Source organism: Apium graveolens, chromosome 10, assembly GCF_009905375.1.
Source record: "Apium graveolens cultivar Ventura chromosome 10, ASM990537v1, whole genome shotgun sequence".
Taxonomy (NCBI): Eukaryota; Viridiplantae; Streptophyta; class Magnoliopsida; order Apiales; family Apiaceae; genus Apium; species Apium graveolens.
In genome coordinates this window covers 174,754,659-174,826,747 of record NC_133656.1, presented here as the reverse complement: position 1 = coordinate 174,826,747, position 72,089 = coordinate 174,754,659, and the positions used below count along the sequence as shown (strand labels likewise).

At 34.1% G+C, this 72,089-nt stretch overlaps 1 pseudogene; it reads right to left on the bottom strand.

Moving 5' to 3' along the window:
- Nucleotides 1–32,490: 32,490 nt before the first annotated feature.
- LOC141691332 (uncharacterized) lies at nt 32,491–67,350 on the bottom strand (annotated as a pseudogene).
- Nucleotides 67,351–72,089: the final 4,739 nt, after the last annotated feature.

The window sequence follows — 72,089 nt, the reverse complement described above, 5'->3', positions numbered from 1 at the left end:
ATGAGGCAGTCTCTTTTGAATGAGACAACTCATATTCATTTCCAGGCAGATAATTCTAATGAGGAAGAGATGAGTAATATTCAACTTCCTAAGTCTTCTAGGATTGTGAAGAATCATCCACCAGATAATCTTCTCACTGATTTAGATCAAGGGATTTCTACTCGAAGCAGACTTCATAATCTATGTGCATTCTGTGCTTTTGTTGCTGAGTTCGAACCAAAGAACGCTCAAGAAGCAGTTGCAGACGAACACTGGTCTGTTGCAATGCAGGAGGAATTGAACCAGTTTGAGCGTTGTGATGTTTGGGAACTCGTCTCACCTCCTCAGGATGCCAAGATCATTGGTACTCGTTAGGTTTTCAAGAATAAGAAAGATGAAGATGGAAATATCATTCGAAATAAAGCTCGGTTGGTTGCTCAGGGATACAATCAGCAGGAAGGAATCGATTACGATGAGACATATGCTCCAGTAGCTCGTTTAGAAGCTATTCGAATCTTAATGGCTTTTGCAGCTCACAAGAAGTTCAAGCTCTATCAGATGGACGTCAAAAGCGCATTTCTAAATGGCTATCTCAAGGAAGAAGTCTACGTGAAGCAGCCTCCGGGTTTCATTCACGAGAAGTACCTTAACTATGTTTACAAGCTCAAGAAATCTGTCTATGGATTGAGACAGTCCCCTCGATGCTGGTACGAGCGTCTCAGTCAATTTCTTGTGAACAATGGTTTCATTCGTGGTACACTCGATCCAACTCTCTTTATTTTTCATAAACGTGATAACTTTCTTTTAGTTCAAGTTTATGTTGATGATATAGTATTTGGATCTTCTAACGAATCTCTGTTTAAGTGGTTTTCTGATTGTATGCATAAGGAATTTGATATGAGTTTGATGGGTGAATTGCAGTACTTTCTAGGTTTGCAAATTAATCAGTCTAATGCAGGAATATTTATTCACCAAGGCAAGTACATAAAGGATCTACTCAAAAGATTTGCACTTGATCATGTCACACCTAAATCAACTCCGATGAGTACTTCAGTTAAGCTTACTAAGGATGAACAAGGTACACCTGTAGATGTCACTAAATTTTGAGGTATGATTGGTTCATTGTTATATTTAACTGCCTCACGACCTGACATTATGTATAGTGTATGTTTGTATGCTCGTTTTCAATCTCAACCTAAAGAATCTCATTTGAATGCCGTTAAACGTATTTTTAAATATTTGAAAGATACGAGTGACTTGGGATTATTTTATCCAAGCTCCTCTTCCTTTGACTTAATCGGTTTTTCAGATGCTGACTATGCAGGGTCACAGTTTGATAGAAAAAGCACAAGTGGTGCTTGTGAATTTTTAGGAGATTGTTTAGTTGCATGGCATAGTAAAAAGCAAACTTCAGTAGCTCTTTCTACCGCTGAAGGAGAGTACATTGCAACTGAAAGTTGCTGTGCTCAAATTTTGTGGATGCAACAAACATTGCAGGATTTTGGTATTTCTTACTCAAATATTCCTATATATTGTGATAATACCTCTGCAATTAATATCTCTAAAAATCCTGTTATGCATTCTCGTACTAAGCATATTGATGTTCGTCACCATTTTTTACGAGATAATGTTTCTAAAGGTAATATTGAGCTTATTTATATTTCTACTGAGAAACAGCGTGCAGATATCTTCACTAAGCCTTTAGCTGAAGATAGATTTTGTAAAATGCGTCGTGAATTAGGTATGTGTTCTCTGTAATTATTAAGTGATTTTATATAATTTATGTGTTTAAATATGAATTATGTCATAATACTTAAATATATGTTGGGTATTTATTATTTGAGTAATTAGGTCTGTTTATGAGTTTGTGTTTAATTTGTTTTTATTTGTCCGTGTGTTTTTGCGTGTAAATAGTATTAGATTTTGTAGATCTCTTGATTAGACTTTTCATATCCTTGAAACTCGTGCATGCATTACTCTTTCAGTACATAACTTCTGTCTTGCATCTCTTCAACTTCTTTTCAATCTCTATCTCTTCAATTCTCACTTTTTCTTTAAACTCATCTTCTTAACCCTTTCAGTTTCCTATTCACCTTCTCTCTCTTAAACACAATCAAAAACCTTTCTCCATTTCTTTTCTACTTTCTCGCCTCTATCCATGACACGCAAATCTACCCCTTTCACCCGTTCTCGATCTACCGCTCATCGTACCCCAACTGATGCGACTTCAGGTTCCAAGCGTCAACGGGTCGGTAATTTTGAACCGGAAGTATCAAGCGGAACGTCTGATAGTTCTTTTGAGCGACATGCAAAGGAGACTACTTCGACGAAAGTGATGTCAAAGTTAATTCTGAAGGAACGCCTGTGTGATCTGGATATTCTGAAGAAAATCGGTATTGTGGGCTTATTTGATTCAGTTGGTTGTTCGTCATTGTTGTCGCCCCCGGAGATTATTTATCCCGAGTTAGTGAAAGAATTCTACGCCAAGCTACGAATTTTGGATGGAAATATTGTGTTCTCAGAAGTCCAAGGGAATCCTGTTTGTTTTAAGGCCGATCTTCTGGCACGGCTTACTGGTGTTTCTGACAAGGGAGTTTGTCCGTCGACAACTCATCAAGCGTTTCAAGACATTCCTGGTCTCCAGTACGAGGAACAGCTCAAGGTCATTCTTGGTGACAATTTTGTTTCGGTGTCAGTCAAACCTTCGATAAATGATTTAACCCCAGTTTCTCTTATTTTGTTTCGCTTATTTCATATGAATGTTATGCCTTGTAAATCCGGTCGTGATAGAGTCACTTTCCAAGATTGTATTCTTATGTCTGCTTTTGTTAAAAAGATTCAGTGCGATGTTGCTTCCTTGATTATATCCAATATGGGTCACTGTGCCAAGCATGGTTCTATGCACTTACCATACCCTGGCCTTTTGTCTCGAGTATTTGAATATTTTTGTGCCTTGACCCCTGCTTCTGTGTCTGATAAGATTTCCGTAGTTTTTGACTTGTCAGTATTAACCTTAAATGGTTTAGTTGTTGCTGAGTCCAATGAGTTAGTTTTTGATGATGCTTCTAGGAATGTTGGTGGTATTCCTAAGTCTCCTAATTATGCCTCAGACCCCTTTGATCAGCCTACCAATACTCTTCTTAATTCTCTGTTGATCAAATTAAATGAAAATTCTGTTGCTTTGGCTAATCTTAATCAGCATTTTGCTTCTGTCAAAACCCTTGGATCACTAACGTCTGAAGTTAGTATTCTAAATGCTTCTTTTTAGTTGTTTAGAAAGTATGTTTGTTCGTCTTTGGATGATATCAATGCCAAACTCTCTGTATTGCATACTTCTGATGTCAAGTTGTCTAAGACCATAGACTTTGAGTTTGGGACTCTACAGGAAGGGATGGTTTCCTCTGCTAAGGCATGGGAAAAGGAGTTTGTTAAGTTGTTTTTTAAGCTTGGGTCAGAAACTAAATTTCTATCTCAGCAGTTGTCAGCCATGCAAGATAAGAGCAAGATGTATTGGCACAAGAAATGAGACTGGATTGGAGATTGTACCTTAGAAGAAATCACCGCTCCTCTGCCACTCCCTGCCATTCCTCCACCTTCAGTTTTTGGTATGACCAGAGAAGAATACAAGGCAAAGATTTTTGACTGGCTTCGTGAAAGGGATGGAAAGGCACCAGCTCAGGAAGCTTTTGACAAGTTATTTTCAGAGTATGGCTCGGCTCCAGTGTTTCCTTCATCCCAGAACAAGGCTTCTGGTTCAGGCAAGGGCAAAGCTCCAGTTCATGTTGATGACGATTCTGATTAGAGACCCCTTTTATGATGAAGGGGGAGAAATTGTTATGATGTTATGTGTGATGTTATGTGTTTTAAGACGTTTGTTTCATTTTGGTTTTTCAGACTATGTTTTTGCTGGGTGTGTTGGTGTTTGAACTTTGTTTTTGATGGGGATGTTTTGGATGATTTTGTGTGTTTCTGTTGGATTGATTTCGTGATGTGTTTAGATAACAACTGGACATCCTGGTTTATGGATGGGTTGTTATGTTTTAAGTGTTTAATGTTTGAGACTGTCTCTTTTATGCATATTGATCTAGTGTCTCATTCATTCTTTAGTTGTCTCATTCTCATATTGATTGCATGTATCATAAACTGCAATATATTCTGTTGGTTCTAACTTTGTTTTAGAGGCCTTTAGTGTTTTTGATAGGGGGAGCATTTATGTTCTCTTTGTCATCATCATAAAAGGGGGAGAATGTTGGAATACAAAGATTTATGATGATTTTCAGAATTCAACGCAACAGAATAATAGAGTTCAGATATTGCAGAATGCAGCTGATTCAGATTTTCCAGGAGACTATTTCTCAGGATTAGGTTTGTTAGGGTTTTGTGTAAATCTTGTTTATCTGGATAAATCTTATCTCAAACAAACCCACCGCCTTATCTTATAAATCAAGTTTAAATCTCTCAAGCCTTATCTTTACTTGATTTATCTCTTTTAAACGTACTAACAGATTAGTTTCAAAGATTCATTCAAAATATTTTCAAACAAACTTATCTTCCAACCTTATCTTGTGTTTAAAAATAAATCTGTTAGAACTTTGCTTATAAATATAACTCTTCATTTCAGATTTGTAGCTAACACTTTCACGAGAATCTTTCATCATCTGAAATCATTTTCTTGTTTCATACCCGAGATATTCATATCCAGAAAAACAAGAAACCTAGTTTGAGTTGTAATCAATTTGTTTATTCTTGTACTTGTGTATTCATATCAACTTTGTGCCGGGTTGTGGCAAGCTTGATTTCAAAGTATAGCAAGGTAGCTAGAAGGCTAAGGAATAACAGTGGGCTAGGTAGCAAGGTAGCTTGGGAAAAGGTTTCTTTCGGGTGCTATATTTGTAATCAAGGAAAAGACTGTAAGTTCTTTTATTAAAGTTGATATAATACATTCTCTATGCTAGTTGGCATGGGGACTTGGATGTAGGCCATAGACTAGGTGTGGGGGCCGAACCAAGTGAAAACTTCTGGTGTTTTTACTTTTCAGTTTTCAGCATTCTGCATTTTATTTCTGTTATTTATTTTCTGCAGTGTAATTGAGACTGTCCCATACCCTGTCTCATTTGTAAAGGGACTGTCCCATTTGCATAAGAGACTGTCCCATTTGCCTTGACAGTTAGAATATTATTTTATCTATCGAGCCATCGAATTTCAAAGGAAACAAGGAATCTAAAACTTGGAAAATTCTAGTTTATTGCATATTGATACGATTATAAGGTTTTAAAAAAAAAACCAGTCTGTCACCCGATTATGCCATAATTTCCGAGGAACACTCGGTTGATTTGTATGATTAACGAAAACTCAATTTTGTTATTCAGTGTCATGATTTGGTGACATAAAATATAAATACAACTTAAAGGTAAGGAATTAGTTGTTACAATTTATTTTTTTCTGAAGTTTACCCCGTAATATTTAACGTTAAGTCTCTTAATGACAACTAACATAATGCAATTGAGTGACAAAAAATTTATATGTGACTCATGCAAGTGCATGTTATTATATTTTAGTTATTTTGTGCAAAAAATATTATAACTGAGCTCATTTTACTGCGATTAAGTCATTTTTAACTACTGATCGAGATCTTGAAATATTAATTCAAATTTAAAATCCATCAAAAACCTTCAATATCTTTATATATTGGAGAAGACAGAGGCATTTAGTTGACACCTCTCATATCATCTCAATCTATTTTTTTTAATTTTCCCAATTTTTTGAATTATTAAATAGAAAAAATATTAGTTGCCTAATTTCATCTTAAACTTTCCTCTTAACTTAAATTACCATATTATAATTTTCCTAAAGATTCTCTACCATTTCTTGACCAAAAAAAAGATTATCTACCATTTAATATTTTAATAAACTTTTCACTAAACTCAGTATATCATCTTATTATTCTATTAAATTTTGTCTGCCATATTAAACTTTGTTTTCAAATAAAGAGTTATATATCTCATTTTCTACAAAAATTTACTAAATTAACATCTTATAATTCTCCTAAAATTTCTTTATCATTTGGATATCCACTTAAACATTTAAGTCATATTTACTATCTTATTATTTTTCTAAAAAATCTTAATTGCCTTTTAAAATATTCTAATGAAGAAAATTTAACAAACCATATCTTACGAAATGGGGTTAAATATCAAAGTATCCACTTAACTAAAAGGCATACATAGAAAAACTTACTTTAGATATCGGGAAATCATTAACACCACTATAATTGTAAGTACTGACATCGCCATTAAATATGTTTTTGACCTAATGAAAATATGTTGACCTTATGGAAAAAAGATAGTAGGGTTATATGGCACTTAACAAAGCCTATTAATACCGAATTCAAATATATGTATTATATTATGACAAAAAATAAACAAAAATACACGTATTATGTATATATTATCATCTTCTAATGTCCCACAAACCTAAACCTCAAAATATATAAATACATTATCTCTCAGACTCCCGCTCTCACTAAAAATTGTTTAACAATCAAAGACCCACAACAAATCAATAAAAAAACCAATGGCAAGGATTAAATTTCAACACCTATTGAATGATTATAAAGTTTCTTGTACAATTATCTGCTTGTGATTGCAAATCAGTGGAACATGGTGTTCTTGTCATAAAAGTTTGTGAGTTTCTTTGCATCAGTTGATTTACACGATCTTTGTACTTATACAAATGTGTAGATATACTGCATATGTATATGTGTTATACGTTCTTATAAAAGATCACAAAAGTTTGTATTTTTAATTACTAATTTTTTTATTAACATAAAAGAAAATACTAAGATTTAGATAATTTCTTTTTTAAAAATTGGTTTAGAAATAAAATTTTATTATTATGATTTTTAAAGAAAAAAAAAGAAGGATTCATATTTTAGATCATAGACTTAAAATTTTGATTTTTAAAAGGGAAAGTAAATTTTTTTGTCACCCAACTTATTGTGTGTTTAGAAACTTACAACTCAACTATAATTTTTTTTGTTTTAATCACTAATGTTAGGTTCGGAATTTTTTTAATCACTAAAATTAGGTTCGGATTTGATTATTGATATTTTGTCAATTTTCTATAACATTATTAAAATATAGTGATAACTAGTACAAAAAGTGTTATATGTGTCTTATAAGAAAACTTATATGTGTTTGTTAGATGCATATGGAGGAGTCGTATAATGTTTGAATTATATACGTATATTATAGGAATAACGCATATTGTTTTAAACATCTGATCATAACAGATGTATATACATGGTAAACAGGCACATAAAATCAGTTCATATACGTCTGTTATTTTTTAGGTGGGGTACTAAACTCAAAACCAAAATTATTAAGATGAGACATCGCAATCCGTACTAAAATTATTGAGAAATAAAAAAAAAAATTCAATATAATTAAATTAGCAAACTCATCATAAAGTACTTATAAAAAAATTAAAAAATTACATATCAATATTTTACCAAACGACACTTTCAAAAACCCAATGAAATCACCAATCACAACTGTTCATACAACTCTTACTCACCCAAAATCAAAACTATAAACCCATCCATTTAATAGAATTGTGAAACACGTATATATATAAACACAAAAATATAATAATGTTGTAATAATGCGAATTTGGTATTAAATCAAACAACTCTCACAAGATATTTATATTACAAACATAGTTTTATAACTTATTTTTAAGATTTTTTTTGTATATAAAAATTTAAACGTTAAATTATTATTTATAAGAAAAAAATTAAAAATAATTCATGAAACTACATCTTTAGGAGCCTTAAAATGCTTGTCAAACTCTTATCATCAAGGTAGACGTCTTGGGGACATATGGAGTACTATATACAAAGATATAGACATATATCAAATCATTAAAAAATTATAGACTACCACTATATTTTAATAATGCTACCAAAAATTGACATAATGCTAATAATCAAATCCGAACCTAACGTTTAATAATTAAAAACAAATACGAACCTAACATTAGTGAGTAAAAGAAAAATAATAATAGTTGAACTAAAAACACGTTAAGTTGGGTGACAAAAAAATCCATTTTTCCATTTTTAAAATTTTGAATTTTTAATAAATTTGAAAGGAAAGAATAAGATATCAAATTAGAATCCATTTGTTCCTTTCCAAATAAAAAATAATAATTTTAAAAAAATAATTAAAGACGAGTATTTATTATTTATTAAATTTTATATACAAATCAAAAAATCTTATACGATCATATATTTATCCAGATACATAATATCATTATACGTTTATTCCATGTAGTACTTCTAGTCAGCTGCAACAATAGCCATGTCAGCATATTAACACTTTCCGTTAGGTCAATAAATGAAATTAATAGTGTTGTCATTTTTTATGAAATTATTAGTGTTGTCATTTTTTACAACTAAAGTGATACAAATGAGTCCCCGATATCCGTAATAAACTTTTTGATATATGTCTTTCAGTTAAGTGACCATTATAATATTTAACCCATTAGGAAAATGTTGACTAACATGTAGGGTAAATGTAAGAAACGTAAAAAGAAAGTATATAATCTTATTTGTCGCATCTGAAATCGTCTCAATTTATTTTTTTTCAAACTTTTGAATTATTAAATAGAAAAAATCTTAAAAGTCTTGATTGACAAGTGAGGTAAATGTAAAAAGGAATGTAAATTATCAATTACATTATACTATGAAATAATAATAATAATAATAATAATAATAATAATAATAATATGAAAAAAGAAAGAAGTTGAAAGGACATCTTCGATTAATTATTTGTTTTGGTATTTGCATAATTTAACATAAAATTTAAAATACGTATATCCTCTCCAAATAGGCATGAATTTAATTGACATAATCACACGTGAAAAGACATATCTAGCAAAATAATTTCAAAAATATATTTCAAAATGTATTTATATTTTAAATATAAATAAAAGAGATATTCCAATTTACTGAAAATCAAAATATATATTTCTAAAGGAATATACTCCAAAGCAATGAGATCGTAAAAGAACTATCGGAAATATGATCTTTCTTAGGCTCTCTTGCAATATTAATAAGACAACAAGTTTGAAAAAGAAATATAAGAACTTGGATATTCTTTAGAAGGCTTGTGCTAAATTTATTTCAAAAATAGATGTTTTTAAAAAGGATAAAATATATATCTTTCACTCCATAAACATTTATAAATCCAAAGATATATTTTTATACTCTTAGAAATTAATATTTGTTAAAGGAATATTAATATCTCATTTTATCCCCCTCCTCATATTTTTCCAAGTCATTTTCTCCGTATCTCAAATATATTATTTATCGGAGAAAATACTTTTACATACTTAAAAATATTTCCCACACTCTCAAGATATTTTATATTTAATAAAATATATTCTAAGTATTTATTCTAGCCCAAACTGATCCAACAAAGTCTATCTACTTTCATAAAAGACCGTTCATATTTTATTTGGAACCGAACCCTAATTTAATCATTTTAAATTCAAATAAAATACTTCCACTTGCTAAAAAATCTTGAAACTTAAGATTTATCACTTAAATGGTATTTTCTATGCATGGTTAAAGTTTCGTAATTTTTGAGAAATTTTGTCCGGGTGTGACTTTTCTGGGTGTTGACCAAGACTTTGACTGAGCGTTTGAACAAGCTATCTTTGACTAAAATTGACCAAAACTTGCATATCATCATTTTATGATATTTAGGTAATTATCATATTTTTGGTTATATTTATTAAAGGGTTTTCAAAGTCGTTATATTTAATGGTGCTAATTACTTAATTAATTAAGTAATTAATGATTAATTGAAAAAGCTAAAAACCATTATTATATAATTAATAGTTTCTGGGATTTTTCTTATTTTTCATATATGCAAGTTGCAAACAAACACACCTTATCCTCCATGTCATCAATCCACACCACTCTTTTCATCCACCATTCATTTTAACTCAATCTCAACCACTCCCTTCACCTAACTCCTTCTATAAATAAACACTCACCCCCACCATTTTTTACACAAGCTAAGAGCTAATTAATTGCTGGGCATTTTCAAGAAGTATTCTCTCTAAACACTCTATAATATCCAAACCCAAATACTTCATCTCAAAAACCTTCTCTTTTACAAATACATATCATATATTCAAGGTTTTTGATCTTCAAGCTTAGTTCCACCAACCAAGCTCCATCGTCCCAAGCAAAGCTCATCTATACCACTTGCTTGCCTCCCGAAGGGCTGCCCAAGTTCGACCAACAAGCCAAAATTCGGCCGAACCTCCGACGAATTTTTCAGGTGAACTTTTCCGATGAACTTTTCCGTTCATCTCTCAAAAGTGGTAAATCTCTTAGCTTTCATCCGAGTCTTAACCGACCACTCTTAAAATTCATATAAGAAGCTTAGTACCACATTATCTTCATCTCTAAAAGCTCTTATATAGAATAACTTGAAGAAAAACAAATCCGTACAAGGATTGTTTTCAACAAATTATACACTTCTAGCACGAAGTTATAATTTCATACAACGCTTGGTTTATATTCCATACTAGCACATTTCGTGTTTTGTGGGAATTAAATTACAAAGCTAGAATTTTATTCTTTAAATTTAAACACACTTTCACAAGACTTAAGCGACTTCCCTTACTAGCACCTTTAGTGTTTCGTGGGAGAAACTTAAGGCTTATATTATATATATCTATATATACATATTTATTATATTTAGTTAAAAGATTTGAGTGAATTCCCTTACCAGCACCTCTAGTGTTTCATGGGAAGATCTTAAAGTTTTTAAGTAAATATAAGTATATATATAATCGTATAAGAATTAAACGACTTCCCTTACTAGCATCATCAGTGTTTCGTGGGAAAAACTTAAAGCTTATATTGTATTATATATATACACATATAAACTCTGCTCTTATACTTTGTGATATATTGTATTTAAATTACGCACCTTTTATTCTCTCGTCCAAATATTTTATAAGTGCAAACAGTTAAAGAATAAGTGTAACGTTCTCGATTTATAAAAGTCTACAAACGACTATATTAAACGAGAAATTATTTTATCAAAGATCCGAAAGCTATAACGCTTCACCAGGGACTTGATATATTTATTACTTCGGAAATAAGAAATATTATTTAAAACGAAGTAAAACCAAGTATACTTTAACATTCACTTAATCTAAAGAAAAGTATACATTAATATTCTTTTAAGAATATTTGTTCATCATCCGGTCTAGTTAAGTGTATTACTAGTCCAAACTATTTTTATCTATAACGGGTATTGTTTCGTAGATATTGCCTTCTTCGTTTTGCAGTGAGGGGAAGTATAGTGAGATGATTCTTGTTCTAAGACCCAAGTCCTAGACGTACTAACGGGGAGTTAGTATTCTTCGCACCGTGAGGAAGTGGAAAGACCCAAGACCAACTACTGAGATCCAAGACCGGTAAAAGCTAAGAAGGACAAAGACTACACCAAGGGTTCTACATCAACTTTGAAGAAATAACATGGTGTTATTGTTTAAGATAGGTTGTGTAGGTTGAACATTTATTTTGAGGTGGTAACCCGGAGTTACGCACCAAGACAAATATTTGTGGGGTTGTAAAGGCTTCTCCGCTAACGTAAGGAGTAAGATTATTTAAGGGAAAAACTCGGGTTCTGGAGAGGAGCTCGGTGATTAGACGTAGGGATGAGCGAATCTATTAGAGTTTGCATCATCGCGAACCAGGATAAATCTCTCGTGTGGTATTCTCTTCCTTGTCTTTTATTTTCGCATATATAATCTACATCAGTAAAATATTTAAAATGGGATAAATATTTTTAAAATATCATAATAATTTTTAAATTGGTAATTAAGCTATTCAACCCCCTTTCTAGCTTAAAATAGCACTTTTACGGGACCTAACAATTGGTATCAGAGCAATGCTTTTTAACGTGTTTGTTAAGTGATTTGCAGATTTATAGGCACAACAAAAAGTGATCCGAAATGGCATATCTAAATACCATTGACTGTGGTGAAGGTCTATCTAGCTCTCGCCCTCCTCTATTTGACGGCACCAACTTTACAACATGGAAAACGAGGTTTCACATCTATGCTAGATCTCAAGGAATCAAAGTTTAAATGGCCATAGAAGATGGAGTCGTTATTCCTACCAAAACGGTTGATGGCATCATCATCGAAAAGAAGGTTAGTGAATATAACGCAATAGAGGAAGAAAGAATGAATATAGCTGCTAAGGCAGAAATGGTACTCACAAGTGCACTTGCTGAAAAAGAATACAAAAGAGTAAATAATTGCAAGTCAGCACAAGAAATGTGGGATAAAGTAGTGGTTACCTACGAAGGAACCGCTGATATAAAAAATTCTCGAATGGACACTTTGATCCAAGAATACGAGAACTTTAAACTCCAAGAAGGTGAAAATATCATCAACATGGATGTTAGATATATTTGTGATGTCATGGCTAATATGATTTGTGTTTAAGTTTTCAGATCTTAATTAACAGGACAAATCAGTACTTAACTGAAAATCAGTACTTATACTGAAGTCAGGACTTAAGATATCAGAACTTAAGTAATCAGGAGATATTTATCAGGAGATAATATCAGGACTTAAGGTGACTTTCAGATAAGGCAGGCGGCTGATTGAAAGGAAAGAAGATCAAGACAAACACAAGAAGAAATATGCATGGAAAAGAATTCTATGAAGAATAGAATATTTGGAAGAGAAGATATCTGATTGATATATTTTAGGAAGCAGAAATATATTCAATATCAATTAGAACTTATCTTGTAAATGTGTAGTATTTAAACACAGACATAGGGTTTACACTACATGTGTTATCATAATCGAAGTTATTATTCATTGTAACCCAAGCAGCTCTCGTGATAATTTGTTCATCACTGAGAGAGAAAAGTTCTTTGTAACATAGTTTATTGTGTTGAATAAAATCCGTGTTCTGTTACTTGAGTTCTTATATTCGATTTGATTGTAGTAAACACTGTATTCAACCCCCTTCTACAGTGTGTGTGCCCTAACAAGTGGTATCAGAATTGATCTGTTAACACACATACAGTTTAAGATCCAAAAATAATCATGTCTGATCAATCAAAAACACAAGACTCTGAGAAGAAGCTTTCCAGGAAAAGTGGAAGTCCTAAAAAGAAAGGGCTCAGAAAGACTGAAGTCAAAAGAGGAAAGTCTGACAAAGGCCATATCTCTCCTGATTGCAAGAAAAACCATTTAGACACTTCAGATTCTGAAAAAGAGGTAAACTATGCCTTAATGGCAAATTCTGATAGTAGTCCTGAAACTGCTGAATTGAAGGTACCTCTATCAACTCTTGCTTTTGATACTGATTATATTACTGAGTTGAGATCTTATCTTAAACCCATATTCATTAGTTATAGAGATCAAACTTTAACATGTGAAAGGTTAACTTCTGAAAATTTGGTTTTTAGGAAAAGGAATGACTATTTAGAAAATGAGTTCGTTATATTCCATCAAACTCAGAAAGATAGAGATGATGCTTTCTATTTTAGAGATGAAGTGTTAAAATTAAATAAATCTCTAAAAACTGAGTTAGAAAAGGAAAGAGAGATTATCAGGACTTGGACTAACTCTGGTAGAGCAACTCAGGATATTCTTAGTAGTGGAAACTGGAAAGAGGGCTTAGGTTATGGAGATGAAAAGAACAGTAAGGGAACTGTAGAAACTGAGCCTATAGTTGTTAAACAAAAACCAAAGGTAAATCCTGTTAAGTTTGTAACTGCAAAGACTGATATTGAGAAATCAGAATTTAAGGAGAAATTAACTTTTGACAAACCTAAACAGGATAAGCCAACTGAAGTTAACATAGGCTTAATGACTAAGAAGCAGCTTAAGCATAAGCTGAAAGAGGTTAAAAATGTAAACATGGTAAAGCCACCTAGGAAAAATAGGAATGGAAAGGAAGGTGTGAACAAAAGTAACATTTATAAGCCTGTACCTAATGCTCCTAGAAAAATATGTCATATGTAACACCCCCAGATCCGGGGTCAGGGATCCGGGTCGTCACGGTCTTTCTTTCCACAATATCACTTCACTTAATTAATAATAAATAACCCTATGCTGTGACCCCACACTAACACACACCACAACCCGTTATAGTCTCAGAGATGAAATTGAAATAAGTACAAGTCCTTGAATCCACAATTAAAAGTTATTACAACCCAAAATGATTACTTGATAAATTTACAGTTAATTGCCATTATCTGCCACAAGTTATAATTATACATAATTTGATTCTCAAAAGTAGAATGCCTGATCTACCAATAGATCTACCTCTGCAGCTATAGCAGCTACAACATCAACGGGAAGACGCGGGACGCTTCCCACGCGCTTGCGCTGGGTCTGCTGGAGTCTGGCCATCTTTCCTAACTGTTGTTGTGTGATGAAGAAATAAAGCAAGAGTGAGCCTTACAGCTCGCAAGATAATATATATAGTGATAACAATAATACAAGTATCTAAATGGATACTTACTAGAATTCTTTATCATGAGTAAGGTAATTACTTACTGGATATAAGTTTTAAAAGAAGATGAAGTTACCAATTACTTCACTATACTTATACCATTTTTAGAAATCTACTTGAACTACTACTGTTCAAAGTATAATAAGATTCACGAGGTCATCCCATAGATGAGACCACAAATAAAACTTGAAAATATTTGATCTTTGAAATATTTTGAAAAGAAATGAAGTTATGAGATACTTCATTCAATGGATACACCAATAAAACTGTTTGACCCTGTCAATGCTTCGGCAACCACCCATTAGTAGCCTTTCGATTGAAATGCTACGGGTAGTGTTGCAGAATTATCCAAATGGATGATGAACTCATTACGGGAGTTTGCCGCGCCAGGAAGACCACTTACGATGATCAGTCGTAGTAGTACAACCCCACCATTTTCTACATGTAGAGGAGAACCTGTCGGATTTACTTGTCAACCGAACACTGAACTCCTAAGGAATGGACCGCCTTAGCGGAACTTCCAGGCTATTTGGGCCAATATAATAATACGGCTGGGCCGGCGCTACTCGGCCACTTACGCCACTCCTAGTTCAGATGAAATCCATGACTCTGAAATGTAAAGCTCGTCCCCACTTTCCCCAAGTAGAAACTTGTTGATACCGCTCCACCAAGAAGTCGTATCTAGTTGGAAAGGAAAACTCACCGATATTTCCCAGGCGATGCCTGTTAATGGATTAACTTGTTCCAAGAATTTTACTTCCCGAGTATTGGGTAAGTAATCAAAAACTCTTTTATCAAGACAGCAATCTTGTTGCGAATATAAAACACACCACAGAGCCGGATCCCTCAGGTTTTGAGCGAGTATTTAAATCCCCTTCGAAAGGAGGATCTTAAATATAAAAATGAGTTTTGGGATCCGCTCTAACTTTTAAAAATCATTTTAAAGACTCGAAAACACTTTAAAGAGTGTTTGGAATAATGCTGATTTAATAAAGTAAATCAGTCTCAATAAAAAGAAATATCTGGATATTATTATTTAAATAATATTTCCATAAAGAATAATCTTTATAAAAATAATTGAAGTAGAAGTTTTAAAACTCTTACTTGAATGAAAATTAAATAATCAAGGATATACTTATACAAAAGTACTATCTTTATTTGAATAATAGAAAATAAGTTTGATTATCGAAACATTATTCTTTAATAAATTAAAGAATATTATTAAATAATAAGCGGAGTCATAATACCTCGAATGAATATTATAATTAATATTCATTAAATAAAATAACGGAGTCATACATCCTCAAATGAATATTCAAGTAATATTCAATAAATAATGTAAAGGAGTCATAAGTCCTCGAATGAATATTCAAGATAATATTCATTAATAAAATAAAGTTATCGAATAAACCTTATTCGATTAATAGTTTTGAAAACTATAACCATATATATATATATATATAAATATATATATATATATATATATATATATCAAATCTACTCGGGGTCCACAACTCCCGGTTTTTAGAAAATGTTTTCACCTTTGGGTCCCTATACTAAGGGTATATGCAAATTACCGCTATTCTCTAGCATAGGTATTATCAACTGAATCAACAGATATATATAGCAAGAATACGAAACATGCATGCATATGTACCATATCACATGCTACAATATATCGCAAGAATTTGCTAATATAACCATCATGCATCTACTACAAGATAATGCATATACAAGCGTATACATCACAACAACAGTATAACGGATAGAAAACTTGCCTGAGCGACTGGGGGTAGAAAAAGGCTCGGGATGAGTCTGGTAACCTATAAACAACAAGTAAGTTGGAATTAAACCAAAGTCACTTGTAAATCTATACTTTAACTAACTTAGACTCTAACGCTTGTTTTGCGCTTACTGATTCTCTTAAGTCACTCGAGTACCCTCGGCTCCACCATTTTTAATAATTTAACCATTACGAGTTTTAAGGTGATTCCTTCGCGAGTGTCTTACCAACTGCCTAACACTCTTACCATAATTGTTTCATACACTAATTAACCCTTTTTGGTCTTTAACCTATGTTTCAAAGTAAAGCGAGGGGAAATGTTTCATTCGCGAAACGCCGTTACTTAAAACGGTCGTTTCTCCTAAACCGTATATCGGAATCAAACGAACTACATATCAAAACGAAGCTTGTAACATGAACTATCTAAAAATGGCAATGGTCAACATCTATCAGGGGGTTCTCAGGTCCTAATGTTATGAACAAAAGCAGTCTAAAGTAAATCGGACATTACGACAGCTATGTTTACGCGATTTTCCAAATTTAAACCAACTCAAAACAACCACAATTCAACCCCAATTCACAACCCAATCAAAACTCCATCCAAAATACATTACAACAGCCCCAAACCAACTCATTATAATCCATTTACTTACTCCTAAAACTTGAATTTAAACTATACTACATTCTTTAACCAAATCATAAGATTTCAACAAATCAATCACCACCATTCCAACCCAAACTCTTAAACAAACAAGTTTCAAGCTACTCTTTACCCTCACAACCATAATCAACCTAATATACAAATTAAAGCTAGGGTTTGGAGATGATATACCTTCCTTGAAGTGCTGTGAGTAGCTAGGAAGCCTTAGGAAGTCTTGAGGAGTCTTAGGAAAGCTTGGATCTTAAAGGAAAATCAAGAAAAAAAATAAAGTTAAAACCTTGAAATCACTATTCATTGTCTTCTTCATTGATTTATTGGGAAAGATAGAGAATTAATGGGATGCTTAAACTCATAATATAGCCATAACTATGCATAAAGATGACTAGGGAATTATCTTACCAATTTAGGAAGCCTTGATCTTGAGTTTTGAATTTTGTCTTCTTTGAAATAGTAAAAAGCCGAGAGCATGAAGAAAATAAAATGCCTTGTGTTCTTGTTTTGATGAAAAATGAATTATTTGGCTTGGTTGGTTGAATGTTTGATTTGTTTTTGGTTAATTACCAATTTAACCTTGATTTTGTGTGGTTAATATTCCACCACATTTCCTTCCTTCCCATGTCATGCTTATGTCATGCTATGATGTCATCTTTCCCTCCTTTTCCTCTTCTTATTGGTTGGGTGACATCATCCTCTCTAATTCCTTTGATTAACTTCCTAATTGTTTGCCTAATGACCGCTGATCTGTTATACGGTTCGCTTAACTTTCGTTTTCGTTTATCGTTTGAGGGATCATACGCGGGATCTTATTACTTAGGTTCCCTTAACCTTTCTCAATATATTATATTCCTTTTATGATCCTCTCTTATAATCCTTTAATTTAAATCCTTTTTATCCTGTTACCTTATACTCAATTCTTTCCGTATCTAGTGGATTTCCGGGAAAAATCAAAGTGTTCGGTATTGGATTCTGACGATCTTTACATACACTTATATACCATGTAGAGTACTAATAAAATCTCAAAATATCCATAACAGAACCCCTACATAGTGTGGCATGAAAAGTTTTCTCATTCAGATAAAACACTATTCATAAGGGTTACAAAAAGTTCAAAATTTTGGGGGTTATTACAGTCTCCGCTCCTTAAAAGGATTCCGTCCCGGAATCAAATAGAAAACAAATGGGGGTACTTTTCTAGCATTGCGCTCTCTAGTTCCCAAGTTGATTCTTCCACATTATGATTCTGCCATAGTACTCTGACTAGCTTGATCACTTTGTTCCGAAGCACCTGCTCCTTCTTATCTATAATCCTTACTGGCTTCACCACGTAAGTCAGATCTGGTTGCATATCCACCTGCTTGTACTCCACTATGTGTCTGGCATCCCGATGATACTTCCTTAGCATTGACACATGGAACACATTATGAACTAGTTGCAAGTTAGGGGGTAAGGCTAGCTCGTAAGCTAACTTTCCAATCCGTCTTAATATCTCAAAAGGTCCAATGTATCTTGGGCTTAGTTTTCCTTTCTTTCCAAATCTCATTAATCCATTCCAAGGGGATACTTTCAGCAGTACTAAGTCCCCTACTTCATATTCCTTGTCCTTTCGAGCTAGGTCTGCATATTTCTTCTGTCTGTCTTGGGCTGCTACAAGTCGCCCTCTGATAAGATCCACTATATCTTTGGTCCTTTGGACCACTTCGGGTCCGAGCATCTTCCGCTCCCCCACTTCATCCCAGTATAAGGGAGATCGACACCTTCTTCCGTACAGGGCCTCATAAGGCGGCATTCCGATGCTAGCATGAAAGCTATTGTTATAAGAAAACTCGATCAACGGCAAGTGATCATCCCAACTTCCTTTAAGGTCTATTGCACAGACTCTCAACATATCCTCTAGTGTCTGGATGGTCCTTTCACTCCGCCCATCCATCTGGGGATGGTACGCGGTACTCATATTTAACTTGGTCCCCGCACATTCTTGAAAGCTCCTCCAAAATCTGGAGTTGAATCTGGGGTCTCGGTCTGAGACAATGGACACTGGGACTCCATGTCGCGTCACTATTTCCTTAAGGTAAATGTCCACCAGTCTATCGACTGTGTATCTCTCATTGATAGGAATGAAATGGGCTGACTTTGTCAGTCGGTCGATAATTACCCATATGGCGTCATGATTGGCTTTCGTCCTTGGCAAGCCTACAACAAAATCCATCGCTAGCTGTTCCCATTTCCACTCGGGAATCTCCAGGGGTCGTAAAAGTCCACTGGGTCTCTGGTGCTCTGCCTTTACCCTTTGGAAAGTGAAACATTTGTTTACCCATTCTGCTACGTCCCTCTTCATGTTGGGCCACCAGTAATATTCCTTCAAATCCCTATACATCTTGGTACTTCCCGGGTGAATGGAATACCTTGAACTATGGCTTTCATCCAAAATCTCATCTTTAAGCTCTTGAACGTTCGGAACCCAAATCCGGTAGGAGTACCTCATTATCCCTTTATCATCTTTCTCAGTATGGATCTCCTCTCCAGTCATTGACTTTCTGCCTTCATTCATTATTTTCTCTTGGCACAATCGGATCTTTTCCAATAACTCTGGCTGTATTGAGATCTCAAAAAGCTTTTCAGTTCCGGTTCCGGTTACCTTTACTTCTATTTCCATTCTCTCAAAATCCCTTATCAATTCTTCCGAAGTCGTTATCATTCCGAGTCTTTCCTTTCTACTAAGGGCGTCAGCCACCACATTGGCTTTCCCCGGATGATAGAGAATCTCACAATCATAGTTCTAACCATCTCCTCTGGCACATGTTGAGCTCTTTTTGCGTAAATATGTACTTGAGGCTCTTATGGTCTGTGAAAATCTCGCACTTCTCTCCATACAAGTAGTGCCTTCAAATTTTTAAGGCAAATACTATTGCCGCGAGCTCAAGGTCATGAGTAGGATATCTAATCTCGTATTCCTTCAGTTGTCTCGACGCATACGCAATCACCTTACCGTGCTGCATAAGCACACACCCTAATCTTTTGTGCGACGCGTCACTATATATCACAAAATCTCCTTTTCTGTCCGGCAATGCCAATACCGGGGCCGTTACCAACCTTTTCTTTAATTCCTGAAAACTGTTCTCGCATTTCTCCGTCCATTCAAACTTCTCTGTCTTACGAGTAAGTCGTGTCAAAGGGGCTGCGATCTTCGCAAAGTCCTGTACAAATCTACGATAGTAGCCGGCCAATCCTATGAAACTCCTTACCTCTGTGGGTGTGGTTGGCCTTTCCCAATTTGAGACCGCCTCTATCTTGGAGGGGTCGACCAATACTCCTTCTTTATTGATCACATGTCCTAAAAACTATACTTCATTCCGCCAGAATTCACACTTCGAGAATTTGGCATACAACTGCTCCTCTCTGAGTATTCCTAGAGCTATCCTCAAATGCTCTGCATGTTCTGCCTCAGTCCTGGAGTAGATCAAAATATCATCGATAAAAACTATCACACACTTGTCCAAGTACTTCTTAAATACTCTATTCATTAAATCCATGAAAGCCGTTGGGGCGTTGGTTAATCCAAAGGACATTACCAAGAACTCATAATGCCCATACCTGGTACGGAACGCTGTCTTGGAAATATCTTCGGGTTTAATCTTTAGTTGGTGATATCCAGTTCTCAGGTCGATCTTAGAAAAATAAACAGCATCCTTTAGCTGGTCGAACAGATCGTCTATTCTGAATCACACACCGGAGCGGGTCAGCTCCCATACCCTTTCCATCGCACGACGGAAGATATAGTCGGCCTGCCGCCTGGAGATCCTACCATGCCTGTCCCCCTGGAGAGATCTGAGTCTCGCTCGGGACGTGAGCTCTATCCCCGTAAGCTCCCTCCTCAAGGATCGGGGTATAGAAGCCCTAGTCTCATAAGCTCGGGTATGCCTACCCGCCCTCTCCGCATCCAACTCTCTCCTGGCCATATCCAGTCGGGCCTCAGCAACAGCCACTCGGGTCCTCAATACATCCTGAACATAGCCATGGGCTAACAAAAACTGCCTGTGGGCAGGGTCGAGAGGTGGTGAATCCGGAGCCGCTGGGGGCGCCTCCTCAGTCTGCCTAGGCTTGGAAGTATGGGTCTCTGAGCTGTCATCATAGGTGCTCCAGGATGGTAGTGGCGGGGTAGGGGCTCTGACCACAGGGAGTGTGGGTAAAAGGGTACCAGTGTACACTACCATAGCTCCGACACGCTCCTCAGCCACTGGGACCTCATCCGGGTCCTCCTCGTCTGAAATAGTAATAACCTCCGTCTCTGACTCCTCTGAGGGATCCTCCTCATCCTCCTCCATCTCAGGTTCCTCCTGATCCTCGACATCTAGCAGTGCCTCATCATGCTCACGCTCGAACATCTCAGGGTCCTCCATCTCAGGCGCCTACACATTAAACGAGCTAAGTTACTATCATGATACTTATAAGGGTTCCCGTAAGGATTTTAACTGTCAGCACTACTTTAAGTAGTCCGACCATGAACTTGGCAAGAGTTCTTATTATCTTTGTGAGTTTATTATTATATCATCGCATCATCTCTGAGGTTTATAACGCTTAGCTCTGATACCATTTCTGTAACACCCCGAGATCCGGGGTCAGGGATCCGGGTCGTCACGATCTTTCTTTCCACAATATCACTTCACTTAATTAATAATAAATAACCCTATGCTGTGACCCCACACTAACACACACCACAACCCGTTATAGTCTCAGAGATGAAATTGAAATAAGTACAAGTCCTTGAATCCACAATTAAAAGTTATTACAACCCAAAATGATTACTTGATAAATTTATAGTTAATTGCCATTATCTTCCACAAGTTATAATTATACATAATTTGATTCTCAAAAGTAGAATGCCTGATCTACCAATAGATCTACCTCTGCAGCTATAGCAGCTACAACATCAACGGGAAGACGTGAGATGCTTCCCACGCGCTTGCGCTGGGTCTGCTGGAGTCTGGCCATCTTTCCTAACTGTTGTTGTGTGATGAAGAAATAAAGCAAGAGTGAGCCTTACAGCTCGCAAGATAATATATAGTGATAACAATAATACAAGTATCTAACTGGATACTTACTAGAATTCTTTATCATGAGTAAGGTAATTACTTACTGGATATAAGTTTTAAAAGAAGATGAAGTTACCAATTACTTCACTATACTTATACCATTTTTAGAAATCTACTTGAACTACTACTGTTTAAAGTATAATAAGATTCACGAGGTCATCCCATAGATGAGACCACAAATAAAACTTGAAAATATTTGATCTTTGAAATATTTTGAAAAGAAATGAAGTTACGAGATACTTCATTCAATGGATACACCAATAAAACTGTTTGACCCTGTCAATGCTTCGGCAACCACCCATTAGTAGCCTTTCGATTGAAATGCTACGGGTAGTGTTGCAGAATTATCCAAATGGATGATGAACTCATTACGGGAGTTTGCCGCGCCAGGAAGACCACTTACGATGATCAGTCGTAGTAGTACAACCCCACCATTTTCTACATGTAGAGGAGAACCTGTCGGATTTACTTGTCAACCGAACACTGAACTCCTAAGGAATGGACCGCCTTAGCGGAACTTCCAGGCCATTTGGGCCAATATAATAATACGGCTGGGCCGGCGCTACTCGGCCACTTACGCCACTCCTAGTTCAGATGAAATCCATGACTCTGAAACGTAAAGCTCGTCCCCACTTTCCCCAAGTAGAAACTTGTTGATACGGCTCCACCAAGAAGTCGTATCTAGTTGGAAAGGAAAACTCACCGATATTTCCCAAGCGATGCCTGTTAATGGATTAACTTGTTCCAAGAATTTTACTTCCCGAGTATTGGGTAAGTAATCAAAAACTCTTTTATCAAGACAGCAACCTTGTTGCGAATATAAAACACACCACAGAGCCGGATCCCTTAGGTTTTGAGCGAGTATTTAAATCCCCTTCGAAAGGAGGATCTTAAATATAAAAATGAGTTTTGGGATACGCTCTAACTTTTAAAAATCATTTTAAAGACTCGAAAATACTTTAAAGAGTGTTTGGAATAATGCTGATTTAATAAAGTAAATCAGTCTCAATAAAAAGAAATATCTGGATATTATTATTTAAATAATATTTCCATAAAGAATAATCTTTATAAAAATAATTGAAGTAGAAGTTTTAAAACTCTTACTTGAATGAAAATTAAATAATCAAGGATATACTTATACAAAAGTACTATCTTTATTTGAATAATCGAAAATAAGTTTGATTATCGAAATATTATTCTTTAATAAATTAAAGAATATTATTAAATAATAAGCAGAGTCATAATACCTCGAATGAATATTATAATTAATATTCATTAAATAAAATAACGGAGTCATACATCCTCAAATGAATATTCAAGTAATATTCAATAAATAATATAAAGGAGTCATAAGTCCTCGAATGAATATTCAAGATAATATTCATTAATAAAATAAAGTTATCGAATAAACCTTATTCGATTAATAGTTTTGAAAACTATAACCATATATATATATAAATATATATATATATATATATCAAATCTACTCGGGGTCCTCAACTCCCGGTTTTTAGAAAATGTTTTCACCTTTGGGTCCCTATACTAAGGGTATATGCAAATTACCGCTATTCTCTAGCATAGGTATTATCAACTGAATCAACAGATATATATAGCAAGAATACGAAACAGGCATGCATATGTACCATATCACATGCTACAATATATCGCAAGAATTTGCTAATATAACCATCATGCATCTACTACAAGATAATACATATACAAGCGTATACATCAGAACAACAGTATAACGGATAGAAAACTTGCCTGAGCGACTGGGGGTGGAAAAAGGCTCGGGACGAGTCTGGTAACCTATAAACAACAAGTAAGTTGGAATTAAACCAAAGTCACTTGTAAATCTATACTTTAACTAACTTAGACTCTAACGCTTGTCTTGCGCTTACTGATTCTCTTAAGTCACTCGAGTACCCTCGGCTCCACCATTTTTAATAATTTAACCATTACGAGTTTTAAGGCGATTCCTTCGCGAGTGTCTTACCAACTTCCTAACACTCTTACCATAATTGTTTTATACACTAATTAACCCTTTTTGGTCTTTAACCTATGTTTCAAAGTAAAGCGAGGGGAAATGTTTCGTTCGCAAAACGCCGTTACTTAAAACGGTCGTTTCTCCTAAACCGTATATCGGAATCAAACGAACTACATATCAAAACGAAGCTCGTAACATGAACTATCTAAAAATGGCAATGGTCAACATCTAGCAGGGGGTTCTCGGGTCCTAATGTTATGAACAAAAGCAGTCTAAAGTAAATCGGATATTACGACGGCTATGTTTACGCGATTTCCCAAATTTAAACCAACTCAAAACAACCACAATTCAACCCCAATTCACAACCCAATCAAAACTCCATCCAAAATACATTACAACAGCCCCAAACCAACTCATTATAATCCATTTACTTACTCCTAAAACTTGAATTTAAACTATACTACATTCTTTAACCAAATCATAAGATTTCAACAAATCAATCACCACCATTCCAACCCAAACTCTTAAACAAACAAGTTTCAAGCTACTCTTTACCCTCACAACCATAATCAACCTAATATACAAATTAAAGCTAGGGTTTGGAGATGATATACCTTCCTTGAAGTGGTGTGAGTAGCTAGGAAGCCTTGAGGAGTCTTAGGAAAGCTTGGATCTTAAAGGAAAATCAAGAAAAAAAATAAAGTTAAAACCTTGAAATCACTATTCATTGTCTTCTTCATTGATTTATTGGAGAAGATATGGAATGAATTGGATGCTTAAACTCATAATATAGCCATAACTATGCATAAGGATGACTAGGGAATTATCTTACCAATTTAGGAAGCCTTGATCTTGAGTTTTGAATTTTGTCTTCTTTGAAATAGTAAAAAGCCGAGAGCATGAAGAAAATAAAATGCCTTGTGTTCTTGTTTTGATGAAAAATGAATTATTTGGCTTGGTTGGTTGAATGTTTGATTTGTTTTTGGTTAATTACCAATTTAACCTTGATTTTGTGTGGTTAATATTCCACCACATTTCCTTCCTTCCCATGTCATGCTTATGTCATGCTATGATGTCATCTTTCCCTCCTTGTCCTCTTCTCATTGGTTGGGTGACATCATCCTCTCTAATCCCTTTGATTAACTTCCTAATTGTTTGCCTAATGACCGCTGATCTGTTATACGGTTCGCTTAACTTTCATTTTCGTTTATCGTTTGAGGGATCATACCCGGGATCTTATTACTTAGGTTCCCTTAACCTTTCTCAATATATTATATTCCTTTTATGATCCTCTCTTATAATCCTTTAATTTAAATCCTTTTTATCCTGTGACCTTATACTCAATTCTTTCCGTATCTAGTGGATTTCCGGGAAAAATCAAAGTGTTCGGTATTGGATTCTGACGATCTTTACATACACTTATATACCATGTAGAGTACTAATAAAATCTCAGAATATCCATAACAGAACCCCTACATAGTGTGGCATGAAAAGTTTTCTCATTCAGCTAAAACACTATTCATAAGGGTTACAAAAAGTTCAAAATTTTGGGGGTTATTACATCATAACTGTGGAAATTCTAACCATCTGGCTTCTTTTTGCAGGAAGAATAAGAACATAAACTCCTTACTTTCAAAATCAGGAGTTAAGAGTCAGTCTGTTAGATATAAGCCACAAAATCCTTGTTTTCATTGTGGTAGTTTATGACATTCCATTTATACTTGTAAGGAATATCATAGTTTGTACTATGATTAGTATCAAATAAAACCTTCTATAAAGAAAGTTAGCATTATTCCTTCTAGTGTAAGTTCTGATGCAAAGTCTGATATTGCAAATTCTGATAAGAAAACTGTTAACATAAACTCTGATGCTAAATCCGCTGCAAATGTTAACAAACTTAATAAGGCCAAAGGATCCAAGCAAGTCTGGGTCCTTAAAACTAATCATTAGTGGTCTTTGTGATTGCAGGGCAACAGGAAGAACATCCTAGTTCTGAACAGTGGATGTTCAGGACATATGACTGGAAATAAAGCCCTGCTATCAGACTTTATGGAGAAAGCTGGACCAGGTGTTTCTTATGGAGATGGAAACATGGGAAAAACTCTGGGATATGGCAATATTAATCTTGTGAATGTCATCATTGAAAAAGTAGCTTTGGTCTCAGGACTTAAACACAATCTGCTGAGTGTGAGTCAAATCTGTGACAGAGGTTATCATGTGGATTTCTTTGAAGAACACTGTGAAGTTATAAGCAAATCTACAGGCAAAGTTGTTCTAAAGGATACAGGCATGGTAACATTTATGAAGCCAAGCTTTTAACAAGTACTGATAGTTCTGCAATTTATCTGTTAAGTAGAGCATCAATTGAAGAAAGCTGGAATTGGCACAAGAAACTCTCTTATTTAAATTTCAACAATATAAATGAACTAGTCAAGAAAGATCTTGTGAGAGGACTGCCAAAATTAGTATTTGCTCCTGATGGCCTTTGTGATTCTTGTCTGAAGGCAAAACAAAGAAAATCTTCATTCAAGAGCAAGACTGAATCATCAATTCTTGAGCCGTATCACCTACTACATGTTGATCTATTTGGTCCAGTGAATGTCATGTCTATTACAAAGAAGAAATATGATATGGTAATAGTGCATGAGTTCACCAGATACATATGGGTGTATTTCTTGTACACAAAAAGTGAAACTGCATCTATCTTGATTGATCATGTCAAACAATTGGATAAATTGGTCAAAGACTCTGTGAAAATCATAAGGAGTGATAATGGCACTGAGTTCAAGAATTTTATGGAAGAGTTCTGCAAAAACCATGGACTAAAGCAGGAATTCTCTGCTCCTGGAACTCCACAACAAAATGGAGTTGTTGAAAGAAAGAATAGAACTCTTATTGAAGCTGCACGAACTATGCTTGATGAAGCAAAGTTACCAACCTACTTTTGGGCTGAAGCTGTGCAGACCGCTTGTTTTACTCAGAATGCTACACTCATTAACAAGCATGGAAAAACACCATATGAGATGGTGAAGAAAAAGAAGCCAAATATGAAGTATTTTCATATATTTGGATGCAAGTGTTTTGTTCTTAAGACTCATCCTGAACAGCTATCCAAATTTGATCTAAAAACTGATGAAGGTATTTTTGCTGGATATCCACTTTCCACAAAAGCCTTTAGAGTCTACAATTTAAGAACAATGGTTGTCATGGAATCTATCAATGTCTCCTTTGATGATAAGAAAATTACTAAACTTGAAGATTTCAATGATCATGATCAGCTGAGATTCGAAAATGAAGTTTTAAATTCTGATTCTATAAATTCTGACAGTCTAAATCCTGATACTGCAAAATCTGATGGATTAAACTCTGATGTTATTGAAACTGTGGTGACTACACCTAAGGAAAATGTACCTGTACAGGGGGAGCATATTGAAGATCCAACCACATCTCAAGAAGCATCAGAACCTACAGCAGGCTCTTCAAGTTCTGATGGACCAAGTTCTGATAATTCTGGGAACTCAAGTTCTGATATTTCTGGAAACTCAAATTCTGAAGGATCCAACTCAGAGAGCATAATTTCAGGGGGAGCATCAGAAAATGTTGATGGAGACAGCATGGATCATGGGGGAGCATCCAGTTCTAGAGATAACCTTTCACATGCAAGGAAGTGGACTAAAGCACGTACACCTGACTTAATTATTGGAAATCCTGATGCAGGTGTCAGAACTAGAACATCTACATCAAATGAATGTCTATATCATTCTTTTCTTTCTCAGACTGAACCAAAAAAAGTGGAAGAAGCTCTTCAAGATGCTGATTGGGTGCAAGTAATGCGGGAAGAGTTAAATGAATTTGAAAGAAATAAAGTCTGGACCCTAGTGCCAAGACCAAAGAACATGTCTGTTGTTGGTACAAAGTGGGTGTTCAGAAACAAAACTGACAGTGATGGCATAATTACAAGGAATAAAGCAAGGCTGGTTGCAAAAGGATACACTCAATAGGAGGGAATTGATTATGATGAAACGTTTGCACCAGTTGCTAGATTGGAAGCCATAAGGATATTTTTGGCTTATGCTGCTCACAAGAAGTTTAAAGTCTTTCAAATGGATGTGAAAAGTGCTTTTCTTAATGGAGAATTGGAAGAGGAAGTATATGTTGAACAATCTCCAGGCTTTGTAGATCCCAAATTTTCGAATCATGTCTACAGGCTTGATAAAGCACTTTATGGCCTTAAGCAAGCTCCAAGAGCATGGTATGAGACATTAGCTCAGTTTCTTCTGGAAAGTGGATTTAACAGAGGGACTATTACCAAAACACTGTTCTACCTCAACCATGGAAATGACTTACTTTTGGTGTAAATATATGTTGATGATATCATTTTTGGTTCTACAAATGACAGACTTTGTAAGAAGTTTGCCAAGTTGATGCAGTCAAGATATAAAATGAGTATGATGGGAGAACTTAACTATTTTCTGGGCCTTCAAGTCAAGCAGAATGAAGAAGGAACTTTTATTTGTCAATCTAAGTACACCAGAAATTTGTTGAAAAAGTTTGGAATGCAAGATTGTTCAAGTGCATACACTCCTATGGCCACTACAACAAAGTTGGATAAGGATACTGGTAAATCAGTAGATATTACTGATTACAGAGGTATGATTGGCTCTCTACTCTATCTAACTACAAGTAGACCTGATATCATGTATGCTACCTGTCTCTGTGCAAGATTTCAAGTAGATCCAAGAGAACCTCACTTGACAACTATGAAAAGAATTTTCAAGTACCTTAAGGGTACAACTGATCTGGGATTGTGGTATCCTAGAGAATCAGACTTTAAGCTAATAGGTTACTCAGATGCAGATTTTGCAGGATGCAAAATTGATAGGAAAAGCACAAGTGGAAGCTGCCAATTTCTTGGAGGCAGATTGGTTTATTGGTTTAGCAAGAAACAGAAGTCAATTTCCACATCAACTGCAGAAGCAGAATACATTATTGCAGGAAGCTATTGTGCACGGATTCTTTGGATGAAGAATCAGTTACTAGATTATGGGTTAGAATTTTCTAAAATCCCTATTTACTGTGATAATCAAAGTGTTATTGCTATGATAGGTAATCCAGTTCAACACTCAATGACAAAGCACATCAGGATTAGGTACCACTTCATAAGGGAACATGTGGATGAAGGTACAGTGGAATTGCATTTTGTTCCAACAGATCAATAACTAGCAGATATCTTAACAAAACCACTATGTGAACTTACTTTTACAAGACTGGTAAATGAACTAGGAATGGTTTCAGGTTCTTTCTCTAAATCTGCTTAGTTTATGTTCGGATACATCAGACTTTATGATCAGTATTTATAGATATTACTATCTTTGTGTATTCTGTGCTTAAATTGAAATTTGCTTAAGTGCTGATTATTGTCTGATGTGAATTTCTAAACTCTTATAGTGATATGAATGTTTCTGTGACTATTCAGTCCAATGAGGATAACTGTGCTAGATGCTGACATAGTAGTCTTTAACATACTAAAGATCCCATGTATGAAGTAATTGTTTATGTGGAAATCTTTTAACACAAGCAAATTCTGATATTGAGCTTAGTTAAGTTTACTTTGTGTATCTTATTACTAAGTCAAAAACTAGAATAGTGCTTCTTATCTGTTAAGTTCTGATGTTAGTAAATCTGATGGATGTACTAAGTGCTGATAAGCCTCACTTATCAAAAGAAAAAGAAAAAGAAAAGAAGTAAATATCAGGTACTCCTTTGAGATATAGAGTAAAAATATGGAAGGGAAGACCCAAGTGCAGTGCTGGTATTAAGTAATATACATTAGAAAAGCAAAATAAAATTTTCTTGGTGACTTTTCACACTCTATAATTACTGGAGAAATACTCTGATAGCAACATAAATTCTAATAAGCAGTCGTGACTCACTTACACTGAGAAGCCACTGTAAAAAGGAATTTCAAAAGATGCATAAAATGAGCACAAAATAGTTGAGGAAGACTCATGCATGAACTCATTCTATAGTAGACTTCAGATTAATGACAGATTTTGAGCAAAGTTCTTAGTTATGCCTCATTTCTAAGATGTACCGAAGTGAATCAGACTTTACTCTTTGTCTGACATTTAGCTTAATGCACACACTTACTCTCCATATGAATGATAAAAATTACTGTGGTGATAGATGTTATTTTAGATAAACAGTTTATATGTCAGATTGCATAAATTTTGAGGACAAGTTCTGATGGAAGTTCTGATGATTAAGTTCTGATGTAACCATATCAGTATTTGTGTGAAGAATTACAGGAATAAACATTCACTTTTTGAGTTAAGAAGCCATATTTTGATGACTTTTAAATCCTGATAATAATCAAGTTCTATTGCTGACGTGGCAGTATTTATTTACTTGGTTTATTTTTGGTCATTACTTGAACGATAATATTTTTACAGAATATTGGTTAATGTGAGATAAAACAGTCATAATCATTACAGGTTAGTGGTTAACGTGTATGTCCTGAAAAACTGCATGTGCACGGTAATTATTGCTTATTTTATGTGCCCATTAACTCCTGTTCTAACCGTTTATTGACTGTTCAATGAGAAAACTACTGGTGAAGCTGCTACCAATCTAAATGCTGCTGCAGCTGCTCTATCAGGACATGCACCTCGACAAACAGTTAATAAAACTGATATAATCAAGAAGTTTGTTAAGGAAGCACCAGTACCTTGGAGTGAAACTCCTAGAGGAAAGGAGTGGACTAAGGAATGGAACACAGTTAACAGTTAGTTTTGTGTCTTCTGAAAAGATTCTTGCTGAGCATCTGGCAAAAGCTGATGAAATGCTGTTAAATGATGATTTTAAGGCACAGCTGAGAGTTACTGCATTGAGTACAAGGCACCTTCAAGGTCAACACTCAACAACTCATGCCAAGGTGAATAAAATTTAAGAAACCTTGATCCAGCAAGATATGAATATGAAACTTAAAAAGAACAGATTTTTCAAGCCAGCCTTTGACAAAATTGCCTACATTGAGAAAACTCAGGAGAAACAACAAACTCAAATTGATGAAATTGTAAAGAATCAAGCTTCTCAGCAAACTCAACTCAATGAGATCCAATCCTCAGTAAAATTGCTTGTCTCTCTTCTTTTACCTGCTGATGCCAAAAAGGGGGAGAAAGTGATTAAGTCCAAATGCAAATCTATTCAGACACTGAAGGGAAAGGATGATGGAAATGATGACAGGGAAACTCTGATAAGGGTAGAGGTCAAGGTCAAGGCAAATGATTTTCATCAAGTAAAGCTAGAATTACAAGTCAAGGAACAAGTTCTGATACTGGGAGAAGAATAAGTTCTGATACTGGTAAAAGGATAAGTTTTGGTGAATATCTGGAACTTGATGAAGAAATTTCAAAGCAATTATTTCTTAAAGAAAATCCAGGAATGGACTTTGAGAGTCTAAAGGAAGAAGAAGATAGACTCAAAGCAGAAGGTGTCAAGATAAAATCTAAAGCTTCTGTTGTTAAAAAGAAATTTCCAAAGCCTAAGGGTATTGTGATAAAGGAAAGAACAAATTCTGAGGCAACCAAAGCCAAATCACAAGTTGAAATTGATCCAAGGTCCAAGGGCAAAGAAAAAGTTGATGAACCTGTAAAGGTTTATATGCCAGTCATGGATGAGAAATAACTGATGATGAAGAAGATGCTAGTCTTACTCTGATTTTAAAGAAGATTTTTCAAACAACCTCTGACATGACTCATGTTGTTCAGAGTCAAGATGTAGTAAGTTCTGATATGACAGAGAAGCAAGCAACCTCTGACATAGCTCAAGTTGACTTGATATCAGAAGATAAGGAAAAGGAAACCTCTGACATTGCTCATGTTAAACCTTCAAAGATACTCCTACCAGGATTCACCAAAGCTAAATAGACTCGACCTTTGAAGACTGCAACAAGTGGTTTTGAAGCAAGAGTTGTTACAGGAAAGGAAGCAAGAGATAAATCTGGATTGGGTAGTTCTGATGAAAGAAGAGTACACAACACTACCAACGATCCAACTTCCTTAAGTGAACCAGGTGTTGGAGCAACTCCTGAAAGATTGAGTCGACTTAAATCTGTACAAATGGTTTACCATACCTTTTTGAAAGAACATGTCTTGTTATATTTTATGACAGATGGAAGTATATACCATATCAGGCAGAATGCTATTCCACTTAAGTATTTTGAAGAACTGGAACATGTTATATTCCTACTTCAAGTGAGTAACAAATTAACAGATAGTGCTGCAGGTTATTTAAAGTCACAAAAATAAAGATAAAAGAAGCTTTATTCTGTAAAGTCTGACAGCACATATTGTCCCAAGCAGGGGCGGAACCAGGAATCTAACATGGGGGACCAAAATAAATAAAAGTAGAAAACATACCGATTTATTTGAGATGTGCACACCTTTCTTTGATCAAATAAAAAGAATCAATGATCTCCTCGGCGGAAATGGTCTCCGCAATCTCCTTTTCAATATACACTATCAAATAATCCCTAAGAAATTCATCTTCCATTCGATTGCGAAGACTTGTTTTCATAATTTTCATAGCAGAAAAAGCTCGTTCAGATGTTGCACTAGATGCTGGAAGAGTCAAGACAAGCCTTAATAGTCTATCAACTAATGGATACATGTCAGCTTTCCCTGTGGTTACCAATCCATGACATAAATCACCAAGAGTAGACAGATTCTTCAAATCTGGATGAACCGGAACATCTAACCCATAATGTTGTAGTTCACACTGTAGATGGATTTTTTCATCTCCCAAAAAATCTTCTGGATAAAACTTTTCAGCTAACTTGTAAATGTTCTCTATGCTGAAAGACATGTAACCATCCCTAGGATTTAGTGATGCACTTAAAATGAGAAGCTCCGTCATTTGTTCACTAAATCTAATGTTTAGCTCCTATAATTGTTGATCTATGGTAGCTGTAAAGATTTCTACTCGGTAATGATGTTCCATTGTCACCATTTGCTTTTGTTTTCCTTGTCGATGAAGAGATTTAAGCACATCAAAGTAGGGAACATTCATATCTGGAATCAAGATAGTATGTCGTTCACAAAATGATCTCACATTTTCTAAGAGACTCTCCCAACCATCACTTCTCAATTTTTGAATCAACATCTTTGTAGTAGAAACCAGATGCATGGCATTTAAAATATCTTAAGACTTTTGTTGTAATGCTCGACAAAGTAGATCAGTAATAGCCATTATCTCCTTAACCACATGTAAAATAAACACGAATTCATAAGACATTAAAATTTTAATAGCACTTAAAGCATCACCTCGTTGAGAAAAAGTTGTCCCTTGAGCAGCAACGTCAATTAAAACTGAGCGAGTATCACCATACATTCTTATCAAACTACATATAGCAGTGAAATATGAACTCCATCTAGTATCTCCGGGATGTTGTAATGTTCCAATTTGATTGAGACCTTTACCTGTTTGAATCTTTTCTATTTCCTTTAAATGTTCAATTTCAGCAATTTGATTAGCTTGCAACTCATCATGCCGCTTAAAAGAACTAGTAACCGCATTGATAATAAAGACCATATTTTGAAAGAAAGTGTGAATCTGAGGTACTTCTCTTGTTGCAGCCACAAGTGCTAATTGTAATTGATGTACTAGACAATGAATGTAATATGCATAAGGACAATCTTTAAGAAACAAGGCTTGCAGCCCATTCCACTCACCATGCATATTACTGGCACCATCATATCCTTGACCTCTTATATTCTGGACATTAAGATTATGATGAGACAAAATAGCACATATTTCAGTCTTTAAAGTTAAAGAAGTTGTATCTTTAACATGGACTAAATCCAAGAAACGCTCCCTCACAAAGCCGCTTTTATCAACGAACCTAACCACAATAGCCATTTGCTCCCTTTTAGAAATATCTCTAGATTCATCCACAATCAAACAATATTTTGCATCATCAATCTCATCACAAATTAAATCTTACACTTTCCTAGCAAAAACATGTAAAAGTTCTTTTTGAATTTTTGGTGAAGTGTATTTGGCATTTTTGGGGGCTTTATCTAAAATTATTTCTTCTACTTGAGGATTGTAAGAAACCAAAAGTTTTAACATCTCAAGAAAATTACCCTGATTCTTTGAGTTGCAGCTTTCATCATGTCCTCTGAATGCACAAGCTTGGAATGTCAACCATTTGATTGCATCTATCGATGTTTTAAGATGCATTCGATTTCGTTTGATCTCTTCTGCACTTTGTTTCTCCACTATCTTCTCCAAGTGACAAGGCTAATTTTTAAGATTATAATAACATTTAGCCGCAAAATTATGAGCTGAATTAGAACCATCTCTTTTCCCAACATGACATCTAAAAACAAAAAAAATTCCATTGTTTACTTTCCTCCAACTGTTAAACCCCTTGACAGTAAAAGTATTTGAGCCACACCTTCCTAATGGATTTTTAGCAAAAAGAAAACAATAAAAACAGTATGTTGCATCTTTTCCAGGGGAGTACTCTAACCAAGGAAATTTATCAAACCAACTCTTTTGAAATCTACGGGGATGATTTTCTGGACCAGAGAAGGGATACACTTGCACAGGTTGATATGGGCCAAGATCAATGTATGCTCTCCTAATTAAATCATTTTTATTTGGATGATAAGTCTCAATTTGTTTCCGCAAACCAGGATCACGTATTAACGAATTGAAATCAATAATTTCATCAGTGTTCTCAGAATCAATACCTTCATTAACAATCTATGGATTTTGAGGATTTTACTCAGAGTTTCTGTTTATCCCATCAAAAATCAGAGGCTCAACTCCATCTCCAGTGACTTCAATTGAGGCGGCAGAAGGTTCTTCATCTTCACAAGTAGTTGTTTGCATCTTCTTGGGTTGAAAATGGATGTAATCTCTTTTCTCTTACTCATATTTACGGATTAGATGCAAAGGTAGAGTAGATAAAGAGAGATGATATTAGGGATTGTAATTTTGTAACTTGTATGTATAGTGTGTATTGGGGGTTTTGGGACCGGAGCAGAACAACTGAACAAGTATGTTCTGTTTTTAGACTTTAGTTTTAAGCATCTTTTTTTGTGTTTCAAATTGTACTATCTTTATCTTATATTTTTATTTATTAATTATTAAGATTAATGAACAAATTCCATGATTTCCATCTAATCAATATTATTTTGAATGAAATAATTAACAAAATCAATAAAATTTTGTATAATCAATTCTCAATTTCAAATTTTTTTTTTAAATCTAGGGGGACCAAAAAAAAATTTGATAGTAAATTTTAAAATTTTATTTTAAAATTTTGGGGTTATTCCGCAGTTGGCGGGGACCGGGGCTCCCTTCAGTCCCCCCTAGTTCCTCCACTGGTCCCAAGTACAGAGATCACAAAGGTGATATTGTCGATATGAAGCCTAACTCTGCTAAGATTATAACTACTTTTCTGGGTTATAAGGCTGTGGAATTCAATCTAGAGTCTGACAAAATAAATGATCTCAGAGCAGCTATTTTTTAAACTGGTGAAGATACAGATGAATTGATAAATGCTAAAAGGAGGATGGTTAATGAACTTGAATATGCTGAGAGATGTCTTTTGAAGAACTATCTCAGAACAACTCCTGACATCAAAGAGATCATAAATTGAAGCCAAGTCAAAGATCTACAACTGCTTAAATTCTGAAGTGTATACAAACTGAAGCTGTTATCAGACCTTGAGGATTGTAAAGCTACAAGGGCTGTAAGTTGTAGTTATCTAGTCAAATTCTCATGCATTTGTACTTAATGTTTTTGACATCATCAAATATCTGTTGAACTTGTATATTATGCTAATTTACAAGTTGGGGGAGATTGTTAGATATATTTGTGATGTCATGGCTAATATGATTTGTGTTTAAGTTTTCAGATCTTAATTAACAGGATAAATCAGTACTTAACTGGAAATCAGTACTTATACTGAAGTCAGGACTTAAGATATCAGAACTTAAGTTATCAGAACTTAAGTTATCAGGAGATATTTACCTGGAGATAATATCAGGACTTAAGGTGACTTTCAGATAAGGCAGGCGGCTGATTGAAAGGAAAGAAGATCAAGATAAACACAAGAAGAAATATGCATGGAGAAGAATTCTATGAAGAATATAATATTTGGAAGAGAAGATATATGATTGATATATTTTAGGAAGCAGAAATATATTCAATATCAATTAGAACTTATCTTGTAACTGTGTAGTATATAAACACAGACATAGGGTTTACACTACAGGTGTTATCATAATCGAAGTTATTATTCATTGTAACCCTAGCAGCTCTCGTGATAATTTGTTCATCACTGAGAGAGAACAGTTCTTTGTAACTGTTACGACCGGCATTTTATGTAATATTATTTGTGGATTGGGTATAATATTAAAGTCAAATAAAATATATATTCAATGATTGTACGCTAGTGTGAGTGAAAATTTCTGCATTATAAATTTGCTTTGTGTAGTATATGATTTTTCAAAGCAAGAGTTTATTTAATTTATTTATTTTTGATTTATAAGGAATATTCTAAGCTTTGGAAAAATTTTCCTTTAAAAGGTATTTTGTTCACAAATTTTGAAAATGATTTTATAAAGTCTCTAAAAATCCAAGTTATTTTATGATATAAATTTTATAATTTTTGAACTTGTATTTTATTTTATAAAAATAAATCTTGATAAATTTTATTTGTTATAATTAGCAAATTACGTGGCTACCCTTGCATGCAAATACTCTTCCAATTCAACTTAGGGGCAAGGAAGACATTTTCAACCCCACTCACTTTCATTCTACTAACCAAATTACCCCTTTACCCTTGCATGCAAATCTACCGAACTATATTGGAAGGTTACTCTTGTAAAATCTCAAATTCACTCACTTTTGGCCAAATAAAAACCAAACTAACATGATTATTACTCCACATTCACCCCACCATTTCCACACTCCTCCTTTCATCCCCCCTCCTCTCGGTTTTTCCCCCTCCCCTCTCGGCAATTCCCAAAAACCGAGCCCCCATCCCCTTCTTTCTTCATTTCTCACTCAAATAATCATCCTATTATCAAGTAATCCTACTCCCTACATGTTGTTCTTGTATATCTTAAAAGTGTAGAGTAGAAAAACTTATGTGTTGACCTTGCATGGTGGTGTTTTGTTAAAACTCCAAGTGAATAACCTTGATTCTTGTGAATTCAAGGCTTTCACCATGAGTTATAGAAGCAAAGGGTTGAGAATGGCTAGACATGAGTATGCTACACTCATGCAATTGTTGTTTTCACCCTAATCCATTCGGCCATGACTTGATAGGAGCCGAATGGATGGTGTTTTGGTTGTCATGTTCCACTTTGTGTGTTTTTGGTGATGATAACATGAAAATCTTAGTGAAGTCTTGATAAAACTCTTTGCATGCTAAGTGATCATCTAGGTATACCTTATGGTAGGCTTGCATGTCAATTTTATGATAGAACATATGTAGAAAATATGTTATTTTGGTTTGAAAAACCCGAAGGCATGCATGCATGTGGATTTCTCTTAGAATGTTGTAAGATTTTGATCATTTGGAAAGATTTTGTTAGTGAGCCTTAATTTCAGTAGGAATAATGTGTTAATATTGATTTATGCTTCTTGTTGCATGATAATAATTCGTTGTTATCTTTTATAAAAATATATATCTTGTTATTTCAAAAGCATGAAGAATTATGATTTGTGAAGTGTAGTCTCTTTTGTTTTGTCATAATTGTACCTTAGGTAAGGATGATCTCACCAAGGTTATTTTGATAAAAAGGGAGTTAGTTCAGTAGAATACCATGTATAAGTCTTGGTTTAAGTATTTAGTTGTTGATAGTTGGGTTTGTCAAGTCAAAACCTTGGAAAATGAGAGTTATAGTTTCTGCAGAAAAATCAGTACAGCACCCTGAGGTTTAGAGTGAGTTTTGACCATGTCATTGGTGTGCAATTTGAGGCCCAAGCTACCAGAAGTTAGTATTGGGAGTATATAATAGGTTTTAGGAGTTGGTTGGAGGTTTGCATGTCATTTGGTTAGGTGCACAAGTAGAATCACAAAATCTGTCCAGCAGGGGACAGTTTTGTTGCAACTTAGAAATAGGGAGATTTTCCCATGTCATGGGTAGGCCCTCATTAGGCCCAATTGGGCCTTAGTTAGAGGGTATGTCAGAGAAGTTTTTCCAACCATAGTTCATAGGATATGAGCTAGAACCATGTGTCACAAGTTAATTCAAGTCAGGGCATTTTCTGCCCAGAAAAACAGGGAAACCGTGGACTTTTAGCTTAGGCCCAAGAAGGCCCAAGCCAGGCCCTTGAGCCACATCAAGTTTGTGAGATGCCCTTAGGTCAGGAGAGTCTTGTGTAAAAGTTTTGAAGAAAAACTTGTAGATTAAGAGTGTCTAATGTACTCAAGAAACCATAGTTGTCATTCTGAAATTTACACCAGTGAGCACTATCACTTATCACATAGTTTTAGAATACTTAGAAGTGAGTATTAGGTCGACCACCATAGTTGTAAGATAGTATAAGGTCAGTAGAGCAAAAGGCACAAGTGAGGGTCAATAGGTTTTGGATAATTTAGGAAAGGCACATCGAGTTAGGAAGCCGAAATTAGAAGACCTTGTCTAGTTTAGCGACCAAGAAACTTAAGTTGTGAGTCGAGATCATCCAAGCCTAGTGTTGCATTATGGTATATATGGTGTTATTTGGTGTTAATATATGATATGTGAATATGTGGCTATGTGTGTGCAATTATAATTTAAAAGTGAATATAAATTAAGTGCATATAGGCCTAAGTGCCATCCGTGTTTAATTTCGAGTTGTAAATAGGTTAGGTTGGTGAGAATATATTATAATGAGGATTATTATTATTTATGTAGGATCTCGAGACGAGGGAAAACTTGCCATAAAAGTCGAGTGAAGCTCCAGTTGTTGCTCCTACCAGTCAGACCAGACCAGCATATCTCAAGGCAAGTGATTCAACTTGACCTTCGTATTTACTACAAATAGTTCTTATATATTGATGCAATTATCCTGAGTCATTTGATATATTTAAATCAAGTGTATCTTTTGTTTATCTTTGAGTTACATAGAGATGCCATGAACCCTCGAGTACATATTGCAAGTAGTTCAAAAGTCTTTCATTATAGTTTAATGCCATGATAAAATGAAGAATTGATATATTGCTTGATGGATCCTCTTGATTAACATGTTGATGTTTCCTAAGTATTAATATCTCATCCTGATACTTGAACCCCTATAGAACCTTACTTTGAATTTTGATAGTCAGATACTTACCAGCTTGATTCCTCATTGATTGATACCCTCTTTCTTATCCTAAAGCTTGACAATTCTGATATGTCCTGAGTTAAAGATCATTCTTCATACCTTAACACCCTTAGTATTCATGAAGCTTACCTTCTTGATGATCTAGCACTTGAACCTTGATGAGAAACCATTGCTTTGATCCCAAATTGGCATTACCCTTCATATTATCCATTAGCCTCACTAAATCCTCTTGTCCAATCTTTGATATATGAAAACCATTCAATTACTTGAATAGAGAATAGTTTTGTGAATCATGGCTCTGATATTCAGTACCTTGTTTCCCGTGTTTTGAGTTGATCTATAATCCCTTGATAAAAATGTTTACAGTCAAAAGAGATTTTGTCATCAATCGGCATCAGTTTTTAAAATGATTAAAATGTGGGTTTTTAGTCCCAAAGGGGGATAAATGTTTTCTTGAATAGTGGATCTGGACTGAGACGCGAGTCCTTTCCACACTTATATTAGGCTTAAAAGTTGCCTAGGGATTCCCAATAATGTTTTAGAACCCAGCGAGGTTCGGGATTACTTTGCGGCTGATCACCGGCTGTAATCCGTAGCGTCATAAAATGATTTTGATTAAGACATGATTTTAAAATTGTTTTGATGCAAGCAAAATGATGCCATCTCACTTAGTTTTTATCTCTCGTTACCTTTGGTTATGTCTTTCCATTATCATTCTTAAAAGTATATCTCAATTTATGTTTTGTGTCGTACTGTTAGCACTTGTTGAGCATTTGGCTCACTTCTTGCTTTACCCTTATATTGCAGCTAGCAGCTATGGTTAGATTCAAGCAGACTGCCCGTAAGACCTGTGATGCTGATGCTTATGTTCGAGCTTAGGTAGAATAAGTATTAATAGTTGTGTGAGGACTCGGTATTTGTATTCAGATGTAATAGTTGGTAGTGTTGGGCTGTTCCAAACCCTAAACTGTAAGATCTTGGAGTTGGTTGTGTATTCTTCATTTAAAATATTGTAATAACTATATCTATTTTGCTATTTAAGTTGGGGGTGTGACAGTAACAGAGTTTATTGTGTTGAATAAAATTTGTATTCTGTTACTTGAGTTCTTATATTCGATTTGATTGTAGTAAACACTGTATTCAACCCCCTTCTACAGTGTGTGTGACCTAACAATGGAAACTAGGTTCACTCGCATTGTCGATGAATTATCTCAACTCGAAAAGAGTTATACACAAAATAAAAACAACCGAAGAGTTCTTAAATCATTACCTCCAAGTTGGAAGGTTAAAGTAACCACAATCAAAGAGATGCACAATCTCAATGATTACAAAATAGATAATCTATTTGGAAATTTTCGTGCATACAAAGAAGATAATTTACAAGAAAAAGTCATTCCAAAAGTGGAAGACAAAAAGAAAAATATGGCTTTAAAATCTATACTAATAGATGAAGAAGAAAACGACGATGAATTAAATGAGGAAATCCAAAATCTCGATGAAAGCGAAATTGCTTTACTTATGAGACAACTACGTCGTGTGCTTCAAAGCAAAGCTCAAAGATACGAAAAAAGTTTCCTTAAATCAAATAATCAACAAAGAGTTTTTAACTCTAATGGAAGGCCAAATTACTCTCAAAATTAAACTCCTAACTATAAGAGTAATTTTCCGTCAATGAGCTATAATAAAGGCAAAGGTATGAAAAATACTAATGTCTATAATAATAACACTCCTACTTACACTCCTCCCAAACAAAAAGAACAAAATACGGAGGAAATACAAGATGTGTGTTACGAATGTAAACAACCCGGTCACTTTAAACGAGAATGTCCTAAACTTATAAAAGGACGATCTCTCGTGGCCGAGAACGGGTAGGATTTAAGTGAAGATGAAGAAGTTCCGGAAGCTAGTGAAGAAATTATGAATCTATGCTTAATGGTTATCGGGGATGCATCTACTTTAAAGAAAATATCCACTTCAAATCAAGAGGTTTGCCTTACTGCTAAGCAAGACTTGTGGTACCTTGATAGTGGATGTTCGAGACATATGACCGGTAATAAGTCACTCTTGAACAACATTAAAAAGGTCACTGTTGGAAGTGTTACGTTCGGAGATAGCAGTAAAGGTATCATTATTGGCATCGGTGACATCAGGAACGAGCACTTCAAGATATCCGACGTACAACTAGTCACGGGACTAAAGTACAAGCTTCTCTCGATAAGTCCACTTTGTGATAATGGAAATAAGGTAATTTTCTATCCTACTCATTGTTCTATTCTTAACAAAGATGGAAAATTAGTCCTTACGTGTCCTCGAGACAAAAATGTTTATGCATGTGATATGAGTAAGCATGTTAATATATGCCTAATCACTACAATAGATGACCCTTGGTTGTGGCATCGAAGATTAGGACACGCAAACATGAAGTTGATTAAAAATATATCAACTAAAGAACATGTACGAGGAATACCAAAATTAAATTATAAAAAGGATCACATATGTGAAGCTTGTGAAATTGGCAAACAAATATGATCCTCTCACAAAGCAAAATTTATGGTATCTACCTCACGACCTCTCGAGCTTTTATACATGGATCTTATCGGTCTAGTCCCTGTACAAAGTCTCGGAGGATGTTCATATACTTTGGTAGTTGTTGATGACTATTCACGATTTATATAGACAGAATTCCTCAAGTCCAAAAGTGATGCTTTTGAATCTTTTTCTTCTATATGCAAAAGAATTCAAAACCAACAAAATAATACCATAGTCTATATAAGAACTGATCATGGTAATTCAAACTTTACAAGTTTTTGTGAAACTAATGGTATCACTCATAACTTTTCTGCTCCTTATACTACTCAATCTAACGGAGTAGTTGAAAGGAAGAACAGAACATTACAAGAAATGGAAAATACAATGATAAATGAATATCGCCGTCCTAAATATTTTTGGGTCGAGACAATGTCCACTGCATGCCATATACTAAATAGAGTCTTATTAAGACTTATAATACAAAAGACTCCATATGAGCTTTATTTTGGTAAAACTCCTAAAGTTAATTACTTTAGAGTATTTGGAAGTAAATGCTATATATTAAACTCCAAAGATTACCTTAAAAAATTTGATCCAAAATTAAATGAAGTTATATTCCTTGGATATTCAAAAATAGCAAAGCTTATAGAGTATTTAATTTAAATTATCTAGTGGTGGAAGAATCAATGAACATAACTTTTGATGAATCAAAACCATCACCTAAATACAAAGATCTTGTAGACAAAGAAGATGTCACACAAGACAATATTGAGAATATTATTCGACAATTCGAAAATGTAGATTTTGGCTCATCATCCCCAACAAATCCATTAGAATTGTTAGAAACAGATATTGAACTACCTAAAGATGTTCCAAATATTAGAAGTCATCCTTTGGACAATGTTCTAGGAGACTTAAGTAAAGGAGTTCAAATGCGGTCACAAGTTCAAAATACGAGTATGATTGATTTTAGTAAAAATCATGTGCTGCACTCTAAATCTAAACACATAGATGTGAGACATCATTTTTTATGTGATCATGTCAATAAAGGCGATATAAAAATGACTCATATTGAAACTGAGTATAACATCGCTGACATCTTTACAAAACCGTTAAATTCTGACAGGTTCACTAAACTCCGTTTGGATTTAGGAATGTTGGAATATTTAAAATAAATAATATGTTCTCTAAATATATTATTTATATTGTGGGTAAACATTTATATATATATATATATATGTCTATTTTAAAATAAAAAAAATTCTTTTCTACTATCTGTTAATTCTCTCAGTAATTCAGATTTATCAATATCTTTTATTGATCGGATTTTGAGAAATTAAATGGACTAAGTGCATTGAAAAGAAATTTATTTTAAAATAAATTAAATATTATTACTCATTAAAATATCAAAAGTGTACTCTAAATATATATACATATATATATAGTAATTCAAAAATTGTGTTTAATTATTTTCTAAAAACAAAAATCATTTTCTACTTTATTTATTAATAAACCCAGCCCATATTACAATTAAATCTATATCCCTTTAAAAATTTTCGGGCCCCAAAAATTTTATCTAGCCCCTTTATAAACCCAGCCCATTCTAAAACCCTAAAATCTGAGCCATTGAATATAAATCAGATCTAATCCTGGTCGTTTATAATCATAAATATACATACACCCATTTAAGGTTTACACTATTTATACAGTCTCTCCTGTCGCCTCATTCTCTCTCATTTTTTTCTGAAGAACCCTAGTTGTCGCTTTCATTTTTCCGATGAGTTCATCGACTTCTTTCACTTAAAACACCATAAAACCTCGATTTTCAGATACTATACATATATTATTAAGCGATTTAATCACAAATCGATTAAATCGAAGTTTAGGGTTGGGTAAATCAAAGAGAATTCGATTAAAACACTCGAGTTCAAATCAATTGAACTAGGGTTTTGAATCGGAATATGTATACACACACTTTTATATATATATGCACTTGTATTTGACTGAAATCGGTGAATTTCTAAAACCCTAACTCGATGTTGTGAGCAATTTTTGCAGGATAAACGAAGAAGAAGTACATATGAATGGTAGATCGAGGAGAAAATGATTGATTGATGAAGGAATCGGCTCGACTCTGTTGAGTTAACTCGGACGAGTTACCGAGTTAACTCACTGAATCACTCAACTCGGGATCAGACGAGTTGAGCCATGTGAGTATATATGAATATTTCAAAGCCATGAACTCAGGTATGTTGTCTAATTCGAAGCTGTTTATTGTGAAAATATGTGGATTACTCGAAATAAACTGTGTTGATTATTGAACTTTGAATTGATTGGCTGTTTGAGTTCTGATTCAATGTTTTAGTTAAATGAAACAAAGTTACTTGTGGTTTAAATGATGGTAATCCCTGTGCATGAACTGATTTAATGTTTATCCTAGTTATCAACTGTGTATTGAGGAAATCATTTTCATTCATTTGATTAAATTTGATTTTGATGGATTATTTGAAATTATCGGTGGTTTATTGACAGAGTTATCTTGATTTAAAATGCTAAACTCGATTGTTGTTGGATTATTTGAAGTTATCAAGTGGTATATAGATAGACTCATCTTGATTTAAATGTAGAATTCAATTTATTTTGGATAAAGTGAGTTATCAGCAGTGTATTGATTATATTTATCCTGATTTAACTCTATTTCGTTGAATTATTTATATCAATTTAAAGGATTATTTGAACTTAATTAAGTGATGAATCAGTGTTTTTTTGTTAGGAATCAGCTGCTGTTAATTCTGGTGTATGAAAATATTAATAAATTAAGTTACTAAACCAATTGAAATGATGTGTTATGCACTGGTATTGAGAAATGTGACTTAGCTTGTTATATGCTTATTTATGATCTCAGAATGATTGTTTGAGTTAACTGATCCGTATAGTAATTCACTAAGAATTTCAAGTCTATTTCCTTACTATAAATGAATGGACTGAATGGAATTAACATGAACAACTCTTAATCATTTAAAAGATATATGACTAGTCTTGTTCACTTAAAAATGTGAAAATGAAAATGTGCATCAGGATACTAAGATTGTTTGATGATTAATTAAATGATTGTTAACATTTGTGAAATAATAATACTTATGGTATGAACTTTAAACAAATCAGTGACTGTCTATCTTAAATGCTAATCTGAAATGAGATGATTTTGAGAGTCCTCTGTGATGTGTTATGTATTTGAACTATTGCTTCTTGATTCTGTAAATTACAACAGTTTATGCTTTATCTTGATGAAATACAGTGAGAAGTATATTAATATGAAAGTTAAACTTAAGTGATTGGTTGTTTTCAATAAATCAAATATGAATAACACAATGGAATGATAATTAACTTAATGTGCAGTACTAAAAGTTTTTCTGTGTGTTATGAGTTTTGTTTCTGAGCATACTTGTTTGCTGATATATAAGAAGAAACTATTGCATGTCTCATATAGCTTAATCTCACTCACATACAATGTCCTGACATTAAGACCTGTCTGGGATTCCTCTTGAGAAGCCCAGTATCTGGATCACTGATGAAACGGCCACTGTAGAAATTAGGGGCATCTCTGCATTTTAACAAATATATTTATGCTAAATGTATGTGCCAAATTATCTATTTGGTAAGCTGCTGGTATCTTATATCTTTGTGTTTAGAAGTTACATTGTTATTTGGTTGCTGGGGGTCATATGAGTGGAAATTAAATGGTCTAAAAGAATCCAAAATCAGTCACATCAATCATGAACAATTGAGTTTTGGTCATTTAATTCACAATTTTACAAAGTGACTGCACCTATTTAATGAACCTCTGTCCCTTTGTATAATATCTATTCTTTTTAGCACTCATTTTTATAAAAGGAATATATTAATGAACACTCATAGATCTTTAATGCATGCTTCATTAAATGCATTTGCACAGCCCCGGGAGTTCTATTTATTGAACTCTTTGCACAGACCTTGCATACATAAGCACTACATATCCTCTTGCATAAATGCCTTCATATAAAAATAACTAAAAATAAAATGTAGTCAGTAGAAGTCAACATAATCTTTAAATAAAATTGGAAGTGAGTGTCTAAGTAAGACAATATATGTGCTTATTACTTGAGTGGCTTGTTGACAAACTAACATGAGGTCATCCATATATGTTTTACATTTAAAATTTGTACTATACATTTGCATGTCATGCATACACATACATATGCTTATTCTTTATTTTAATTCACTATGCTAGCACATGAGTTCTTTGAACTCTTTATAAGACCACTGCTATGCATGCATTATATCACACACATACATAAACACAAACTGCACTTCATTTCTTCTTTGTGCATTCATTTTCTTCTTGCATGGACTCTAGACACTCTCACTTTCACCTTAGAGAACACCTATGCTTCTCCCTCTCATTGATACCATTGATGGGAGTTCGTTAACCAACTCTCTTCATCAGTCACATGAATCACTCTTCCCAAACTATAATCATCACTATCCTCACCATAAAAAGCAAAAATACAACAACATCACACACAAAGCATCTTTATACCATAGAACTCATGAATACACATAAAGAGTTAGGAACCCTAACTTAAACCAAGTGATAAATGCCACTCCTCTAAACCTTGCACCACCATCACTAACACCACCCACGCCTACATTGGTCAAACTGACCAATTTTGGTAAACTCAACAGAATGTTGAAAAACATTCAAACTGGAATGATGATTCAAGTTGAGCAAATGGGTGAACTCTTTAAGATAATCATGGCTGCTAAATGGGACAACTTTGTGTTCTATAGAGGTAGAAACTATCATGTGCATCTCATAAGTGAATTCTATGTGAACATGAAAGTCTGTCAAAGGGAAGATGGTGTTTATTATGTTGAGTCTTATGTGCAAGGGATTAATTTGAAAGTTGATAGTAACTCTATCCATAAGGCCACGAGGTTAAGAAGTCATACTTTGTAAAAACCATGCATCAATATTTTTGATAAGTTTGTCTTTAATCAAAAGGAGTTTGAGTTGTATGTTGGTCTCTTCTGTGATGATGATGTGCCTTTGGGTCTCTGTGAGTCTAACTGGGGTATACACTTTAAACACTTCACACACACATATCAAAAACTAGTTGTCATACTTAGGGAAAACATTCTCCCTAAACCAAAACAAGATAGAGTTTTTGATTTTGTTGATCTTAAGGTAATGTTTCAACTAGTAACTAATAAGGTTGAGTTTAACTTAAGTTATGTAATAATTTTAAACATGATAAATGGGTTTTATGAATAATACATGCCATATGCCTTGCTTATGACCTCTCTGTTTGAAATTAATCAAGTTAAACTAATCAAAACCTTTGCTAAACAAATTGAATATTTTAATGCTGAAATCCTTTACCATGATAAGGTCCCCTTGAGTGTGTGTAAACCCCAGCCTGTGAATCTGATTAAAATGCCTAAAATAGTTAATCTTGAGAAAACCAATAATGAGATTAAAGTGCTAAAAATTGAAATAAACAGTCTTAAATTAATCAATCTTAAGTTGGTCAATAGGATTAATTACTTAGAAGAAAAGATTCTTAGGAAAGAGGCCTTACTTGAGGATTCTGAAGCAACCTCAAGAAGGCATGTGAGTGAGGAGGCAATTGAGCCTATGAGAGTTGGTGAGAAGGCAGATGAGCTTGTTTGAGTTGGTAAGGGGAAGGATAAAGTTGCTAGTGTTGGGTAGAAGGATGATGAGTTTGTTGGTTTGGCAGACATTACTGTGCGGTCTGAGTTGTGTGAGACAGATGAAAATCTGGGTTTTATTGACATTAACAAATCTCATGTCAAGGAGTATTTGTTCTGTGTTACTTGTTTTTGGTGCTTGATGGCCAAGCATTATCTGTACTTCATTTTTGTTGTTTCAATTTCTTTAAATTATGTTTCCAGTTTAGTTGTTGGTTGATAATGTTTCTTAAGTTCAGTTCCTTTGCTTTAAGAACTGCTGATTGGTATGCTGTGATACAGTCTGATCATTACCATCTTCTTGAATTTGAAAAACTGTTATTGGCATTCTATTAAAACTGTATGAATTTCAGTTGGTTGATTTTAACAAATATTTAGCTCAATCTGTGTTATATATTAACACTTTGATATCTTCTTAAAATTCAAACCAGGAGTATAAATTTGTTATTTGTATATAAACTCACTCCTCTTGCAAGTTCTCAGGTTTATCACTAACTGTCAAAAATAAAATCCTAACATGTTTAGTTCTATATTTACTTAAGTCAGAAATTTGAAACAGTTAAAAGTCTCTAAATTGTTGTTCTTTGCAGCAATAGTGTTGATAACCCCAAAATCTGTTTAGTCTACTGTTTGGTTAAAATGTACTTTGGGCAGTATTGAGCATATATATGCAAGTAGCTTCAGCATCACTCTGGAACTTTAACAGATAAAATTTATTGATCACAGATGGTTTAAAATACATAGAACAGTTTGAGAATAGAAAATTGTTAAAAAGATTAGTATCAAACTTTTCAGATTGTATAAACTGAACAATTATATAAAACGGTTATATTATTTGATGTACACTAACTTACTAACTACTAACCCAGATGATGTTGAAATGAAAACATCCAGATTTTTAAACGATCTCAAATTTGACTAACAATTAGCAAACTTGATGATCAGATAAGAAACAAGTTGTTTTTAAACTTATGATATTCACGTCTTGTTTTTAACCCAAAAGGAAACCAATAAGTCTATTATACAGAATAGAAATCTCGAGTTCAAATAAAACTTGTATAAAATTGAAAGAACAGAATTTTCAAAAAAAGGGGTACTGGTATAAATTCAATGGACAAGGCATATGAAAACTGATATTTAAAAACAAAGATACGTCTACACAAACTCGTAAATGGGTATCAAGATTTTTTTTTGACTCTTTTCTTATTTTAGAAACTGACATCTTCTTCTGCATAAAATATGGGCCGAAAGTTTGTTAACCATTGATCACTCGAGAAAATCGAATAAGCTATGATTTTGTTTCAATTAACACTGTTCTAACAATTTACAAATAGTCAAAAATGAGAACTTAACTATTCTTCTGCATTACTATCAACAGTTTTGGTTATAGCAAAATCTTTTAGAACGAGATTACTATAACTAGCATATACAGTTTCTTTAGAGATTCATACAAATGATCCAAACAAGATAAAATTAAAATCAGTTTTAAAAAAGGGCATACTATTATTAAAATCTAGAATAGTGTAAACCAAAGTAGATACTTTGTAACCAAACATGAGTGCATAAAGTGCATCAAAAATTCTATTAAAAGGAAGAGTTTTAAGGGAAGAAAGAAGTAAATAAGTGATATCTTAAAATCAAATTTATCACTTCACATTTTCACTAAAATATAAACTTCTTGTTAAAAAGGGTCATAATACATCAAGGGGAAGCCATTTCTATACTTTTTTAACTATTCTTTTTGATATTAATACATCAAGGGGAAGCTATTTCTATACTCTTTTAACTATTCTTTTTGATATTATCCAAATAAAAGGGGAAGATGAAATTAGACCCCCAATTTGATATTTTTAAAATATTCTTGCTAAAAAGACATAAAATCTACATCAAAATATATTTGTCTGATAAGTTGTTCAGTTTTACAGGAATTAAATTCAAGGGATATACAACAAGACTTTCTCTGTTATATATTTATGTGAAAAATATTTTTCAAAATACATGCATACATATAGGGGAAGCACACACTTAGAAAATTTTAAATTTTATGTTTTATTTGGCAAATACCAAAAAGGGGAAGATTGAAAGAACATCTTCGATTAATTATTTATTTTGGTATTTGCATTATTTAACATAAAATTTAAAAAACGTACATCCTCTCCAAATAGGCATGAATTTAATTGACATAAATAGAAGTGAAAAGCCATATCTAGCAAAATATTTTCAAAAATGTATTTATATTTTAAATATAAATACAAGAGATATTCCAATTTGCTGAAAAATCAAAATATATATTTCTAAAGGAATATACTCCAAAGCAATGAGATCGTAAAAGAACTATCAGAAATATGATCTTTCTTAGGCTCTCTTGCAATATTAATAAGGTAACAAGTTTGAAAAAGGAATATCAGAATTTGGATATTCTTTAGAAGGCCCGTGCTAAATTTATTTCAAAAATAGATGTTTTTAAAAGGGATAAAATATATATCTTTCACTCCATAAATATTTATAAATCCAAAGATATATTTTTATACTCTTAGAAATGAATATTTGTTAAAGAAATATTAATATCTCATTTTATCACCCTCCTCATATTTTTCCAAGTCATTTTCTCTCGTATCTCAAATATATTATTTATCGGAGAAAATATTTTTAAATACTTAAAAATATTTCCCACACTCTCAAGATATTTTATATTTAAGAAAATATATTCTAAGTATTTATTCTAACCCAAATTGAGCCAACAAAGTCTATCTACTTTCATAAAAGATCGTTCATATTTTATTTGGAACCAACCCCTAATTTAATCATTTTAAGTCCAAATAAAATACTTCCACTTGCTAGAAAATATTGAAAATTAATATTTATCACTTAAATGGTATTTTATATGCATGGTTAAAGTTTTGTAATTTTTGAGAAATTTTGTACGGGTGTGATTTTTTTGGGTGTTGACCAAGACTTTGACCGAGCGTTTGACCAAGCTACCTTTGACTAAAATTGACCAAAACTTGCAGATCATCATTTTATGATATTTAGGTAATTATCATATTTTTGGTTATATTTATTAAAGGGTTTTCAAATTCGTTATATTTAATGGTGCTAATTACTTAATTAATTAAGTAATTAATGATTAATTGAAAAAGCTAAAAACCATTATTATATAATTAATAGTTGCTGGGATTTTTCTTATTTGTCCTATATGCAAGTTGCAAACAAACACACCTTATCCTCCATGTCATCAATCCACATCACTCTTTTCATCCACCATTCATTTTAACTCAATATCAATCACTCCCTTCACCTAACTCCTTCTATAAATAAACACACACCCCCACCATTTTTTACACAAGCTAAGAGATAATTAATTGTTGGGAATTTTTAATAAGTATTATCTCTAAACACTCTCTAATATCCAAACCCAAATACTTCATCTCAAAAACCTTCTCTCTTACAAATAGATATCATATATTTAAGATTTTTTTGTCTTTAAGCTTAGTTCCACCAACCAAGCTCCATCGTCCCAAGCAAAGCTCATCCATACCACTTGATTGCCTCCCGAAGGGCTTCCCAAGTTCGACCAACAAGCCAAAATCCGCCCGAACCTCCGATGAATTTTTCCGGCAAACTTTTCCGATGAACTTTTCCGTTCATCTCTCAAAAGTGGTAAACCTCTTAGCTTTCATCCGAGTGTATACTTTAACATTCACTTAATCTAAAGAAAAGTATACATATATATTCTTTTAAGAATATTTGTTCGTCATCCGGTCTAGTTAAGTGTATTACTAGTCCAAACTCTTTTTATCTATAACGGGTATTATTTCGTAGATATTAACTTCTTCATTTTGCAGTGAGGGGAAGTATAGTGAGGTAATTCTCATTCTAAGACCCAAGTCCTAGACATACTAACGGGGGGTTAGTAGTCTTCGCACCGTGAGGAAGAGGAAAGACCCAAGACCAACTACTGAGATCCAAGACCGGAATAAGCTTAGAAGGACAAATACTACACCAATGGTTCTACATCAACTTTGAAGAAATAACAGGATGTTATAGTCTAAGATAGGTTGTGTAGGTTTGCACATTTATTTTGAGGTGGTAACCCGGAGTTACGCACCAAGACAAATATTTGTGGAGTTGTAAAGACTTCTCTGCCTACGTAAGGAGCAAGGTTATTTTAAGGGGAAAACTCGGGTCATGTAGAAGAGCTCGGGGACTGGACGTAGGGGTGAGCGAATCTATTAGAGGTTGCATTATCGCGAAACATGATAAATCTCTCGTGGGGTATTTTCTTTCTTGTCTTTTATTTCCGCATATATAATCTGCATTGGTAAAATTTTTAAAATAGGATAAATATTTTTAAAATGCCATAATAATTTTTAAATTGGTAATTAAGCTATTTAACCCCCCTTATAGCTTAAAATAGCCCTTTTACGGGACCTAACAGAAGTTTATTTCCGGGTGATACTAGATTTTATATAAAAAAAATAAAATAATACAAAATAACCACATATTTCTCTATGAAAGTTGATATATATAACTTTGACATTGATTTAGAACACAATGTTACTAAACATATATATATATATCATATAATCTTATATATAGGTTTGCTGGAACCACCTAGAAAATAAGGATAATGTTACCAAATATATCGTATAATCTTGTATACACACGTTTTGGAGAAAACTAAGAATACGAGACTATTAATAAAATAAGAGTTACATTGACTTGTAATTGCAAACGACAAATACATCAATCAACAAGACTTATAATTTAACTTGTCGATTCATTTTTGTATGCAGTTTAACATTGAAATAATTTTTTTAATTACAATGTGGCTTATATAAAAAAATAGATGATCATATCTAATAATAAACATTTTAAGATTTTTTTTAAAATATAATTACAGTGCAACTGCGAAGCGCGACCTATTATCATAGTCAAAATAAAAGCACAATATTAATAAATAAATATATACAATTGTAATTTATAGGTTATCTCGAAAGAAGAATTTACATATCCAAATTAACCAACATGGCTATCTCGGGGTGAATTTGGTGACATTTAAGTTATGATACGTACTAAAAAAACATAGTGGCTCTGCGATAGCCTGCACCTTCGAACCATTGTATCTAAATCGAAACTAAAATAAAAGACAATTTATTGATCAAAATCTATTACAAAGGTTACTATTACAAAAGCGCAGCTAGCGGAAGTCTAAAATTCAATATACTTCAATTTTAAATCCTCGAACTCCAATGCTATCCAACTCGAATCTTAGGCGAAACCTGAAATTGTAAGTAATGAGCTACGAAGTCCAGCAAGAAATTAATCGATTCAATTAGTTGGCCAAGTAACACAAAAACATATAACAAGATACAATAATCTATACGATACGTTATAAAAAACAAGCATTTTCGATAAACTTTCATATTCTTATTCTTATTCGATATACACAATACACATAACACATAAACAACAATAATTCGAAATCCATAATTCATGCCACGACCACTACAACCTGGTGATAAAGGTCCTAAATTTTCAAAAAATTGTTATTACAATTCGGTGTTGCGGTCCTAAGTTCTTATTCGATATTTTCACAAAACATGACATAAATCAGAGATCTAAAATTATCGTATAGACAACACACATATACAACAATACTTATACTATAACATATAATACTTTCAAATATATCATCACTTAGCCCATGTTTTGATAAACAATTATTAACGCATAACATACAGTTTTGAAAACACTAGCGATATCGATCGAAAACTTACCTCTAAACCTGATCAGATCAGAATTTACTCTTTTTGACCCATTAAACGACGTTTTCCTGGAAAACCCGAAGCACGAAAGTTATAGAGAATGAAAATAACTTTCCGAAAAGTGCAGAATCAACGAATTCTAACTAACGATAAATCTTCTACGAATTTTAAAAGATTGCCGATTTTGTGTACAAAAGCCTTACGAATTTTAACGATAAAACGAGGAATACGAATATGATCTATTTATAAAGATCAAAACTTGTTAGGTCCCAATATGTTTGTCGAAGGGGGGTTAAATAAAAACTATACCGTTTAATAGAATTTAATGCGGAATAAAAATTTGAAATAAAATTCAAGTTAAATAAAACTATTATTAAACTTGAAAGGTGTTACAACAACGGTATCAATTACAAGGGATTAATCTCAAATAAATTATCACAAATCTAGAATAAATTCGACATGAACATTTTCTATTTTTGCAATAAAAAGATCAAATGCTAAAAGCAATTTGAGATTAAGTTCTAGGGATTATGATCCGCTAGATAGTTACACAAGAACAAGAGAATGATTTCTAGTGGTTTCGATTTAACTTTAATTGCTAGAAATTAATGTTCTTGAAGTTGCAGTTTAGAGATGAAATATATTGTGTAGCTGCTGCTTTCTGTGTTCTTGAGTTGGTTGAATGATATGAATGTCTTCTGCTGCTTGTCTTTAATAATTCACTTCAACAGAATCAATTGAACTGGCAAGACAATCTGTGAATTGGCATGACTTTCGGTGAGACAATCACCTGAACTAGCATGACAATCGGTATGACTATCTCCTGAACTAGCATGAAAATCGGTATGACTATCTCCTGAACTAGCAAGACAATCTCATAGCTAGTAGAACTTTCGGTATGACAATCAATTTGAACTAGCATGACTTTCGGTATGACAATCTGACTGTCATACCAGTTCAATTGATTGTCATGCTGAATTAATATTGAATATAAATTCAAAATTAATTCTGAAAATTCATAATATTAATTCAGAATTAATTAATCAATTAATTCATTTAATAAATAAATTAATCTTTGCAGATATAATTTATTTTCTTAATTAAACTATATGACTTAATTAATTAATAGAGAATTAATACTACTCTTAAATATCAACCATTCTTCTAAAAATCTTCTTAAAATCACTGTCAATTATGAATCAATTCCACCACTTCAATGTTGACACTCGATGTACTGTCTGGTTCATGAGTGACTAACTTCTGTGATGTTTCTTCATGTCTTGACTTTGATAACTTGATTTTCTTCAGATTAAATCCCTGTAATTATCTGATAACCTGACAAGATCTCTGTCACTTGATTAAATCCACAATCTTGATTTATATCACTGAGGCTTGATCAATTTTTTGAACTTCTTCCAGTGAAGTAATTCCCCAAGTCTGTAGATTAACATTATTTCTGAATCCGTTGACAGATGTTACTTTGTGAGATCTCTTTGATGATAGAACCACTATTTACTTGTTACATTCTTATTTGAGTTGAGTTAAATCCTCGAATAAACAAATAGGCTATGACATATGCCTTTCAATCTCCCCCTATTTGTTTGTTAGATAATAACAACAAATACCTAGAGGATAACTCAACTAACAAATAAGAAAAAGATATAAACAGAAATGCAAAGTAAATAGCAGAAAAGTTCTGGATAATATTTAATATTTTCCAGATTCCAAACAGATGTTCCTCTAGACTGAACATATCTTCAAGTAGTTTCATCTTCTTTTGTACAACCACATTTCCTGTTGAGAAGCCCATATCTCTCTTGCTTCTCCCCCTATGAGAATCAACTGCTTAAAGGAGATCACCTTGTGTTTACCACCTCTCCCGTACAATAGGATCCGTAGTTACAAACAACAATGGTGTGGTGTACATATGCTTTACCTTTTTCTTTTTCTTTCCTCCCTGCTATTTCTCCCCCTTAGTTGAGGAATCCTCCAAACTATTACTTAAGCTTTTATCTCCCCCTTAGAGAAGGAATGTATGCCGTTGTCTGAAGGAGTTCTCATATTTCACTTGGTTGGAAAAGAAATAACAAGTAGTTTCTCTTTCTTCCTTACTGTGAGTGTGTGATTCTGTTTAGTGTACCTCACATGTGTTTCACTCTTCTCTCCACTCGTGTTTATACTCATTCTCTCAAGTGTATCACTCCTCTCATAGCTCCAAAATTCAGCTGTACCTGCAAGGAAAATCACCTTAGACATCCTTAAGGAGGTCACAGGTGGTGCAATGGGAGTTCGCAAATCCCCGTCCTTGTTAAACTCGTCAGATGAATCTGAGTCATAATCTACAAGTTGCTAGTTTCCCTTTTTGGGGTTCCAGATTTGAATTCTGGGAAGGTAAACAATGATCCAACGAATTTAGCATAAAGATCAAAGTTCCCTTCTAATGTCTGTGAAGACATTTCCTTGTGACTCATCAGGTAATATCTGAATCATTGTCAATAAGTTGCCGATCTGCGCCTATGTCAGATCCACTATCCGCAGATGCATCCAGGGGATTTAAGCCTGGGGAGGTAGACACTGACCACTGACATATGGCTTTTGGATCAGTATCCTCTCCTAACACCTGTAAAGGTAATTGGTCCATTAAAGAACCTTGAACAATCGAATATGACCTTAAAATGGTCGAAACTCTTGTTTCCGTCAACTCTTCCTTTGTGTGTGTAACCTTTTCTTGTGCATCAAGAATTGTTTGTGTTTGAGGTGGTGACACTACATCGGATACCCTGGCCGATAGGCAAATTTCAATAGATGCACCCTCTTGAGAGGATGAATCTAGTAACTCTTTTTGTGCCTTTTTCAACCATTACATCTTTTTGAGAAGATGTATGGGGGCTAGCAGTTGTCTCGGTTTAAATACTACTCATCTTTGTAGGAGACAGAGCTGTTGGGTTGACTTCAGAACCTTCCTTATGTGGTGCACTAAGGCACTATCTCCCTCACGCTCATTCATACTACATTTTAGTGGTAAGAGAGTGTTGGTTGGTTCTGTTTCTATGTTTATCTTTACAGTCTGGGATAGATGTTGTGGGTTTTTAACCTCATGAATGTCAATGAAAGAAGGCCATTAGAGGTTGAACCTGTATCACAGAACATATGGCAATAGAGATAAAATGTACTTAAGATCTATAATGAATGAAAATCAAACATTTAATCTTTTGAGAGAGATGATGTACAATAGTGACTTCAAAAGATTTTAAATGAAATAAGAAATCACTAATGTTGAAAGAAGTTTGATTTTCTCCTAAAACTGTTCGAGTGCACAAGTCTGTTTTTATGCCTAAAAAGATAAATGATTTTGATAAGACACAAACTGATGACCTAGCAGTATTAAGAAGAGAAAGAAAGATTTTGACTTTCAATATGAATGAGTTTTTGTTAAAGCATTGATCACTTAGGGTAAAGTCTAAGTAATTCTCATTCATGTCAAAAGCTCCATAATCTATCTTAATAAAATTATAATCAACAATTTTGTTTGTTGAAAAATAATATTAATAAGAATGACTATGCTGCTGATTTCAAATTATAGTGAATCTTTCAGATATAACAACTTATATAAATTCACTAGAACTTAAAATCTCACAACTATCTGCAACAAAATATTAACAATATATCATTGACCGATACTTGTCAAGTACTTTAGATACCAATAATTATGTTGCATATTATTTTAATATAATTAATTAAAAAAATATCAATGAATTAAATACCAAATATCTATCAAAGATATATCAGAATTCAATTTCATATATCATACAATTGTTAACTCCTAACAACTGTAATATCTCAAACAATATTTACAATTACAAAAAGTACAAATAAAAACTTATATTAATATAGCAAAAATACAGAAAATATTTACAAGTTCAATGATAACATTACCAGCTTGCAAACAGCCATATCCCTCAGTTAAACCTTTGTTGTTATCTCCAAAGGTAACCACTGGGCCAGCTTTCTCAACCAAATTTGATAGCAGGGCTCTATCTCCGATCATATGTCTTGACGATCCACTGTCAAGAATCCACACTGCTGGTTCCACCTATTTAATGCCCTGCAATACAAATGGATTAAACCTTCTTCGGAACCCAAACTTGGTTGGGTCCGGCATACTTGTAGAATTGAGCTTTGTCAGGCAAAACAACATTCTTAACTTTAATGTTCTCAACTTTCTCAATGACTGGACATTTGACCTTGTAAACAGCCTTAACAAATTTCTGTTTAGGCTTAGGCACAAATGTCTCCTTTCTAGCCTTAGGAGGACTAGCAGTCTTAGACCTATCATGCTTCCTATTATTCACATGCTGGCGAGGAGTAGTCTTATCACTAGAAACATGCTTACCATTAAAATAAGCATACATCAAATTAAAAGCACAAGACATACAATTAGGAACACCACATACTTTATAAGAGGGATTAACAACAGGAAAATTATGCATGGTAGACATGACATTTTTGTTATCCAACTCATGTGTGTCTGAGTTAGTCTCAGTTGCTTTCACAACTTTGACTGGAACTTTCGACACACTTGGCTTGAAAACAACCTTCTCATTAGCACGATCTTCAGCACGTATTTCTTCTTGAATAATAAAGGAGGTCTCATCAAATGGTTCAGCAATTGATCCTTTATAGAGGGGTTTATCAACACCCTTAAGCACATATGGTACTTCCCTACCTTTAGCACAGACATAAGGAGGGGAGTTTATGTCTAATTTTCCAATAGCAGCATTGTAATCAAAACATATTCCAGATGTTTGATTAACAGCTTGCTTACTGTAGAACTCTTTAGCCTTCGAACAAGAATTAAAGTAAGCTTTAACCTTAGTCTCAAGACCGGTGATCTTGTCTTTGGGAATAGTTTCGAGTTGTCTATAACAGTTAACTCTATTCTCTAGAAAAGATACTTGTTCTTTTAATTTGTCTTGATTAATGTGCACAAGTCTTAATTCATTGACCTCTTTCTCAAGGTCTTTGATCTGCTGACTTAACAGTTCATTATCACGACGAGCACAATCTTAGGAACCTCCGAGATGATAAACTAATTCAGCATCAGTAAATTTTACCTCTTTTCTTGACGATGAAGTATCTCCATCAATAGCCATAAGAGCAAGATTCCCAACTTCTTCATCTTCACTATCAGTATCATCCCAGCTTCTTCCCTTTGCCAGATAAGCCCTTTCAGAGTTACTCTTCTGATTTGAATCATAAGAGTTCTTCCTTACTTGCTTTGGCTTCCTGCATTATGTGGCAAAGTGTCCCAACTCATTGCAGTTAAAGCATCGAATGGTGCTCCGATCAACCATCCTTGTTTTGTATCCGCCAATGCTGGTGTTAGAGATTGAAGATCCACCTTTCTGGAATCTGTTGTAGTTGGACTTGTACTTGAACTTGGGATTTCTCTTGAATCTGACATTGGAGAATCTCTTGACAATCTGGGCCATTAACTCATCTTCCAATTGCTCCAGCTCTTCCAAGGAGTAAAAATCATCACCGGATTGATTTGTAGTAGGAGGATCATATTCTGCTACTAACACATTTTCCTTAGCCTTGGAAGATTGTACCATTCTCTCTGACTGTTGAGATTGTTGTTGTTGTTGTTGATCTTCACTTACTAGAGCAGTAGACGTGCTGACCACTCTACCTTTCCCGTATACTTCCTTCTGCTGAATCTGCTCCAACTCATAGGTTTTTAACACACCATAGAGTCTATCCAAAGAAATCTTACTCAGATCTCTAGCTTCTCTTATGGCAGTGATTCTATGTTCAAGATGAGTTGGAAGTGTTAAAAGGAACTTTTTGTTGATCTCCCTGATTGAATAATATTTTCCATTTATGTTCAGGTTGTTGATCAATGCATTGTACCTCTCGAACACTTCAGTAATTCCTTCTCCTGGATTGGATTTAAAATGTTCATACTCAGAGGTTAGGATCTCTAACTTGTTCTCCCTAACTTCCTCTGTACCTTCATTAATCACCTCAATAGTTTCCCAGATGTGTTTGAAATTTTTACAGTTCATCACATGTCTGTTCATCAAGGAATCAAGGTTATCAACTAAAATTAATTGAAGGCTGGCATCCAAGGAGGCTTCTTCCTTTTCAGCAGGAGTAAAATCCTGAGGATCTTTTGTATAGGTTCTAGCTTTGGTAATTACAAAATTATCTACTATAACCTCTGGTTCAATAACCATCGGAATTTTTGGACCCTTCTTTAACAAGTTTAGATATTTGGGATTTGCCACTTGTAAAAACAAGAGTATCTTCTTCTTCCACATAATATAATTTTCTTTATCAAATAGTGGAATTTTAACGGTTCCAACTTTTTGTGAAGTCATTATGAATTTTTGAATAAATAAAAATTCAAGGAGTTGAACAATCACAAAAGTCTAGGATCTTGATTTGTTCGTTAATCAGAAGGCTCTGATACCAATTGTTAGGTCCCAATATATTTGTAGAAGAGGGGTTGAATACAAACTATACCATTTAATAGAACTTAATGCGGAATAAAAAATTGAAACAAAATTCAAGTTAATTAAAACTATTATTAAACTTGAAAGGTGTTACAACAACGGTATCGATTACAAGGGATTAATCTCAAATAAATTATCACAAATCTAGAATAAATTCGACATGAACTTTTTCTATTTTTGCAATAAAAAAATCAAATGCTAAAAGCAATTTGAGATTAAGTTCTAGGGATTATGATCCACTAGATAGTTACACAAGAACAAGAGAATGATTATTAGTGGTTTGGATTTAACTTTAATTGCTAGAAATTAATGTTCATGAAGTTGCAGTTTAGAGATGAAATATATTGTGGGCTGCTACTTTCTGTGTTCTTGAGTTGGTTGAATGATATGAATGTCTTCTGCTGCTTGTCTTTAATAATTCACTTCAACAGAATCAATTGAACTGGCAAGACAATCTGTGAATTGGCATGACTTTCAGTGAGACAATCTCCTGAACTAGCATGACAATCGGTATGACTATCTCCTGAACTAGCATGACAATCGGTATGACTATCTCCTGAACTAGCAAGACAATCCCATAGCGAGTAGAACTTTCGGTATGACAATCAATTTGAACTAGCATGACTTTCGGTATGACAATCTGATTGTCATACCAGTTCAATTGATTGTCATGCTGAATTAATATTGAATATAAATTCAAAATCAATTCTGAAAATTCATAATATTAATTCAGAATTAATTAATCAATTAATTCAATTAATAAATAAATTAATCTTTGCATATATAATTTATTTTCTTCATTAAACTATATGACTTAATTAATTAATAGAGAATTAATACTACTCTTGAACAACAACCATTCTTCTAAAAATCTTCTGAAAATCACTGTCAATTATGAATCAATTCCACCACTTCAATGTTGACACTCGATGTACTGTCTGGTTCATGAGTGACTAACTTCCGTGATGTTTCTTCATGTATTGACTTTGATAACTTGATTTTCTTCAGATTAAATCCCTGTAATTATCTGATAACCTGACAAGATCTCTGTCACTTGATTAAATCCACAATCTTGATTTATATCACTGAGGCTTGATCAATTTCTTGAACTTCTTCCAGTGAAGTAATTCCTCAAGTCTGTAGATGAACATCGTTTCTGAATCCTTTGACAGGTGTTACTTTGTGAGATCTCTTTGACGATAGAACCACTATTTACTTGTTACATTCTTATTTGAGTTGAGTTAAATCCTCGAATAAACAAATAGGCTATAACATATGCCTTTCAAAACCCTCTATCTTAACCTACAATTTATTCATATTAAAATCTAATCCAAATTTTAGGCTCATTAGTCTAATTCAAATTTAAATTCCAGTCTTTGTCTAATTTTAATCCTTTTTAATTCTATTATTAATCTAATTCTAAAATTAGGGGATATTACATGCTCCTCATTTTTTTTGTCATCTTTAATTTTAGAATGGCGTGAGCTTTTTGGGTCGATGTTTTTGAAGGAAGATGTAAGTACTTAAAATTGGTGATTCGAATACTTATTAATAGTTTGTAAGATATTCGGGTTTATATGTTCTCAACATCTTATTTACTTCGAAAGAGGTAAGTTTGTTTGAATTGCAACCACGATGCACATATGGTTCCTAAATTCTATGTAATTTATTTTTGTTCTATCAATTCTTTAAGTTCATACATGGAGTTCTGTTTTCTTTGGTTTTGAAGTTCTTTTATTTAATATTTGTTGTATTGATAAATTTTTTTGAAATTTTGATTATACTGGGTTGTTCTATATAATATATTTTTGTAAACGAGATATGTGCGTGCTACATGTTTAGGTGTAGATTTTTTCTGTTAAAATTGTGATTTCTTTTGTTTTGTGAATCTTTATGATTCATTGGGGTCATGGTGATTGGTTTTTTCTGTTTTCAATGAAAAATAGATTACCATCAATGGTTGTTTAATATGTATTTAGATTTTCTATACCAAATTTCAAATGTTATCTTTTACATATTATTTTTCGTGTTATTCATTGACTTATGAACCTTTTTTTCATTCTTTTTACAGGATGCTTCGGGGTGATTGGTGTACTCTTCAAGATGGGTATTTTCTTCTCATACATTAAAGATTTATTGTCTAAATGTTCGCGATCATCTTTGCATGTCCGTCGATTAAATAAACTTTTTTGAATTAAAGAAACTCCTTGTTCCGCCTATTGAATTCAGATACAATTCAGCTATGTATAATATATGATACATACGGGGACCACAAAAATAAACCAAAAGAGGTATAATTATGATTGTAAAAATCGGAACTAATCGGTTGAGGTACCAATTAGCGATTAATCGATAAATCGGGGATTAATCGGACTACTAATCGAATATATTTTAATATTAATTTTTAAAATATATATGTTAAATATATATTATATCCGCAAGACTTTCACAACCATGCATTGCAGTTGGGCCTTACATGAAATGGTCCATGGACCTTACATTGTTATGGGCCATGCTATTTAGCATCATTGTACATTTGTACTCATGCTCGTATTGTAGTACTTTAATGCTTGTACTATTTTATATTATAATTTAGACATCACAACACCCTCTTCACTTTTTCTTCTTCTTTATTGTTCGTTCATACAGTCAACCGTGTTCATCATTAACGATTAAATTTATCTCTTATTTCGATTCACGGGATTCTCTAAAATTACTACCGATAAATGATATAAGCTTCCATTTTCTTTGGAAGTTGACCCGATTTTCAACGATTTTTACGGATTTTTAACAATTTGACCGGAAAAACATTTTTCCGGTGATTTGACCTTATACGATCGACTCTGATTAGCAATTTGGCAGCCGATTAATCTTACAAATCACCAATTTTTAGAACCATGGGTAAAGTACATCCATTCTAAGTCAATTGGATTAAAATTCCACCACGACCTACGGTTCTTTCTCTTCGTTACAAGCTTACAACGAGTCTCAGTGCTAGGTAAATTAAAAAGAAGGGCATAACATCGTGAAAACTTATTATGCGGCAAGGAGTATATAATAAGTCAAAAGATATTTAGATTTTATTATTAAACAAGCCCAATATAACACCTCACAAGGGTCACATACTTAATCCTTCTACGACCGCCCCGCGTGATAAGGTACCGAGATTCCTCATTCCACATTACATTCATAATGGCAACATGTGTCATGACCACTTATGACATGGGTCATAAACAAGCCCAGCGAGTTCTAATGTTAGGCCTACATCCCTTAAGGGCTCAATAATAAACAATGAATTAACAAGATATGAGGGTTCATGAATAGGGGTCATCTCTTATTACTATGCAAATGACACATGAGTTTGAATAGGGTCACACTGTTAGGAAAAGGCACATGACCCTACCACTGTAATGGATCATAATGTATCTAAAGATGAAGACAAACAACCTCATCTTCTGTAAGAGGTCTCACCTTACACACAAGTGAGTCTACCCCATCTAAGGGTTGTATCGCAAGATAACATAAAAAGAATCTCTCATCTCAACTCGGGGTCACATCACATTAATATCTCTATAATTGGTCATGAGTGAAGATATATGCCCTATTGCTAGGGGACATCCTATGTCAATATACCAAGAACGTGTGTGCTCATTTTAGGGGTCACATGGTGAGTACATCACCAATGACCGCTAATGAGTTTGCATCCTCTACCAACCATACTACTCCCTCTGTCCCATTTTAGTGGTTTGTTTTTCAAAAATCACACTTATTAAGAAATCCTAATTACAATGATAAGTTTCCAATTTTCTATGTAGATCAGATATGTTGCGAAAAAATTAACTCCATCTTGATTCTATAAAGAATTTAATCACCAAGAAACAAATCTAAAGGATCGATTTGTTTAGATTGCTTAAAGAATCTAATCACCCACAAACTAAACGAAATCTGGAGAAGAAAGTATACAGGAATTAACCACCAACTTTCAAAAGGTTTTGCAAGTATAAACTCGCGATTTATTCTCTTAAAATTCTCTGTCTCAAAAGATTACAATATATGGGTATATATAGGCTAGAAAAATAACATAAGCCTATTAAGAATTCCAATCAGATTCAAAATCAGCTGCGTAGCGAGTATTTGAATCCAACTTAAAAACCCATCAAAAACTTAATCTATATGGGAAATTACATAAGAACCTACTCTGAATAGGAAATTACATAAAAACCAAATTCAACTATAAAATGAAATCCTAGGTGCTTGAAACAAGAAAACCCATTTTAAGTGAAAGGTAAAAACTTTTAAGCCAATATCTACTTAATATATAATAATCAGCCCAATCCAATAGATCAGCCCATGTTGGTAATTAAACTGACTATTGGTTTTGTAATATTGTCAATCGGTTCTCACGAATAATGAATATAGATCAGTCCAAAACCATGTTTGTCTTCATGAGAACAAGTATATCAGCACATGATGCTCATGCATCATTCTTCTTTTCTTCGAAAAATAATTATCCTCAATTGATAATAAATGCATATGAATATCATAAGGTCATGCTCCACATCATTCTTCTCTCTTTAAAAAAAACTCGACCACGAGTTTTATATAAGGATCAACACACAAAGATGGGATATATTATAGAACTTGAGAACATTAAATTTTAGCCCCATAATAATTACCTTTAGTAGCAACATTGAAAGAATAAGAAATTTTGAGTTTGTATTTGCTCCCAACAAGTTGTCCACGTCTAGAAAATTAATAGAGATCTTCTCTTGAACCAAAACATCCCCATCACTTAATTGTGTATATGCTCTCAACAAGTTGTCCATACCTAGAAAATCAATGAAACTCTTCTCTTGAACAAAATCATCCCCAACAGTACTTGCATCACAATCGACTTTCCAAGGATTAAAAAAATCATGTATAATTAGCGGAAAAGTACTCAACAAGTCACCATGTTCCTATTCTTCCAATCCATGTTCAATTTGCTTTTCAAACAGAAAAAAAATATCCACAACTATTGGATTTGTGATTAATCGTTCTATTTCAAATTCAGACTCTTTTTCATGTTCAACTTGCTCCTCTTCTTCATCTATTTCCCCATCGTTGAAAATAATGGTTGTAGTAATTGTTATTCCCAAGAAACTAACAATGAGATTTACAGAAGGGGGGTTGAATGTAAATCTCAAAACTTTTTCAAGTTTTGAGCAGTTTCAAAAGCTAAGTGTATGATGAACAGATGTGTGTGAATTGCTTTAAGCAAGTGCAGACAGATGTATATTCAAAACACAAATGTAAAGAACACAAAGGCTTTAAAAACTTTTCTGGTGGATTTGTTGTTCCACCAGAGATGTGTATTTCAGAAAATATGTGATACAAATAATTGTTCACGGCTACTTCCTAGTATAAACTAGATGATTTTCTCTCTGAATTTTTCTAAACAGCTCTTGAAAATTCACACCTAATTACTAGCTGCAACTTGGTTTATATATCACCAAGTTTTTCAAGTGAAGACAAAGATAAAATACAATTATAAAATAGTTCTTCACATGTTTCTTCTTCATTTCTCTATCCAATGCAATCTAAGATAATCTGTGAATCTTTGAATACTTCCTTGTTTGTACCAGAATGGAAATGCTGCTTTTTCTTGATTCCTCCAAGAGGCTACCACATTCCAATTGTCTCTGTCAACCCATGTGCCTCTGTCAGCTTATGAATTATCACTATCAACTGCTATGGAACTGAGCATCCATTGAAGCTTTCATTCGTTGGTGGCTTTATCCGTTGATGCTCTTATCCGTTGATGTTTTAGCAGTTGAAGCTTTATCCGTTGATGCTTTAGCAGTTGAAGCTTTATCCGTTGATGCACTCATCTGTTGATGGATGTTATCCATTGATGCTTTAGAGACATCCGTTGAGGCTTTGTTTCTCATCCGTTGAAGGTCTTTAATTTACCAGTTGATACTACTTCATTTATACAAAATTACAAGGCATGAAATATTTACAATTAGCCCTCCTATTTGCATATCCACTAGTAGTCAACATGACTTACAATTTCCTACAACTTCTAAGAATTATAACTCATTTATAAAGACTGAAATGTGCTACAATACTAAACTTATTTCTAAGTAAAGCTACTCCATCAACGGATATCCAAAGTGGTCTTATCCGTTAAGGCTACAAACACTAGTTTTCTACTTAAGTATTTTGTTTAGCTTATCATCAAACTAGTACACATATATTCCTAACAATCTCCCCCTATTTATGTCTACTAGAATTGTAGGCATAAATTCAAGGTTAACTTGATGATAACAAAACACTTAACAAATATGTGAGTTGAAACCAAGTAGAAATTCAAAAGTGCTGCAAAAGTGTATGTACTGAGATAGAGTTGAAGATTTACAGTGTTTCCAAGGGTGCTCCTTTAGCCTGAGCAAATCATTTTCTTTTCCTTTGTTCCCTTGTTTTCTTCCCTAGCATCCTGTCATTTTCCTCTACTTGGAGTTGGAGTTGTCTATAGAATTCAGCCTCATCTTCATCACTGATATCCAACTTAGATTGCATGTCCTTGAGAGTTTCATTACTGGCAATCTTAAGCTGGTCTTCAAGTCTGAAAAATCTTCTGACTCCTTTATTGTCTCTGAACTCCATCAACCAATGAGGTGATTTATGAATTGTAGTTCCATGCTCTGGGATGAGTAATGTTCTAGGCAAGGAATTTGACTCCCACCAAGTCTTCCTTATGCTGGCAATCTTGTTGAGAATCTCAGTCTTGGCAGTCCTGGTGAAACCATTGTCCCTTTTTATAGCTGAGTAGACTATAATCAAGGTAGAATAGCCTTCATTTAGAATTCTTTGAAGAGGCCAAGTCCTTTCCACACTTTCTTTATACTTGAACACTAGCCTTTCTGGTAGCTGTCCATAGGCATTTACTCCCCTTACTTCCTCCAGCTCATCCAGGTAGAGTTCAATATCTATATATTCTTTTATGTCACAAATGTGAACATAATCATCCTTTGAGGCTTGTGGCTAGGCTTAGGTTTATGTTTCTGAGTGAATTTACTTGAGGTTGGGAGAGGTATGGATTTGGATTTTCTTTTCAGTTCCTTTGGTGGTGAAGAAGTAGTTAAGAAGGTAGGCAATTTGATGGTGTCCCAATCAATATGTTCCTCTTTAGGGATGATTGGTTCACCATGGATATTTTTACTGGGATCAGCAACAAAAGGTTCAGGAATAGAAGGTTGTGGTTTGTATTTTGATTGAATTACTTCAGTGTCATCTTCACTCTTCCTTTTTGCCCTAACCTTCTTTCTGTTACCCTTCTGCCATTCCTTTATTTCCTCACTTTCTTCTTCCACACTTTCACCAACTATATTCCCCATATCCATATTTATGTTTTCAGTCTTGTTTCCTTCACTCTTCTTCTTTTCTTCAATTAGACTTGACTTTAGCTATTTTTCAAACTTTGTTTGTGCTCTTTTGTCAGCCTTCAGCTTTTTAGCTTCTTCCTTTAGCCTCATGGTCTCTTCTCTCTTGGCTATTGAGAATTTGGGATGTCCTTGAATCACACAGATACTCTTTCCCTCTCTATAGATGATAGCCATATTCACTCTTTCCACTACATCCTTGGTCTCTTTGTGCTTTATGATATTACCACCCAAAACTTTGTCTTCATCAGGCTTAGGAAGAGGAAAATCCACTTCTTTTAGCTGAGCAAGAGTTAGAGGGTTCTTTGTAGAGGCCTTGTTGAATCTAGTGGTTGGCCTGAGTACCATGGGCTTCAGGTTCCTTGAAGAGGTTTCTCCAACCTTATTCCTCCTTACTGGCTTGTGCTCCATAATGATTGGCTCAACTTTTGTGTTATGTTTCACAGATAGAGATTTTGCAGTTGTAGAACCAAACACTTGTTGCATCCTTTCATCAATTTTCCTTCTTTGCTCTTTCACCTTCATCTCAGTTGCTGCTAGCTGGATTAGATCAATTCCATCAAGCTTTCCTTTGATTTGAAGTATTGGAGAAGTAGTGATGGCTGGAACTAGCACTTTTGATATTTGAATGTGTGTAGATGGCTCCCCTTCCCCTTTATTCTCCCCCTTTTTGTTATCATCAAGGAGAGGGGTTAAGCCCTGTGCTTTAGCCAGTTGCATTAGAAGACTAGTCTGAGACTGTTGATTTTGAAGAATGGTCACCATAGAGTTTTCAATAATTTAAACTCTTTCCTCCAATTTGGCCATCTTCTTTTCAGCATCTGATTCTCTTCTCAGTCTCAGTAATAGTTCCTACAAGGTACCAAAGGGCATGATTGCATCCAACTTCTCAGTATTGTAGGACTTTAAGTCAGCTATATCCTTTTTGAGTTCATCCACACTTATATTCTGTCTTAATTGTTGTAGCTTCATGAGATGTAGAGAATCTAAGTGGGCTAGGAGAATGGCCTTGGTACCAACATTGGAAGTTTCCTAAATTGCCTTTTGGATAGTCATGACTTGTTTGACTAAGGATACATTGAAATCCCCTGGTGTAGACTCCTTTGTCAATGCCCATTCAAGTAACTCTGGAATTGAACTTGGGCCTTCATCTCCCCCTAAGTTCATGCTTCCATCAAAAGAAACAAAGTCATCATCATTAGAATTTACTCCAAATTCTTCAGATGGCTCTCCATCTGTAGAAGGCATCATATTGACAGCAGCTTTATCCCTTTGTAGAGATTCTGAAATATGTACTAGGTTTAAAGTCTTTTCTGCCTCCTCATTGCCCTGAGTAGCCAATAGTTGATAGGCTGACACAGGATGAGTAAAAGTGTCAGCATCCAAGGAAATGTTATCAATTACAGCTTTGTAATGTTGCTGAAATTGTCTTTCCTTGTCAGCATCATCCACAAGCATTGACTCACTAGCAATGGCTGGATCCACCCTTATATCTCCTGTACCTACTTTTTTCTCAATTTCTCTTTTTTCTTGCATCAGGGGCTCCCCCTGGCTCACACTCCTCACACCCTCACCTTCATCTACTAAGGTGGTACTCCTCTCACTTTCTTTTGCCATGCTGGAAGAAATAGCATGCATATTTAGACTCTCAAGCTCTCATTTTGCCTGGGAGCAACCCAGCCTCTCACTCAAATTTTCACTCCCTTCCCTCAGCCCTAGAAGTGATTGTACAGTAACCATGTCTTCTACACTTGGAGTTAATTCAGTTGTTTGTGTAGAGACCATCAACGGATAAAGAATATCCGTAGAAGTTAAAACCGATGGTATCAACAGATAACTGCTGTTAAGCTTATCTGTTGAAGAACAACCACTTGTCAACGGATGAGGGATATCCGTTGAAGAAGGAAAAGAAGTAGAAATAGAAAGTGACATAATTATCGAATCTGTGTGGATTGATTTTAAATTAAGTGACACAGATTCTTCAACTAGGTCTGAAAGAATTGGCTGATGATCCAACAAATCATCTAAAAGATGACGATCACCAGTACTTGAGTGGGGCTCCTCCCTGAGTTGTAAAGAGGGAGAATCAGGAATTGATGTGAAAATCATGTCCACATCCAGAGATGGTGATGGAGAATTTGGTGGTTGGTGTGTGTCAATTTTGAGAGAATGGGGTTGTGACTCCACATTTGTTGGAGTCACATCAAGCTGAATTTGTGAAGGCATAGATACAAGTGATTGTATATGTGCAGTGTGTGCACCCAGTATTGAAACTAGGGTTTTAACCTTCTTTCTTCTTGTGAAGGCTTTTACAGGTGAGTGTGTGGCTTCAGTGTCCCTCCCTCTTTTGTTCTGTGTCCCTGGTTGGGGACTATTTTCAATAGCTACACCCTTTTGGGAGGGTGCAACTAGGGATGAGTTTGAATCCTTTTCAACCACCACAGTCTTTTGAGAAACTGTGGCTTGGCTAGCTTGGGTACCACTCACCTCTCCTACCTTATTCTGGGGGTTTTCTTTATGTTCACCCCTCCCCTCACCACTAACACCCTGTTCACTCCCCTCAGGGTTTATGGTAGTTGTTACAACTGTTGTCTTTTGAGAGACAACATAGGTGGCTTTCTTTGACTTGGGTTTTGAAACTTTACGTTTGGTGGCCTTGGTAGGAATCTGTTGGGGCATTAACACAGATCCCATGGCCACACTTGAAGGCAAAGAAATGTTGGGGTTGGAAGTAGTAGGAGTTGAAGAAGTATTTACCTTACTTACCTGAGGTGCAGCCATTATTGTTAAGTATACCAGTGGCACCTTACTGTTGAGGTCAATCCTTAAAAGAAAAACTGTATGTATTCTAAAAACTGTCTTTAATACAAATACATACAACTGTATATATATGTATTAGCGGTTAAGAAAATAGAATCAACGGCTGTGATCCACCCGAATCGACTGATGTGACAGTTCAACGAATGATGTAAACGGTCATCCGTTGAAGATTAACACAGTTTTATCCGTTGAAGGGTAAAATTCCAGAAATGTATTTGTCTTTCAACGGATAATGAACATCCGTTGATGGAACAACTTTGGCTTTCAACGGATAGAAAATATCAAGTGAATTTAGGAATAATTAAGCATACCTAGCTCACTTACTAATCTTGTGAATGTTGATTCATCAAGTGGCTTGGTAAATATGTCTGTAATTTGTTTTTCACTTGGAACAAAATGAAGTTCCACTGTACCATTCATCACATGTTCCCTTATGAAGTGGTACTTAATGTCAATGTGCTTGGTTCTTGAATGTTGCACTGGATTTTCAGTAATGGCAATGGCACTTGTGTTGTCACAGAATATTGGAATTTTGTCAACATTTAGCCCATAGTCAAATAGTTGATTCCTCATCCATAGCAGCAATGTACTCAGCCTCAACTGTTGATGTAAAAATAGAATTTTGCTTCTTACTGAACCATGACACAAGCTTATTCCCTAGAAATTGACAGGTTCCAGTTAAACTTTTCCTGTCTATTTTGCAACCTGCAAAATCTGCATCTGAGTAGCCAATTAGATCAAAACCAGACTCTCTAGGGTACCAAATTCCTAGATTTGTAGTCCCTTTGAGATATCTGAAAATTCTTTTAATAGCAACTAAGTGAGATTCTCTAGGATCAGCTTGAAATCTAGCACAAAGACATGTAGCAAACATTATATCAGGTCTACTAGCAGTTAAATATAGAAGTGAACCAACCATGCCTCTATAGCTTGTAATGTCCACAGACTTTTCAGCCTTGTTTAATTCAAGCTTTGTGGCAGTAGCCATGGGAGTTTTTGCAGATGAACATTCCATTAAGTCAAACTTCTTTAAAAGATCATAAATATATTTAGTTTGATTAATAAAAATTCCACCACTAACTTGTTTAACTTGTAAACCAAGAAAATAAGTTAGCTCTCCCATCATGCTCATTTCATATTTACTTTGCATTAAATTAGCAAACTTTTTACAAAGTTTATGATATATAGAACCAAATATAATATCATCTACATAAATTTGAACAAGTATTGTAGAGCCATTAACATTTCTAAAGAAAAGAGTTTTGTCAACAGTACCTCTAGTGAAGTGATTATCTAGAAGAAATTTTGACAAAGTCTCATACCAGGCTCTAGGTGCTTGTTTTAATCCATAGAGTGCTTTTAACAGATAATACACATGGGTTGGAAAATTTGGATCTTCAAACCCTGGAGGTTGACTCACATAGACTTCTTCCTCTAATTCTCCATTCAGAAATGCACTCTTAACATCTATTTGATAGACTTTGAAATTGGCATGGGCTGCATAGGCTAGAAAAATTCTGATGGCTTCAAGTCTTGCAACAAGAGCAAATGTCTCATCAAAATCTATTCCATCTTGTTAAGAGTAGCCCTTAGCAACCAATCTAACTTTATTCCTTATGACAATGCCATTTTCATCCATTTTATTTCTAAATACTCATTTTGTGTCAATAGAACTCTTGTTCTTTGGCTTGGGTACCAGCTTCCATACTTTGTTCCTCTCAAATTGGTTTAGCTCCTCTTGCATAGCAACAATCCAATCTGAATCCAATAGAGCTTCTTCCACTTTCTTAGGTTCCTCCTGTGATAGAAAACTACTGTATAGACATTCATCTTGAGTAGCCCTTCTAGTTTGCACCTTAGATGTTGCATCACCAATGATT